Consider the following 72,089-nt stretch of genomic DNA (forward strand, 5'->3'; position numbering starts at 1 on the left):
TTAATATATAATTATATGCCAACTATAATTGAAAAAAAAAAGCCTCACTGAATTGTGCAATGTAAATATTAGCAACTAATTGTCTATTATACTTCAATAAGGCTGAGGAGGGGAATTAAAAAATTAAAAATAAATTTTTTAAAAAGAGAGAAGTAAGCCTTAAAGAAAGAAAAGGTAAGAAGAATGACAATTTGAAAAAATCACCAAGGTGTGTGGTCTGAATTATTTGGACTAGTTCAGCTGTGATCTTTGACAACTTATTCTTTGCTCTTATTTCTGCACTTTACAAATTAAATAAATAAATAAGCCAACTCATTAAGGGTTTTTTGGTGCCCAAGTAAGAGGTGTTGGCACTGTAAGATTAACAACCTTATTAATCATTTTAAATATTAGCAAATATTTAATATTCTAACTTAAAAAGTGCCATGGTTTTAGTAGCCTGGAAAATATTGCAATTTGTTCAAACATCAGTAGCTGTTATTTTTGGATGCTAATCAGTACCATTTACCTTGGGAGCCTGGAAAATGTGTGGACTGTGCAAGTGCGCCATCTGCTGGCCCTAGAGACTCCGACTGGGCCACGGGGGCAAGGATGCTTGTCTAACGCAGCTGGTGCATGAGCCGACTAGAGCAGTGAAGTAGCCAAAGCTGTTTCCAGCACCTCACAACCTGATACTAAATTATCACAGTGAACACACTTATTTTTCAAAGGAAAGTGATTTAAGAGAGAGAGAGAGAGAGAGAGAGAGAGAGAGGTTGAGGTTGATTTAAATAGTCAAACAATTCTTTGTGCTTGCATTATCGCCTAGGGAGAAAAGATGATTCATTGCATCTAAGAAATAAAATAACCCTAAGAAATCATATTTTCAAAACGACTCATTTTACTCAAGAAAAACGAGGTTTCAGGAGCCACGTGACTTTCTTAAGTTACTAAGTAGCAGCAGGACAGGACGCCAGGTCTCCAGGCTAGACATTTACTCCTGCTACTCTGGGGAGGGTGAAGGAGGGCAGAGATAGTGCCAAAACAAAGCAGTTTTACCAGGCAGCTTCCTGGGCCTCCTGCACACATCTTACTGATAGGGGCACTCTAAGCATCATTTACAAAGAACCACAATGTCTCTTACAGACATAAAAACTTTCATCTCTGGTAACAGCCTAAAGCAAAAGCCCTTTTATAGTTTAATTGCACTTACAAAGACAGAAAATGACAGGTAGAAACACTTTCTCTTGTTATAAATTTTACTTCTCAAAAAGATAAAGATCTAGCTGTTTAATCACAACATCTGTCATGCCATTCAATAGCAGATGCCAGCCTCCTACCAGGCAGACACCAGAATGGAAGCAAAGGCCTTTCAGGCCAGAAACCCTAGATTCTAACTGCTCTTGCCAGAGAAATGTCTCCTTTAGCTTATGCAGGCCAACTATCAAAAAACAATTGGTGTTAGAGCAATATTTATTGCTTGAGTCACCTGCCACTGGACCAGAAACATGTATGTAATTTGGGTAGGGACCCAGAGAAATGCTGGTGCCATCCGATAGAGGGCAGTGGTGCACAGATGCTCATAACCACCCTGCTCTGCTCTCCCCTATCAGGAAAAAAAGGGGCACTGTGCATACTTTTGCAGCTCTGGGACTGTTCTTCTCAGAGTGAAGCCAATCATTTTTCAGATACCAAAATTAATCTTAAAAGCCAAATACCTGACAAGAACAAATAATAATAATTAATTCTTATTTTTCCCAAATCACAATTCTAGATCCATATTATGCCCCCTAAACTTCCCCAATCAAAATTCTTTAACAACATAACAGGGACAAACTTTGGATCCAACTGAAAATAAGGCTGACAATTTTCTCTCCACCTAGCAACACACAAAACACTAAATGCAATCCAAAAAAAAAATCCCCAAGGGAAATAGCTTCAAGAATCTTGAAAATCATACCTATTTTTGTTTGTCACATGTGAAATTATTACAAGTATGTTCACCAAGAGGACTATTGATGGATGACTCACAATTTAGCTAAATTCAATAAACCACACACTGTGCCTATCCCAGTAGGTGACTCATGCATTTTTTATTTCAAGTATCAAGTGTTTGCCAAAAACAGTATTTAAAAAAGTAATGAAAATTGTTCTGAAAGGGCTCATGAATAGGGTAGGACCACCCACTGACAACTTCACTTGTGCTCTGACCAGTTACACGGGATTTTGGGTGGGTCTGCTCCAGTCCTGCTCCAGAGAGCGCGCGCTCACCACAGCAGCGCTGGCAGGCCGAGGGCAGGCTCCCTACTCCCCTCTGGCTGGTTACCTCTCTCAGAACTCATGTCTCAGGAAAAGCTTGGGATATTTGGAGGTGTCTCAACAATGTGTGTGTTTGGGGGTCCTCACGGGTTTTGCTAAAGCACATTGAAAATACATGCATTCAATTCCTATTTGTTTTCTATTGAGCTTACCTTTTTTCCTACCTTTTTAATTAAAAAAAAAACTAATTATCATTTAAAAAACAAGGGATAAAAGGTCACCCAGAGGAAATAATGAAAATGATTGCTGGTGAAGAACAGTTAAGGGGAATGTACTTTATTCTGACCATGAGTGTTTTCACATGCACCTGCTACTAGGCTATTTCCAAAGCCCCTTTCTCAGCCTGCCTCTGTGTCCAACCGAAGGAAAAGTTTACAAACCCCATTGACCTATTGAGGGTTTCTTCTCCCCCAAAATATTGAATTTGCACCTCATCAAATAACATGCTTGTAAAGCTCAGAAAGACATTATTACATATTAATTTGAATGTTTTAATAAATATGTAAAGCTTTGAAGTATTTCAAGGGAAAGGATTTTAACCCTTACAAATGCATTTTCAAATGATGTGAGGAGAGGAAAGTTGCCACCTAAAAACGATTATGCTTTTAAATTATACACAATGACCATTTTTCAGGTCATGGATTGGCTTTTTAGTTTGCTCATCATTTCAGGCAAATAACAAATGTAAAGACTTTCTTCCCCCCATGTACTGAGGACATCACTTCTTAGTAGGCTAACCCAATGCTTTGCATTCTATGGTCACCCCTTACAGGTTTTTGATCTCTTGTTGCTTAGCAACATCTACATAGATATAATTTCCACCTAGTGGTGATATCAAGTATTTGTGGCCTCTGTTAACATCAAGATAAGCTGACTTCTAGATACCCTAGAAGGCAAAGGATACTTGCATTCTGTTTTATCCTTATAAGAAGGAAAAAAAGAGATGAGAGAGGCTTTTTCTTTCTTATATGCTTCTTCTCTGTTCTGTTTATCAATTGCTGCATAACAAACCACTCCAAAACTTAATAGCCTAAAACAACTACCTATATACCTCTTACAGTTCTGTGGTTTTACTAGGCTCAGTTGGTTGGTTATGGCTTTTTACATTTTGTGCAATTTGGGCTGGAGACTTCTGAAAGCCAAACTGGGCTAGATACACAAGATGGTCTCTTCTCTCACGTGCTCAGCACCGGGATGGCTGAAGCAGGTGGCTAGATATCTCCCTTTCCACCTGACTAGCTTGGGCTTCATACCACTGGCTCACAGGGTATGTGGGGGAGCGTGGAAAGAGAGAAACAGTGGCAGTGGTCCACTCGGGAAAGGAACGTTTACCACTGACATTGTTTAGAATTGCTTGTGCACGATAATATTAAAAAGCAGACCAAGTTTTCGTTGGGTTTAACATTGTTTTTAAATCTCTTTAGGAAATGCACTCCCTTATTCTCCGCACCCTAAGTGGACAATTCCAACTGGCTCAGTACACCACTACTTCACTACATGACTGTCTCTGGAGAGTTGGACTTTTCTCCTGGTGACTGGCTTTCCCCTGAGCTGGAATTCCAGGACAGGCAAAAACTATGAGCCTCCTTATAACCTAGCCTCAGAAGTCATGGAGTGTCACATTCACTACATCTGTAAGTCAAAAGCAAGTCTCACGACCATCCTAGAGTCATGGGGAGAAGACTAAACAAGTGTGAGTACTGGAAAGTAGACTTCACTGGGAGCCATCTTTAGAGATGAGCAATCACGTTCTCCATTACCATTTATAGTTCAGAACCACATTATTTAATCAAAGCTGTAGTTTACTGGATTTCGACTAGGAACCTACTATAACTCTAAAGGACTTTGCTGAAAGAAATTATGAATTCAGGATTTTATTGCGGTTTGGAATCCTCATCAATTTTTTAAAATATTTCTTGCTGACAAAACTTTACGTACATAATGCAAACCTGTTGCTATGACTTCTGAGTCTATCTATTTCCTTCACCTTAAACTTGGACCGAAATTCTTCCAAATGATTGCATTTGTAGCTCAATTCTATTTTTCATATGTATTCATCTGAACAACTGGGAAATTTCCAGAGCCATGCCACTCCATTATTGCTTACAGAGGTCCCATGCCAGCTGTGAATAAAACCTTCAGGTTTTCTGAACCCATAAATTATGACCAACCTGAATGTCAAGACCCTAGGGGCTTAACATTTCCTTAAAATATCAATAGCACTTTTTATGTGCCAGGCACTGCTCTCCTTGCTTCATGTGTATTATTAACTCATCTAAAGCTCATAACAACCCTATAAGGTACTAATCATTGATTCTCATTTACAAATGAGAACACTGAGGCCCAAAGAAGTTAAGGAATTTGTCTTAGATCCCAAAGCTAGAAACGAGAAGAATCAATATAGTCTGACTCCAGAACCCAGGCTCTTAATAACCATGCTATGATGCTCCATAAATCACAGAGTAGGCATCACTGGTGAGAAAGAATATGCATATGAGTCTGCACCAAATCCTTAAGAAAAGTTTCTGCAGTCAATGGTTAAATCAGCTCTATCTTAGACATGCTGGAGGATGCTAACGATATCACCTGCTCTTCACATACAAACAGGTCAATATCTACTGAGGGAGACAGACTAGTACCCAAACAGTAACTGAACAATATGAAATGATACTATACATAAATAAGTCCTGCAATGTGTGGTAATTTAGACCATAAGGCTGTAGGAATCCAGGTGGGGTCAGAGGAGACATTGTGACACTGGACATAATACATTCTCATTCAGCCAAATCACAAAACTCATGTTTTATTTTCACATATATATTGCCATCTGTGACTTTTAGTCCCTCTATAGCTGCATGATTAATACAGAGTGGTCCATTAAATCAGACCCACGATTTATACAGCAGCCTGATTTCAGTAGACCTCCCAACAAAGAAGCCATCACTCTGCACTATTAGGATGTCATAGCAATAACAAGTATAAACAATTTTTTTTAGTGTTTAACAAGGAGTGTGACTTACTCTCTCAGAGAGTGGTTATCCTGAAGAGAGAAAGCTGAGCCCTCAACTGATTCCTTTACTAAAGAAGCATTGCTTGGCTCAGGGAATAAAACACCCTCGGGGCTGTCAGATTCTAAACTCCAATTCTTGCTCTGACCTTGGGCTGGTCACTTAACTTGCAGAGAGAACAGACAATAAAAGTAAAGAACTTAAAGATGAATAAGGACATTGAAAATGTATTAAATCTATTATTCTATGGTACAAAACTGCCAGACACTGTATTTGGGTGAAAGCAGTCCGAGAGCACTGACCAACTCAAATGAAACTACTTTGAAGAATATTCTCAATGTGCCTTATATTAGAATCCATTCATATTTTTGCCAATGAGACAAAAATTAAAAAAAAATAAAAAATAAAAAAAAATAAATACCAGCATGGGGAAAAAGCTAGACATGTAAAATGGAACAATATTGCTTTGCTGCCTCTGTGGGGAAAATAAAGTGTGAGCATCATGATGAAATTAAGTTGATTTATTCCTATCACATCTAATAGGGCTACTTGAAGAAAAATCATAGTATCAGTAAATAATGATTCTTACTTCAATGATAAATAAATACCTGTCAAAATGATATTAAATGTTCAAGACTAGACTTTGAGAGCATAATAAATCATTGCAGATCTTTAACTTTGAGCCCAGAGCAAATTTCAAAGAAATACTTTCTTTTAGGAAATTTAAAAGAATATTAATTGGGATTTCCTTAAAAATGAATTCATCCAACACTTATGATTGTTTTCTAAGCACCTCATTAGCATGGACATTTAACAGTCAAATTCAAAATTCATCAACAACCATGATTTAACAACGGCTATCATAAGAGCAGATCTTTTAATATTACAGCTTTTGCTAACTTTTATGAAAATCTCCAGCTATTGAAAAATACACTATTTTTCATTAGCAAATTAACTTAAAAGTTTATCTCACAAAGAAGAAATCAGGATAAAACTATTACAAAAATAATAAAATAGTCAGATAACCTATTAAAACAATTATAAAATTACATCATTTTAAGATACCTAAGTATATGTTCTTGATGCTATTAACTGTGTCAGCCCCATTAATTAACTCTAGATGTTATAAGGAAAACAATCTGGATTTCCAATCAAGATGGTAGAGTAGGAAAACACTGTGCTTGCTTCCTTTCATGACCACATCAAAATTACAACTAAATGACAGAACGACTATCATTGAAAATTGCCTGAAGTCTAGCTGAATAGAAGTTCCACCACTAAAAACATACAGGAAAAGCCACCTTGAAACTGGTATGAGGGGCAGAGACACCCCCAAGCCCAGTGCAGGTGGTGGCCACCAGAAGATTGCTTGGTGGCTCATGCCAAGTGGCCTTGGGCAGGGCACAGATAGAGGCTGAACTTGGTATTTGCTGGGGCCCCTACCAAGAGGCCCCATGGCCAGCATGTTCTTGGTCCAGGAGCACCACCTGGAGTCACAGCTGATACACCCAAGGGGCAGGCACCAGAACCCTGCTAGACTGAATCCTGCTCCATAGGGTCAGCTCCTGCACAACAGCTCCTCCACTGGTCACAGCCAGTCATCAAAAGAGTCTGAGAGAAAGTAGTTCCATCACAAGACAGGAAGGTACTATCAGGAGTTGGAGTGTGCTCGAGGAGGAAATACTTTGAAAATCGTTACAGTTTAATTTTCCTTCAGGCTCTGAGAACAATCATTAGGAACAATCACTGTAATTTATAATTCTCTCCTTTACTCTCAAATCTTCAGGAAAAGTTTTCTACACACAACTGACTTATTCATGTTAGTGGTACTTTGGAGAAAATAAAAAATAAGGTGGTGACCAGAGATGAAGAGAGAAAACAGCAAATACAAAGATGAGATGCTTCAAGGGAGCAAGATTCAGAAGAATATCCTGAAGCATGAACACTTCCAGGAAATCACAGAACTATCGGGAAGAGGCACACTGGACTCCCTACCTCACATGGAATGGGGTCTTAATCTGTTTTAACTGGATATTAAAGGAAAGGTTGACTGTAGGAGGTCAGCAAATTTGGAAACACATTACATAGATTTTTATTATATGCATAAACAGAGATTATGTATAGAGGCCTGATACATAACTAAGAGCATAGACTCTGGAGTCAAACTACCTTTCAGTCTCAACTCTGCCATTTATAACTATGTATCTTTGTGCAAGTTTTTAAAGCCTCTAAGACGTCATTTCCTTCTCTGTAAACAGAAAAATAATATCTACCTTGTAGGACTATCAGGAAGATTATATGCTTAAACAAGTATTTGGCATATAGTAATTGTTATACAAGGGCTTGTAAAGTAAAATAAATAAATATATATCAAATTGTTAACAGTGATTATTTCTGAGGAATTAGATTATGGGGGAATTTGAATTATTTAAATTTAATACTCATTTCTGAATTGTTTAAATGACCTACAATGAGAATGTCTTACTTACAAAATCAGGCAAAAATAATAAAAAGATTTCCATTTAGGGAAGATGGGAAGTATCTATTAGAATTGTCATGGTAAGCATCAGGAACATATTCTTTTCTACAACAATGGTAACATAATCCACTTATTATAAAGGTTTCTGTTAAAATATAATCCCTATGTTTTAAAGAAGGTCATATCTGGACATGTGTTCAGCTCAAGATTTAACTTATCTATCATGAGATGATAAATAAAACTAATGAACATATTTGTTCATATTCTGCTTCTATTTCTATAGTCTATTACCTACATAGGACTCATAAGCGTCTTCTTATAAAAGATAATACCCTTGAATCCAACAAATCTTGCATTTCTTAAGCAGGGACCAGATTCATTTTTATTGGTGAATAATTAAAATTGCTATAGATATATAATATTCTAAAAACACATCAGGTGGTTGACAACTAGAATTAAAGATAGGGCCCTGCCCTGTTATTCCCATTTGGACACAATAGCAGCATGCACATTAGATGCAAAACAGTCATGTTTGAGGATCTTTACAAATCACTATACAGCTCCATCTACATGTCTGACTTCACATACAGGTTAAAACTTGGTTCAAACTAACACCAAATCCACAGATATTTATCACACTTTTGCCTTGTGTTAGGACTGTAACCAGAGCTCCCTGGGATTTAAAGTCACCCACCCCTCCTGGGTGGCTTCCAATCTACTTGTGAGGACCACACAGGGTCCTTGGCTGGTGGGAACACAGTGGAGGGAGGAATAGGAAAGAGATTTGTATTAGGAAACTCTCAGATCTTCTTTTGCATCTACTGAAAATACCATCTGTCAACCCATCCTTTCCCTTTCCTTCTGCTACTCAAGCTAATCAATTACAGAAGCAAAATAGCCCTACCACCTAGATAAGTGTGGGGCCCAGGACCCTCAGGCAGTTTTATTTTCTGAGGCGTAGAGAATGAAAGGCCCCTGCAGCTTATATGGTGGGGACTATAGAACATCCAGCACAGAATTCCCAGCCCTGGATTTATTACCAGTGGGGAGCACAAAGGGTATCAAACAAAGCAAGGATGAGATGCTACTCCAAATTAGATTATTGACAACACATTAGGAGCCCTGGCCCTGTCACTTACTTCTGCCTTCTACCAAATATACCTTCCGCTTATTTTAGAAATTACTGCTGTCTTTCCAGCTCCAACCATATGCTTACTATGAGAGCTGGCATGTTCTTACATAATCCTTCACTGCTTGTCGCCGCTGGTTCATCCAAGGGTGAGCAATCACCTGAAATAGCTGATCATAGTTCTTCCCTAGTATTTTTTGAAATGGATCTGGGAAAAAAAGTCAGTCTGTCTCCCTGGTGGAAGAAGTTGTAAAATGAGAAACTCCTAAGCAAGATGTCAACAGCCCCATTAACTGCCAAGTGGCGAAAGCTGATCTGCAGTGAGATAAAATAATGCTGCCATTAAGAGAAGTAGAAGCCTAAAAAGAGAGATGAAGTCCTGGCAACCTGGAGTTTCTTGTTCCAGGATTCCTGAGGCCCCACAACATTTCTCTCTGCCCTTCCTGTGATTTGGTGGGGCTACTCTTCTTTCAGTTCCAGCCATCATGAGATCTTTCCATTAAATACCCCTCTTTCTTAAACTAGTTAAATATGGATTTCAGACACTCATTTAAAGTCTAATGACTCAAATAAATTTTTCCCAGCCCAAATAAATTATAGAGTAATCCTTAAAAATGGCTTCCATAAAGCCAGCCTATTTCTTTACAGAACAAATTCAACATTATATTGATATTCTATTAGATTGATTGTTATAATGGATTTCTTTAATTAGCAGAGGTTTCCTACCAAATTGTGTGATTGATTTGAATCACTGGGCTATTAGATTAGATGGAAATACTCTTATATTTGGTATTTCCTCTTCTTTCTTCTTTCATCAGCATTGCCTTATATTAGATAGTGAGCAGGATAGGAAGCCTTTGGTTAACCTCATTTTCTCAATGTAAATTGTCCTGTGTGCAAATTACTCCTGGTCGGATTTCATAGGATTATGGGACTGGTAGGAATTTTGTTACTTTTATAGACCTTTTGTTGGAAGCCATCTTAAGTCTGGTAAAAATCTCAAGTAATCAAATTTGTGTACATGCAATCAAAACATCTTTTTTAGAACACATCTAAATTACTACCATTAATCCAAAAAAAGCAATAAAACTATTTTCAATACTCTCACATTCAGTCTGGGAACTTGAAAGTGTCATCCCTCTCAATCCTTTAGGTTAGAGATCACTATGGCTTATTATAAAAGGAACAATAACAATATTTTTTTAAATGGTAGCATAAATAATAAACTGCGCAACCTCATTTTCTTTGTGTAACAAGTGATTACAGTATTGCTGATTACCTGCAGAGGCAAAATGCTACTAGTAGCAATTGCAATAAATTAACTGGGGTTCATTGGCATACTTTCAAGAATTTAGAATGACTCATGGAATGATGTTAATGGAATTAAAACACCCATTCCATCTACTCAGCCCATGACGAGCCAAACTAATTGTTTCTCCCTTAGGCAACACAGCAACCAGGTATTTAAGCAGGCCATTATTTCCATTCACCTTGGAAGAAGCAGGAGTCTTGAGAAAAGAGATCTAGAGAAATCCTGAGATTTTTTTCTTTTACTTTTATTAGATTTTTCTAAATTGGCATTACATGTTTGAAATGTAGAAATAAATAATTAAAAAGACCACATTTCTAGATAAGCACAATGCCCAAGGGAAAAACTTTATGTTAGTAAACAAATAGTTACTGCGAACCCACTAGGGACTCGGCTCTATACTAGATACCCTTTTTAAGTTTTAAACCAAGTTAGAAAAAATTATGAAGCAATTGAAAAAAAATGAGGACACAAATAAAATTAATGTGTATAATGTTCATCCAACCCCTTGAGACTCCAAGTGTGGTCTGCTGACCAGCAGCATCAAGCTTCACTGGGGAGCTTGTTAGAAAGGCAGAATCTCAAGCCCCACCCCAGACTTCTGTAATCAGAGCTGCATTGGAATAATATGTCCATTTGCACATGAAAGTTTGAGAAGCACTGATTTAACCAATTCCCTTGCCTTATAATTGAGGAAAATAAGGCTCAAGGAAGTTAAGTGATATGTCATCACCAAACAGCTAGTTAGGGACTCAGTTGGGACTCCCAGGTCTCCTAGTTTATGGGCCAATGGAACTCAGGGTACTGTAGGATTCTAGACAAGAGGGAGTTAAGTGTGTTTCATTCCCTCAAATGACCATTGATTGTTTTAATCATCCCTGAGCAAAGCGCACAGAGAGGGCCTAAATGAGTCCAATTACTCAGCCTCCTCATGGAGCGCCCCTCCCTCCGCCCTCACCCCCCCCCCCACCCCACACACACACACACACAGGCCTCAGCCCTTCCTGGAGGCACTTTCCCCATCACAGGGTTTCGTTTTAACCTTTTCTCAAGGCCCAGTTAAACAACCACCACTTCATGAAGGCTTTCCCAAAGACTTCATTCCTCTTCAATCTCTCCTTTCTTAATTCAGATTTGTTCTTACATTCTGCATAGCACATCTTAAATAGGTCCTTATTACAGCCAGACACACATTATTGGCACACATTTTCCACATTATTGGCAATGATACAAATTTTCCACACATATTGGCAAATGATAATACAGATGCAATCTTTTCCTCTACTGCCCTTTTCAGAAATTGTATCTATGTCTTCTTTCCTAAATAGATTTTTAAAAATCATATTAGACTACCACATAATCCCAGTCACAAAAAATAATTCTAAATTCTTAATGGTCAAAGAGACCAACCTCTTTTTCCAATGCAGAGACCCTTTCTTAAACATCCTTGAGACATTCAGTTTTTACTTATATGCTTTCTGCGTTAGGAAGTTTTCTATATTTTCAAGGCAGCGTTTTTTGGTTTTTTGTTGTTGTTGTTGTTGTTTTGTTTGTTTTTTTCTGAAATACTTTAGTTGTTAGAAAATTCTAGGCTGAAGTCTACTTCCTTCTAACTTCTACCACGTGTCCTCAGTTCTTTCCTTCGAGGTAATTTAGAACAAGTCAAATCCATCTTCCACGGGAAAGTGCTGCAAATATTTGAACTAATTTGCTGAAAGTAATTTGGCAACACAAGACAGGCCTAGTAGTTAGAAGCAATGAAGATCTTTTCATTTCAAGACTGTATCCTGCATTTCCTGCCCCTATACTTCTTAATGAACTCATACTATCAAGAAATTTGTGTCGAACATGTACTATATGCTAGGCTCTATGGAGAATATGCATTTCTGGGATCTTATAGGACAGAAAAAAGATGACAAGGTCACACACATCTCTGACACAATGCAGAATGGAAACAATTTCACAATGGAAGCTTGAAGCCACATTTCACCCAGGTTTTCCTAAACTGCCAAAGTGTAAATTCTTCGGTCATTTTTTCTCTCTCACAGTCCTGTCTTGACTTGGTTCTGTTTCCTCCTGGGCAAATCATCATCTCATGGCTGCCCTCCTAGATAATTCTTTCCACATGCCTTTCAGAATTCCAGCTCCAAAATAAATATACTCTCTTAAACTCTCGACCTTTCCCAGAACACTCTCTCTACCTGTGTGCTAAAATTACCACTGAGGAAGATGTTTCCCTTCCCTAGTTAAGTGAAGGCTGCTATTCTCCTAATGCCTACACACCACCAAGCCAGGAAAGGAAGACTTGCCATCTTGACACTTCCCAATGGCCCTCCAGATTCCTCACTTAGGCATTCATTCACTCATTCATTTAATAAATATTGAGTACTTCCTATGTTTCAGGCACATACTAGAGCCCTTCACGCAGCATACAAACACTTCTTTTAAGATTAATACAATCCAGTTCCAGAAATAACTAGAGAGTCATGTGACAGTCCCTCTCAGCTATAAAGACAATTTTTTATTTCTGGAAAACTGTAACATTGAGGCAAAAAGTATTGCGTTCAAGACAGATTTTTAGTTGCATTTCTGAATTCATTTCTCTTCCTAGGGGAATAAGTAAAATCTTTCCTACTACTTCGTCAACAAATTATAATTTTGGCAGGGGGCAAAATTCTTTCACAAATTCAAGAGAATGCAGGATAAACAAAGGAAATTAATAATGTTAAAGGTTTGCAGAGTTCTATCATGATTTAGAAGGAGATACTGTTCTGAAGATGTACAAATTTCTGCTTTCTCCTTATGCTACAAGTCCCATTGCAGCTGGTGTTTGTGATTTTTCCCTAATTTCTTTGGACAACATGAACCTGAGGACTAAGGAATGGCATGGAAATATGAGCAACTGTTGCAGTGGCTTTTTGTGGATTTTGCAAAGCTGCAAGGGCCAGCCGGGTGAGAGAACCTTACTGGTTGACACTCGGGCCATATCAGCCTCTCTCTTTCACCAAGGTTTTGCCACTTCAAGGAGTCTTTTAGCCTAACCTCACAAACCTTCCTGCTCTGAAAATTCATTACTATAGCTACGCTATTTGTTTATTCTATTCAATGTTTGTTTGTCGTTTCATCCTCACATAAAGCTAAGAAAAGGGACTATTCTTCCTACTTCTTTTATTTATAAAAAAAGCAATAAAATCGATTTATGTTGAGTCGATACCTCTCATACTGTTCTCATTAGAACATACAGTGCCTCAGGAACAGAGTGCAAAATCTATTATAGGAGCACTCCATGTAGAGAAAGCCCTCTTTGACTCACCTAACATAGGGTTACATATAAACAAGCGCTTGATAAACTCTTCTTAATGACAATATACTAAAAAATATTAAATAACAGGTGTTTGTTCCATATACAAATATATAGATTTAAAACAGGAAGTACAAAATAGAAGGGCTCTGATATTTTACCTAGGTTGAAACCTAGCTTTTAAAAAGCTGCAGCATGCGGGTTAGCATCACATAAGTGAATCTAAATTTCCAAGTAGAAATGTTCTACATTTCTGAATATATGAATAAATGAGTTATTCTAAGGTACTCGCTACAACACACACACACACACACACACACACATTTTGACCATTGGCAACTTTTCCCTGGATTACTCTGCTTGAGTCAAGTATGTTCACACACTCTGCCTTTCACCAGTGCCATCTCTTCAGACACCCGTAACTATCTGGCACAGGGTGATATCATGATTTAGTAAAGGGGCAAGTAGGAGGCGAAATGGAGTGCTATCTCCCCTAATTGCTATTTAAACGAAACAATAAAAAGGATGAAACAAATTAAATTAGCTAAGAAGCAAGAGCATCCCAATGAACTGGCCAAGATAATCAACTTGGAAAATTAGCTATTAGACCTCCACACATGCTCATTTTCATAATTTTTTGTGTGTGCTTATGAAATGCAACCCCCTATTGAAACTGCTGGGATGAAGGTGCTCTTCATTTCTCTGAGATAAGTCATTTGCAATTGGCCCTGATGAAGTTGGAAGTGAGGTTTTTTTTAATGCTTTAGTTCAACATTTCCCATTTCAGCGCTACAGTGTTTTGATTGGTGTTGGGGAAGTATGTAAAAGAGAAGAGCAGTTGATTCAGACTAGTTACCTTTCTGAAGCCTTCCACCTGATTTTGTTCTCATTCCAACTGTGCATGCTTGAGTATGGGTTTTGGTTTTTAATATTATTACCTTTATATATCATCATCATCATCTTAAATACCTAATCTTTTCTGATTTTCAGACTACCTCCCATAAATTTTACATAAGATTTAATAATTCCTGTTTTTTAAATCTTTTCTATCTTTTCTCAATGTTAGACCCTCTTACATATAGTTCCTCATACTTATAAACAGCTAATTTTTTATTATTATTGATAATCACTGAAAAGACCACACTCATATAATCTGCAGATAACAAATATCCATGCTTAATTTTACCCAGTAATTCTAACTTTGTAGTCCATGGAGATTCTCCTTTTGTACTCCCTTTCTAATCATTGCTTTGCTAAATGATAATTGCCATCCAGGGCAAGACAGGTATTGGAGCACGTAATTTAAATGGGAAAAAAATGAATAGGAAGAGAAATAATGAATTTGGATGATTCACAATCAAGAAATGTGAAAGCCACTGTCCTGAAGATTAGCTATTCAGATAAGAATGTTTTAATTGAAGAAGATGACAGCTAATTTTATGTGTCAACTTGACTGGGTTAAAGAATGCCCAGGTAGCATTATTTCTGAATATGTCTTGAGGATGTTTCTAGAAGAGATTAGCATTTGACTCATTCAACTGAGTAAAGAAGATTGCACTCACCATTGCAGATGGGCATCATTCAATCTATTGAGGGCCTGCTAAGAACAAAAAGGCAGATAAAGAGTGAATTTGTTCTTTGCTTGAGTTGGGACATTCATCTTCTCCTGCCCTCACACACTGGCACTCTTGGTTCTCTGGCCTTTGAACTCAGACCAGGACTTACACCATCAGCCGCCCAGTTCACGGGCCTTAGACCCAGGCTGATTCCCCTGGTTCTCAGCCTTTGGGTGTGGACTGGAATCACAACACAAGTTTTCCTGGGCCTCTAGCTTGTAGATAGCAGATCATGAGACTTCTGAGCCTCCATAATCATGTGAGCCAATCCCTCATAATAAATCTCTTTCTGTATATCTATCTATATATATCCTCTTAGTTATGTTTCTCTGAAGAACCCTGTCTAATACAAAGATTAAGAACACATCTTTTAGTGGATAATTTGTGTGGCCTATCCATTTTTTTCTTAAATTATCTTCATGAAGCTATATTTGAACCTACCCTCAAAAGAAACAGTTTCTTTAACTCTTTTCCTCTATATGTGAATAATTGCATTCTGAACTGAAAGCAAGATTGAGTAATCTCAGAACTCTCAGATCAGAATTCCGGAAATCCCAGGTGTGTTATGAAGCAGCTCAACATCAGGGGTTCCACAGGCACTAGGTCGCAGAAAGAAGCCCTACTTATTCCTGGTACTGAGAAAGGCAATGCTCAAACTAAGGGGTGTGCTGCTTGTTCAGTCTTATTTAGTCTTTATCATTTCTGAGAAGAAAAGAAAATGAAAACAAAATGAAGAGGGAAGTTCTAAATCAAAATGAGGAGATAATACTTCAGGCAAACTGCCCGGTGTCGGTATTAATTTTTGTTAAATAGAAAATGCCTAATGACATGAAATTAAGTTAAAATGCATTTTCAGTAGAAAGGTCTTACCTTTTGAGATAGAGATAGAGACCCCTGGTAGATACACAATTGTGCTTTAATATTAACTTCTTTGTGTATTTTGAATTTATCGAATTTATCGGAGAGAGAATGATATGTGTCCCTGGTTACAAGTCTATTAAAACATTTAAAATGACAGATACATTTACTAAACTGTCATATCACCAGATGAATTTCTGCTTCATTAAAACTCAACACATTAGAGTCTGAATGAGACAAACATTTATTAGTAAATTAGAGTTATTGGTATATTATTTTAGATACATTCAGATTGTTTTATTGCTGTTAAGCTTCATTCACCAAATATTTATTCAATATCTACTATTTCCCAGGGGACTGTATTTATTCTGAGGATACAGTATAAAGGCTGAATTAGACATAGCGCCTGCCTGAAAAGTACTCACAGGTGTGAAGTTTGATGACAGACAAGGAAAAAATTACTATGCAACTTGGGAAATTAAGTAATTATGTTGTATAAGATAAAACAGAATATTTGTACTTTCAAACAACATGATCCGTTTTGTTCCTCTGCATTGTAGTTGATTCTTTATTGTCCATTAAATCTTATAGTTGCCTTAAACAGTCCCAACTATATTCCAGGTATTTTACATTGAAAAATAATGCATCCTCATCTCAAAGAATCATAAACCTTAAGAATTAAAAGAAAACAATATTTTTTAAAAAGACAAAACTAAACTGACAGAGGAAGCAAGGTTGAAGATAAGTTGAGAAAACTTAATCTAGGTCACAGTAAAAAAAATAGGCTTTTATAGTATATTCTGGGTGCCTGTGGTAGATTAAAGTGGGCTGTGAATTTTTTGCCACTTTTTTCCTCTAGAGGTAGACCCTTTCTCCTTAAATATGAGTGTTCTCTGTTACAATTTTGACCGATAGAATACAGAAGAAATAATGTTGTGCTAGTTTTCCAGGTCCAGGCCAATGGTAAGAAGCTGGTAGGATCCACTTCCTATCTCTTAGAACACTCTTGCAATACAGCCACTGTCATGTGAGGAAGCCTAAGCAACCCTATGTGGAGAAGAACCATGTGGAGAGACCCTTGTGGAGAGGAACCAAGGACCGTGACCTACAGCCCTAGTCAAGATCCCAGATGACAGCCAAAATCAAATTCCCAGCCATATAAGCGAGCCACACTGAAAGTGAATTCCCCAGCCCTGGTCTAAGTACTTCAGATGACACCATGTGGAACAAATGCAAGCTGACCAGAGAAGACCTTCCTGAATTCCTGACCAACAAAATTGTGAGTAAAATAAAAGCCAGGGTTCTCTTTTTTTTGGGGGGGGGGGGAGGGGGAGAGGGGAGCAGTGTTAATTGCTATATAATAATAAATCATCAGGATAGAACCTAATCACAATTAACACTATCACCTGTAGGTATTAAGTAGTTACAAGTACAACTTCTGGAGCCAAACTGCCTAAGATCCAGCTGTGTGACCTCAAACAACTTAATTTCTCTGCACCTCAGATTTTTCTTCTATAAAAATAGGTTAATTACAGCCTAAGTCATAAGATTTTTGAAAGAATTAAATGAGACAATTCATGTAAAGCACTTAGAGAGTGCCTATAGCGTATAACATTATTGAGCATTATAACATTATTATTATTGTATAACATTATTATTATTGTTGTGTATTAGAAACTACTGATTTTTAAATGAACTTTGAGGACACATCTGCTCACAGTTTAGGAATTTGTCTGTCTACATATCAGATTCTTTAGCTTTACTCTGTTCAGCTTCCCACATAAAATCATGAGCATTTCAATAACTCTCCCTCAGGGTTAATTTGATGTTATCCTAAGCTTTTATATTTCATGTACTGTGAAAATATTGTATCAAGAAATGGTCTGCTCAACAAAACCATGTATCTCAATTGTGTTAAGTATATAATGACTTGCCATGTTAGCAAGATAAATCCAGGGTTAATTTAATGTATTTGAGATTTATTTTATTTTTTTCTGGCTCTGTGAATTTAAACATTTCTTCCACTTAATTTTTTTCTGTATTTAGTTAGAAGCATTGTTCCAACAAGCTGATCCAGCAAGAAGACAAATTTGCAAATACCAGTTTCCAAACTCTTGAGTCATTTAAATTAAGCAAGAGTTCCATCCCATGAGGGTTTGTTTGTTTGTTTATTTGTTTGTTTGTTTTCTGGCATATGAAAATTTATGACTACTGTGTTTTCACCATCAAAACTTATGGTCTTGGTCTTTCATTCTTGCCTTAGTATAAAGCCAAAGGAGAGACACTGGCTACTTTGACAACCTTAAAGTGGACTCCAAAAATGTCACCAATAGCACGACCTTTATGATCAAATCCAGCAACCAGAATGTCATCATTTTCCTCAATAAAATTCAAACAACCATCATCGGGTACAAAGGCTGTGATTTTCGGGGGGCCATTCTTAATCAGCGAAACCCTGACACTTCCTACCTAATGGCAGAATTTGGCTATTTGGCTCCAACCCCTACTTTTTCCAGCACAATTCCCTTTGCATGGGATGCACCTCCAAAATCATCGGCCTTCAGGGCTGTGCCCAAGTGGGTTTTCTCGTACTGTTTATCACACCACTTCTGATCTCGACGATGTCTCTGGAGCTTCCTGGCTGTAGGAAGACCATGACACTTGCCCAAGCTGCCAACACCAAAAGAACCTAAGCAAAAGAGCCCCAATTTTTAAAATTGTTTATAAGGCTCTTAAATGTTACTAAATTCTGCTAGTATGAATCAGTCAGATAATCTATGATTTGTCTTAGGGTCTAAAATTAATTTCGAGTAATTCTGCTAGCCATATCTGGTGAGAGAGTTTGTGGGGAGAATAATGAAAGAAAAGCTAAAACAACACACACACGTTTGTAAATTGAGGTTTTATTAATAAACCAGTCTCATTAAATTAATGTTGTTAATCCAAAAACGATTAATCTTCCTGTGAGATATGTGTATGTAGAAGTATATTCTAAGTAGGTTGCTGTTAGAAACTCAGAATAGTATCACATATCAATCCATAATAATCTCCTAACAAATCATGAATGGCATTACTTGAAATATCTTAATTTGTGCATTAAGTTCTTCTAAATGGGAAAATTCCTTGCATATTTGTCTGAAACGAAGGCATGGAACACTATAAATTCAAATGCAATAAAAGGAGTTTATTTCCAAGCCACAGCTTGGAATCATCTCTGTTTTGAATGTCGCTAGCAAAGAAAGCATTCTTGATTAGGCTTTGTTGATAGGCAAAATGTGAAGCACATTTCCAGTTCCCTCAGCCTGAAACTCTAGAAATCCAATTCAAAGCTACATAAAATAGCTCAGCACAATTTCCCTACCCCCCAGAAGCAATACTCAGTAAGGGTGGAACAGACGGCGTGCAAGAGAATTAACAGTTTCTAGAGTAATCTCTCTCTCTCTCTCTCTCTCTCTCTCTCTCTCTCTCTCTCTCTCTCTCTCTCTCTATATATATATGTATATATATATATACAAAAACATTTTTTTAAATAGATGTTTTAAAAAACATTGTGGAGGAAAGCAAAGTTATAAAGTCTTAATAAGGAGCCAGCCAATGCCAAAGGAGAAAGAGGAAAAATATGAAAGAAAGAGGGAAGAATCAAGAGGCCAGCATGTTTGGGGAGGGGAGCTGGGAGATAGTCGTGATGGAATTATATCATGTATTATTGGAAGTGCTTCTAGAGCAGCTGTATCAGAAGTTGCTATCCCCACCCACCCACCATCCCTCGCCCAAGTCTGCAGATATCTTACAGAAGTTAGAAGGAGGATGACTGGAATCAGTTCCCTATTCCACCCCCGGCCAATTGTAAGATGGTAGAAATATCATTAAATATTCTGCATTTATTTCCCCAGCTACATGATAACAGTAATGACCACATGCCCTCTCATTGTCTTATTGAAAGCTATGAACTGAAATCCTTGAAAAACATGTGCAACTTGTAATTTGAATGACATAGCTTCACAGTCATAATTTTTGTCCTCCCCATTCCAAGAGCCCATCAATTCCTCAGCACCTAGTTAGTTCCACTCCTTACATTGCAAGCAGGCTCAAAACTCCCACAGAACCACAGAGAATGCTACTAGTTTTCTATTTTTATTGTTGTCATTGACCCTTACCTACAGATCTTCCTCCTGGCAGCCATCTCCTCTCTAGCTCCACATCTCGTGGGGCTACAACGTATCTGTCATCAGATTACCTCCAAATACACCATCCCTGGCAAACATTAAGTCTAATGAAAACATTACCAAAAGGTATTAAAAAGTGAGCCTGCATGTTTTACATTTCCTCTAGAGTCTTACTCTTGGTGATTTACATAACTGCTTCAGAATATTCAAAATGCAGTTTTAAATGTCACCATTTGCAGGGATTATTTGTATATTGCTCTTAATTAACTTCAACTTCAAAATCTGGTTGGTCAGAATTGGGTTTTTTTTTTGCGTGTATCTCCTGGTCTCACTCAGCACTGGTTTAATTAGGTTCCCAGCTTGCTTTCACCTAGATCAAAAGCGGGAAGAGGGGACTTGAGGAGGATTATCATAATAAATAAAATATGCCTGCTCGTTCTTTGGTTCCTCATTCTGTGTGTTTTTTCAGTTTGTACTGTAGAAATAATGAAGGCACAACATGCCTATTCTACATATGATAATGCATCCAGGGTTTGCAGACACTTAAATATTAAAACAACTGTGTTATTTAAAAACTAAACCTATTTTCAAGCTCAATATTTTGTCTCAAGAGAATGCAGAACAAATAACTCATACTGTTCTTAATAGTCTACACTTTTCAGAAACAATGATATCTAGAGAAATATGTCATCCAAACCATTTACTTATAAAATTAGTCATACTAATTTTTAAATTGACAGAAAAATCATGAAATAAAATCATCTATAATTGGAATAAACAAAGAGAAACATGAGCAATGTCAGATTCATTGAAAATGAAATATAAGTAAAACACTAACTCAGGCATGTCATTCAATATTTTGATGCTCATTTGAAAATTTTTAAAATACAGAAGTATACAGTATACAAAGTAAAAGTTTATCTTATTCTCTCACAAATCTTCAACTACATCCCACCCCATCTCATAGCACCCACTGCTCAGAACTTATGACATGTTTTCAAAACGCTCTAATGCCATACATACACTGATATGTTTCTGTAATGTTTGTAAATAAAATCATACAAATAATATCTATATGGATGTATGCATTCATGCATGCATTTAATGATTTTCCTTTTGATGAGATTCAGGTTGTTGAATATCCTACTACATACATCTTTCAGTACATTTTTAAATATTTTTGTAGTACATATTCCTAAGAGTGTAATTGCTAGTTCAAAGGATATGTATGTTCTTATTTTGGTATCTCCAGCCAAATTTGCCCTCTAAAAAAGTGACTAAGGCAAATAAACTTTTCCCTACATTTATCCATATTAGACATCGTGTCACCCTTCCTGTTTTCTAGTACAATTGTAACTTATTCTTTATTCTATGATTTAGTGGAATCCTGGAACAGAGCAGCAGTAAAGTATGTTTAGTCTTCTACCTCTTACTTAAGGTACGACTAAGTGAAATACCTAAAACCAATAACAAGACATATAATTCTTTTTTTCTGAGCAAAATTTGGTTAAACACATGCACCTGGTTAACTTTAAAACATCCATATGGGGTTAGAACGACAATCTGGAATTCTTAGAAAATGCAAAAGGGACAGTAGGTTGCAAATACCAGAAAGCAATAGTTGCTTCTGCAGTTTTGTGTGGTTCAAACTGTTAGCTCTGGAGAAATTGAGAAGTTTTTAAAATTGGGGATAGTTTGGTTTTTAAGAGCACCCCAAAAAATTGCCATGAGAGATTTTGAATATGAACTATATTATAATAATTACATGTATTATGAGGTCTGGTTACAAATAAAAATCAAAACAACTTTATTATTATAACAATTCAACACAATCACGCATCATGGCACTAACCATGAACAATTTGTCCAGCCTTTGTTTGAATGGAGACAACATAACAAGAAAAGCACGTAACCTACCTCTATATGAGCTATTTATGAAGCAAAAAGAATCAAAATAAGTATAAACTTGCACATTGTAACCAATATAACAGAATGGAGAGATTAAAAATATACCGACTATATAGTTTAAACATGAATGTATTATAAAATAACATATTACTAGATATAGATGATCAAACAAGTAGTTTAAGGGTGATTACATCAAAATTCCATTAACATGTAGATCTACATTTTACACCATTTAAGAAAATAAACTACATATAGATTAGAGAGAGAGACATAGAAAATCAATTTTTAAAAAAATAGCTAAAATGGAGTGATGGTCAGATTGATGGAAAATTATGAACTTTCTTATCCTTGAAGTATATAAGAAGTCACAAAGGTAAAACTGACATTTAAATAATAATATTTTGTTTAATGAAAAACAGAACTGATATAAGTGACAGTAACATTGCCATTTTTAAGAAAAATATCAGGGCCAAGAATATAAACAGATAATTCATAGGAAGAGTAAGTACGCGCAAAGGAGCAAAGCTCATTCTTGCTGGTATTCATAACAAACCTGAGGCATTGAGGCTGCTTAGAGTGGCAATATGTTTTTAAATGTAACTAAAATTTTGTACAACCCTTTTGGAAAGCAATATGACCCTACAAATAAAGAGCCTTTAAATCGTGCATACATTTTAATAACAAATACCTTAGAAATTTATTCTAGAAAATAAAACTGTTTATTGTATTTGGTACCTTACATATGTTATTCAAATCAACAAAAGGAAAAACACATAAGCAAAAATATATTCATTGTAGTGTTTTCACAAAAGTAAAAGCATTCTAAATGCCAACCACAGGAGAAAACATTAAAAAACCATTATGGTCCTCTGACATAATATGCATCCATTTCAAAATAACAACAAAAAACATTTTGAAGCCTAAGTAGATATGATTAGAAATAAGATAAAAATTATTCATTTGAGGGAGTTCCACCTTTCTCCTTTCTCTCTCTCTGCTTTATACCTTGTACACATTCTTATATCTATGTACCTTATATGAATGTCTCCTTGAACAAATTCCCCTTAAAATCAGAGACAAGGCTGAAGAATGGGGTACAGGAAGAGAATTAGCCTCCCAAAAGTCTACACACTTCGCCATGTGAGAGAGGGGTTGCTGTTAGGGGATTCTAGCTACAAGAAGGAGTGAGAATATTGAGGGACCATGACAGTAGTGACAAGATGAGAGAAAGCAAATTCTACTGAGGATGCAAGAGTGAGACACTCCTGCAGTTTCTAGGAGTTGGAAGCAGGAGCAAACATCAAACTTCAGCAGGAGTTGCTGGTGTCTAAGGACATGAAGCTCTTCTTAATGTTCGAAAGAAATGTAAATCAAGTTTAAAATTCTTTTCTGGGCTCCTCTTTTTAAAAAGAGACCTCCGTTAGGCTGCATGACTTTAATATTGTTATTCAATAATACAGAAATGTTTTATGTTATAACTGCCCTTCCTTTATTGGAAGGAATAGGAAACGGCCAGTAGGAGCTGCTTATGAAAAGAGTTACACAGGTGTGGGAATTCCTGGGCATGCCAAATGGGTGTGACCCCAAATTCCGAGTTCGTAGATCAAACCTCCATGGCAACAACTAAAACTTAAAAACCAAGAAAATAGCCAACTGCTTTTCAAGCTAGAGGGACATGGTAGTCAACAATGGGGGCACTAGAACAAGCAAGGATGTTTTAAACAATGGGCACCCACTGAGGCCTATCTTTGGAATCCAGTACTCTGATCCAGAAGCAGGCAGTTAATGATGGAGCATGAAAATGTTAAACTTAAATTATAAAAAGGCCAAAAAAGGGAGGTGAAATGATGCATATGGCCATACAACAATACTCCAAAATTAACAGTTTGATTAAAGTGTATGGTTTGGTACTTCTTAAATTTTTCATAAATATAAAGATTATTTTAAAAATTATTTTTAAATCATTTACACAATAAAAAAATGAAAGTGCTGGGAGTGACTACACATCTCAGTATGTGAATGCTCAATGATTTTTGTTATGTTTCAATGAAATACAGTAGAAAAATGACATGAGGCAAGATTTTTCTCGCCTCTAGGGGAGACAATATCTAAAAGTTAATCTTTCTGCATAATTGTTTCCCCACAGAGATATGGAACCTTGAGATATACATCTTTCACCTACTATGAGACTAGTTTTTCTTGTAATTTAATACTGTACAATTGGCCCTCTGTATTCATGGATTCCACATCCTTGGGTTAAACCAATCACAGATCGAAAATACTCAAGGAAAGAAGTCACACTGCAGACTTGTACTAAAAATGTACAGATGTGTTTTCTTGCCATTATTTTCTAAACAAATACAGTATGACAACTATTTAAATAGCATTTACATTATATTAGCTATTGTAAGTAATCTAGAGATAATTTAAAGTATATAGGGTATGTGTAGATTATATGTAAATGCTACCCCATTTTATGTAAGGGGCTTGAGCATCCAAGGATTTTGGTATCCTCTAAGGGTCCTGAAACCAATCTCTTAAAGACCGTATTTCAAGTTACCTGGACTATTTGGCACTGAAGAAATGAAATGCAATAATCTGTCTATTCCATCAACAAGTTTTCACTGACCATCTCAATGTATAAGCTTTGAGCTAAGTTCTGCAATAATTTTCCTATTAATTAAAACCACTATAGATAGAAGGGTTTTTAAATTTTAAGATACTACACTATTAGAGCTGATTGCAATTAGGTTGCAAACAATGTTTGCATAGCTATGATATGAATACAACGGTCTGCAGGGAGGCCACCAGTATCTTTGGTCATGTGAAATGAGTCTGTGCTAGTGGAATTGTGATCACAGTTGTAATTTAATATAATTTTTATAATCTTAAATCTCCTTACCATCAATTTCTAAAATATAAATAGAAACTTTTTCTTATTATATAATTAGAAAATATCCATTCATTAATTATTTGTGAATTACCTTGCCATTTTAAGTGGTGAAATAATCAGCAGAGGTCATTAAATGATGTCATAACCGTGCTGGAGCCTTCATCACACTGCAGGGCATTAAGGACCTATTAAATCTTACCTGAACATCAGCCCAACCTACAATTACTTATTAATGCCCTCAACAACAAGTGGTTTCTGGGATTTTTTCTCAACCAACTTCATCAAAAACAGCCTGCAAAATATGCCAAATCAAGAAAGTTTAAAATCATTTATCTCAATGAACAAAGAAATATATGTATGTGTAGTTTTTAAATAGTTTCCCACTTAGCATCTTGGATTAAATAAAATACTGTATGTTGTTTTACATATTGTTGCAAAGCATAATGTAATAATTTTTTCATCATAGGCTATACTTAAGATAATTAAGGTTCTTGAGAATTAACTAAGAATTAGTTCCTGAGAATTAGATATACCTCACTTGTTGGTCAGAGGAGTATTGGTTAGGATAGAACATCGAAAAATGAATGCTTATCCACGGATTTGTCCAAGGAAAAAGATGGCTTCACTAGGGATCTGACCAGTCCAATGAGAGGAATTTCCTTATTATGGTCATAGATTCATCAGATTCTCATAGGCTAACACCTTCGTACCTTAAACATGCAGAGTTTATAATTAACTCCACTTGACCTGATTCCAAGCTCTTCAAGTCACCTAATATTTTGAAGTAATTCTACAGGGAGAGTGCCCCCTTTCCTTATATTTCTTACTGAAGATTAATAAAATACTCTACCTATACAACTGTCAAGAGTTTGATTAAAAAAAAAAAAGTTTAGTTAATATGACTCTATCTCTGAGAATCCCAATCACTCTTACCGTACTGACTAAATCCTATAAATAAATCAAACTCTTACACATGTGCACGTGCACACTATTTAGTTTTTTGTAGAATACCAATTTAATTTTTTTTAAGTTATACCATGTCAGATCTTCAGCAACTTTTTAGGAGCCCAGTTTTAGACATTATTTGCTTTCTGACTCTAAATGGAAATTTAAAAAAAAAAAAATTATCTTTGCTTCAAATGAGGTTTTAGAAGAGCACAGAGCCACTTCTTTAGGACAGAGACAACAAATGTTAGAAAGAAGCAAGCAGTGTGAAAAAATGCAAAAGAGAAAATTTTCAGTTTCCTGAGGCAGGTCTTTTTAGAATGACTTAAAGAGAATATTAGATGTAACTATGTAAGCACAAACACTTATTTCAAAATGTAATAATAATAATTTCAAAAACTTGTTTCTATGCTTTTATTATTATAAATAATTAAAAACTGACTATAGTCAGAACAGCAATAATATTCCAAAATGGGCTTCACAAAAAACCAATATCAGGCCAGATATCTGAATCTAAGACACACCAAACAATTACAATCTACTTGACAAGGGCTTGACTGTGCTATTTCTGTTTTTTTCTTTATGATTTTATATATGTTCAAAGTTTTTGTAAATGGGTTATTGTAACTGGATTTTTAAAAATAATCTACCCATCCTTCAAGACTAATTGAAACATAACTCCTTTCATAAAGCCTCCTTGATCACTCATGTAATCAAAGGGAAACCTCTCTTTTCTCTGATCTCCTATTGTACTTTTTTCATTGTTTTGACATGTTTTATATCACTTATTATATATTAAGCATTTTGCAAATATATTTATGCACCCCCTACACTACAGTGCATCGCAAACACAGTGACATGCACAAATAAATCCCTCAAAAAATATTTATCAACAATTAAGAATAGTATCAGTTTATAGAAAGGATAATTAATAACTGTCAAGTTTTATTATATCATTAAATCTCTAACGTTTATTTCTAATAGTGTGTAAGTACAGTCAGTAACTAGCTGAAGTTTATCAAAAGCTGGATTTGTATATAAACTCCACTTGATTAGAACAGGATTTCTTTTTACAATTCCAGTGAAAATTTGTGTTCTATTACATAAATGAAAAAATTACAGTAAAAAGATTTTTTAAATTAAGGTCTAAACCAACATAGAAGAACTACTTAAAATGAGAATCAAATACTTATTCGTATAATTGTTTGTTGTATATTTTCCCACTAGATTGTAAGCTCCATGAGTGCAGAGATCATCTGCAGCTATAAAACCAGCAATTAGCCCAGTGGATGATAGAGCTTGTTTAGCAAAATTCGTGAATAACTGAAAGGAAACAACATTAAAACTAAAACTCCTATTGGTGACAAAGATAGATATATTTTAAAGGGAAAAACTTTGTAGATCAAACTTTATAGTAAAGAGAACCTATATTCTGTGGCTGAGAAGTCAAACCCCTTCCTTATCATCTGACACCAGATCTCTTGATATTATTCCAGTTTTGAACCTAGAGTTCAAAGGTCAAATCCAAGTCTCTTTAAACTCTAGTTTTTAGAGTTACATGAGGTTCTCAGAGCTAAAAGAGGCTACTCCATTAGTTTTCTTAGTGGTCCTTTTTTCTTTTAAAACACTTTTGTGTTTCTAGGGATCTAGATTGAACTGTCAATCCAGTAGCATAAGAAATGAACCTGGAACTTTGGGATGGTACTCTCTGCGGAGTGTCCCACAGCCCTTGCAAAAGGAAAGTGCCCCTCTCATTTCAAGTTAAATTTATGACTATATGTCATCAAAGGGGAAAGCAGCCTATTCTACATGTCTTTGCATAGGCTGAAAAATCAGCGCTCACCACTTTAATAACAATAACAGAGCCATGCCGTGTCACTATAATTCAGCGATGACTTTTCAAGCAAGAATAACATGGGGGACTCCTCATAATGCTCAAAGTAAAACTTCAAGTCAATAATTACAGATAAGATATGGAAGCACAGAAAAATAGATTTAGCCTAATATGTATTTGCCTAAGCAACAAGGGCAGAAGAGGCAGAAAATGCAAAAACATCACAAAATGATCAACACAAGTGCCATATTGTTCCAGAATATGTCTAAGTTTAGAGTTAAGGTTGGCATACCCTAGAGCTAGTCTAAACAACCATGTACTATATTTAGATTTCTTGCGGGAATATATTTTCTCTTTTCCAAGAATATCAGGCATAACACAACTATTTCGTTGCAGTCAGACATGATCCCATCAGGTTAAATTCAGGAAAAGTATTCAGGAAAGTTCGTCCATTAATGGTGTGCCTAGGCTGAGAAAACAGAAAATGTCATTTTCCAGCGGTGCGTATTTAGCCACCCTCAACACCAATAAAACCATATCTTTCCTTTTTTCCCAACACCTAAAGGGGTTGGAAGGAGTCAAGCAACATCCAAATAATTAGCACCACTTAAAGCTGCTGGAAGCTTCAGAACTGTAGCAGGCAGCCTATGAGTCAGACTGAGACACTCGGATGCTCTTAGAAGCCAATTCAAGAGCTGCCAAATTTCTTTCTACAAATGCCGTCACATTTTGCTCCTACATCACTAAAGTTCTTCCCCAAATTCATCTCCAAGGTCACAAGAGCTCAAAGAATAACTAGGTCCATGATTTTTGTGCTTTAAGAAATTCAGTTTATGGCCTATAAAGAAAAAGAACTTCTCCCTGGAACACAACCTAGACGAATCAGGAGACATTATTTTCCTGTCCGGCAGCTGAAACATGAACATGAATTCAGAAAAATGCCATTGGATTTGCTCTGAAGTCACTGTGTTAAATTTCAAGAAAATGATAGTCTCTGCCTCCCATTAGAGTTTTAATATACTGTGCTCTACCCAAGTAACTGACTTATTAGGATATGTTGGCATATTCCTGAGAGGAGTCAAAAGAAACTCAATTCTCTGCCCACATTATTAACACACCGTGCATGGCTGGGGGGTGGTTAATTGATTTATCTCTGCATGCCCTGAAAAAAATTGTTTTCTTCATCTGTAAGCTGGATGAACAATTACATGAGATCCTTAAAACAAAATGGAATCAAATACTAGAAAGTATGCTATGGAGAGAGCAGCCTTAAATGACAACTCAGGAAATAATAACCTGATAAGTTTTTCTTTTCAGGGCTATCATTCAGATGTTGCTAACCCATCTCCTAAATGTGCAAGACCCTCAGGAGAGAAAGAGAAGACCATGATCACCTAGACTCTTAGTAAACTAGATAGATAAAGCAAGTAAATGATGGGACAAATCTGTCTTACCTAAAATACTAAGGACTCAAAAGGACATGCTAAGAAAACAATAAAAGCTTAAAAAATCATTAGCAAAGAAAGGAAGACAACTATATTAATCTACTATTTAATTTGACAGCACCAAGCCAAAAGTTGATATAAATGTATTAATGTTCCCATTCTAATCTTGATACTAGGCTGAAAATAATAAAAGAGACGTGGGAATGATTTTTTTTTTTTTTACCAGCTTTATCATCACCACACAACTAGGCCACTTAGGAGAAATGGGCAACCCAAAGAAAGTAGAGTAAAAAACTGCTTATCGGAAAAATATCCATTCTCTGTAAATTCTGAATCATATTCCAACACAGAGAATACATGGGCTAAAGGAGTCACACAACGAATTTGACCAAACTCTTCCTGACAAAAGAATGTCTATATTTTGCTAATCAAAATCTTTATTATTTAAGTTTTCTCTAAGTGGTATTAGAAGAATTAGAGGATCTGATTTCGATTTTTAAAGGAACACCAGGATTCTTAAAGAATAGACTTGGGGAAAAGTGTAATGGCCAGACAAGAAGCAGTGAGACTAGCTGAGATAGTCCAGGAGAAAGATAGCAGTGGCATGGGCAATGGTACCAGAATTAGAAATGGTCACAAGGGGTCAGATTTGGGATTTATTTTGAAAGTAGAGCTTCCAACAGAATTTCTTAATGGATCAGATACAGTGTGTAAAAGAAGGAGGGAATTAAGAATGATCCCAAGTTTTTTGGTCATGTGAAACCAGATACAGGGTTTGCTGAGATGGTTAACAATGAGCAGAAGTCAAGATTAGGAAGGAAAAAAAATTAAGCTTTATGTAGATGTTAAATTTGAAATGCCTATTAGACATCTAAACAAAGACATCATTTAAAAAATACCTGCATGAGTTTGGATGTCAGAGGAAAGGCAGGGGCTGAAAATGTAAATGTAGGTCTTCTGCATATAGATAACATTTAAAGTCATGAGACTGGATGAGATGGCTAGTTTAGATATAGAGAAGAGGCCCACTCAAACATTTGGTATTAGTAAGATGAGGAGGCTACAGCTAAGAGAACGGGGAAGGAGCAGGGAGTGAGACAAGGAAGAAAAGAAACAACAAACCAAGACACTGTGGTTCACCAGCAGCCTGACAAAGAATGTATTTCAAGAAATGAGTTAGATTGTTAGTGTCAAATGATATTGGAGGGCCCAGTATGGTGAAAATTAAGAACTGATCATTGGATTTGGCAACCTAGAGGTCACTGGCAACCTTGAGAATGAAAAAATTTTTGTGAGGAAATACATATAACACAAAATGTATCATTTTAATCATTCTTATATGTTCAATTCAGTGGCATTAAGTACATTTATATTGCTGTGCAGCCATAACCACGTTCCATGTCTAGAGTTTCATCTTCCCCAACTGAAACTTTGTACCCATTAAACAATAATTCTCTATTCCTACCTTTCCCCAGCACCTGGCAATCAATATTCTACCTTCTATGAATTTGACTACTCTAGGTACCTCATATAAAAAAATCATACAATATTTATCCATTTGTGACTGGCTTACTTCACTTAGCATAATGTCTTCTGTGTTCATCCATGTTGCAGCATGTGCCAGAATTTCCTTCCTTTTTAAGGCAGAAGAATATTCCAGCATTTGTATACACCAAATTTTGTTTATCCATTCATTTATCAATGGACACTTGAGTTGCTTCTATCTTTTGGCTATTGTGAGTAATGTTGCTATGAAGATGTGTGTAAAAATATCTATTTCAGTTCCTGCTTTCATCTTTGGGGAATATACCCGGAAGTAAAATTGATGAATCATATGGTAATCTATTTTAATTTTTTAAGGAATCGCCATGCTATTTTCCACAGTGGCTGCATAAGTTTACATTCCAACAATGCACAAGGATTTCAGTTTCTTCACATTCTTGCCAAACTTTGTTATTTTCTGTTTTGTTTTGTTTTGTTTTATAATAACTATTCTAATGGATGTATACAATGAAAACTTTTTAAAACTTGTTTATCGCTGCACAAACTTATACTTGAAAACTGTGGTATGATCCATTTTCTTCATTTTAATATCTTTTTAGATAACAATTTTTCTAGGTAGTGCGATGACTCCCAAAGGTTACTGACACTGGGCATTGATTTGACAAAAGAACCACTCTAAAACAAAAATCTCTTAGTTTCCAGATAAAATAAGGAAAGTTTCTCACTTCAACCTTTGGATAATCACCCATCTGACAAATACTTATTGAAGGTCTGCTAGGTATCAAGTACTATTCTAGGCATTGAGGTTGCAGCATTGAAGAAAAACATAGACACAATTCTCAAGGAATTTACATTCTAGTGGAAGAAGAAGGACTTTTTTTATTTTTACCGTTAAGGAAGAGTCGATATATATACAAATCAATTGTTACCAAACTTCTTCTATCCAGAGATCTCTTCAGTGGGGTGCAATATTATTTGGACCATTCAAAGCCACCCATGATTAATATCAACCTAAACTTCTCTAGACAGAGATTAAAGGGGGAAAAATGGCACTGCTGCTGGTAAGACGCCAATTAGCTTTATTTTACCTGTTGCAAATAAATGTTTTATTCATAATAAAATCAAGGTTTTTAGCATAATGATAATGTTACAAACATCAATACTAAAGAAAATCAGTCTATGCACCACCTCATGACCACACTTCGAACAATAAAGCTTTAGATTAAATATACTAAAATAGTCAGATTCTTCATACCTGTGTCCCTTCATTCAACAGACTCTTCTCACAAAAATCCTGACTTTGCATAGCCTTGTGTAAATCAAGCCCTGAAATCCCCTTCTGGAATTCCAAATACAAAGAACCTAAATATAAGGGTCTCATAAAAAAAGTAATATAATTTAACTGAAATATAATTTTATTGAAACTTTAGGGGAAAGGCCCCACCCTGGATTCCTTTTAAAACTATCTGGGTTAATGTTAACACACATGTACACAAATATATTTTTAACTGCTACAGAATCTTCTGTAAATTAGTTTATGATATTCCACATGTAAATTATCATCTTATACATTTTCCCCAACTTCTCTTTTATATTAATTTCAAAACTCAAAATTATAGCTCTGATATTATAGACAGGTTAGAAACCCATTGCAACATAGAATTTTAAAAAAACCTCCATAATGAGAGTCATTAGTAAATTTTGCCAACACAAACAAACAAACAAAAAAATCAATACAATTATATAAAGATTATGTATATTGGCAACATATTTAAGTAAAGTTGAACAAACAGTTTGATTTGTTAGCATAATAGGATTGTGAGTAATTTGTTTTAAATTTGGTGATTTTTCCAGTGCATTACTTTATCATATCATAACATTTTTCAGTAAATAAATGTGTGGTAGTGGGTAAGGAGAGTCTATACTAGTCTTAAGGATATCAACAATTAGCAATGTCTTTCCTTCTTCAGTTAATGGTAGAATTCTACTCTTCTGCTGCTTGAAGCTAGATTGGTCTATTTGGCCAGTAGTGTCAGTGGATGCTTCCTCATGTTCTCTTCTACCTCTGTTTTGGAAATGGACAGTGTTCCAAATAGAAGCTACTCTGTCAACATAGGTTCTAGCATTAGGACAATGACAACAATGATATGACACAGCTCCCAACAAATCCTTGATGAATACATGAGAGAGAATTAAGCTTTTGTTGTTGTAAGCTACTGAGATTTAGGGATTGTTACTGCAGCATAATCTAGCCTATTCTGATTGCTACAGAGGGGAAACAAATAATCCAATACAAACAAATTTTGAATAAAGAGAGTTTATGTGACTTTCAAAGTTACATATATCATTAAGATCAAGGTTAAAACTGGAGCCCAGTTCCTAATCCACAGTCCTTCCAATTGAAATCTGAGTAATTTGTTTTATCTCAAAAAAACGTACATTTTCCAAATAGGAAACATGATTTCAAGCTTAAAAGATCCACTCCACTGTTGTGGGAAAAAAAAAAAAAAAGTTAAATGCATGAATAAATCTATTAAATTGCAGTAATAATAAAATTGTAACTTTTAAGTAAAAAAAAAAAAAACACAAAATCCCATGACTGATAACCTTCCACCGTACACTTTCCTAACTGTATGCTTACAAATAAAGTTGGGCTTAATGCTCAATCCTAGGACATATGTTTTGCTTTATCATATTATTATTCATCAGATATAATTTTGCTAAGGCTATTTTAAAATAAAAATACAAAATGCTCCATGTTTTTAAGTGAAAACCCTTTCTGGCCAAAAGATTACTTTGGTTTTCTCTAAAAATACAAAACAAATTCTGTATTTAAAGAACAATATATAATTAGATATAGTGAGAATAAAAAGGCCAAGGTTTGTTTTTCCCAAATGCTTATACTCTGCTAAAGAATGTCATTAAACCTATATTATAGGTCAGAATTGCACTATGAAATACTAAGTATTTGAAATAATTTTAGACTAAGCGTGGGCCTCGAGGACTCATTTTAATTCAGGAACAAGTAAATGCATTTGTAAAAATCAAAAATTCCTCACTACATATTTACAGTTCAGATAAGGAATAAGTTTTGTTTTGAGATTTCCCTAGTGATTGCCAAATTTTCTCAAATTACCTATGAAATCAGTGAAAAGAACAGCACAATTTGTCACAAAGTGTGCCAGGTCAAGCGATAGGAGGGAGAAAAATTAAGGGAGAAAGAGACGAATATGTTTCAGATGCTGCAAGGTTATTCATATTTAGGTAAAGAACAATGAAGCCCAAATCACTGTAAGAAAACAAAGACAGTGAGTCTTAATAGAAACTTGAAGCTGGAACAAATTATCGCTGGTCAATTGTGTTACCTCCTGTATAATTTCTAGGCACTCTACAGTTCATATAAATAGTCCATTTAAGTTAGTTTTACTCCTCTAGTCTGATGAGTTTCTGAGACCTAGGATGTGAATATTTTCGTTTACTAATCATAAAAGGTTTTTAAAGACAGCACTATCAGATTCACACCTAATGGGCCCATCATGTGTAAGATGTTAGATTTCATCTCAAATATCCCTTCACCACACACCCACTTAAACATGCAGCTTCGCTTATGGTGTATCTGAAAATACTTTCCAACTCAGTGCTGGTGAACATGGAAAATGGATAATTGGCTACCTTATATATGCACAGCTGTATATATGCCCTTTATGCTGAGCATAATTTGGAGGAAGAAGCATCCTAGACAGATGTCCGCTCCATGGTTTATAAGAGTATGTGATACCATCCGTACTTTTCACAGCTAAACCCTTGAAAACTGGGAGACGGACAAAGGAACCCAAACGTGAAGAGCATTCATTAAAAGATGTAAATAGCCAAGATCTGTGCTGTTTTGTTTCAATCTTCTTTATACTGTTGGAAACAGGAAAGCCTCCTGTCATGCAGGCTCCAGGATTCTCAGGGCCCAATAAAGGTTAGTGACATTTTCATTCATGTTTGTTTTCATTCTTCTAATCCTGAACCCTGTGTCAGCCTGAGAAACCAGCTGAGCGTAATCCATAACCTTTTACAAGCGAAACATTAACTCACAGCTCGTTCTGATGTTTTTTTAATGGAATACAAAAGCAAAAGCAAAAACACTCATAATATACATGATAAAAACACAGTAGCCAAATGAGAAAGTTGGTTGAAACTTTCACAGCACAAAGTTCCACCCACTTTAATGCTCAAATATCATTCACTAACACTAACTAACCCTAGCCTAAATTGAGGATAAATACACCAACCAGAGTAATATTCAAATAGATATAATCAAGAGAAAATTACTAAAATTTTCCAATTTTCCTGTTAATTACCTTTGCAACATTTATAATATAATAGGCATCACCACAGAAAATACTTTTTTTTAAATCCATAATTTGTATAAATGTATCATTCCTTGGGGGATAGTCTTTTTAGCTAAATGGGTGAGTTTCTAAGCGGATCAGTAATGTACTGCTGCATTACCTTCCCTAATCCCCATACACACTTCCCCTACAGGATGCTCGGCAACATTGACTATTAGCTCAAATCTAAATTATAACACAAAATATGGATCTTAATCATTTTATTGATGTCGCTAATTTACCAGGCTGACGTTGAGTCTCCAAAACCATCCTCTGAGATAATGGGTATAATTTCTTCTGCAGAATACGTTCCTAATCAGATATCGAAACTGGCTTTGCCATTACAGTTGTGAATCTTTTTATTGAGGAATTAAGAGGAACAAATGTCAAAGACTTAAGAACACCAAGGAAGTAACCAATAAGCAGAATCTAATTGAGTTACACAATGGATCAGCCAGCACTAGACCTCAACAATCAACTCTCCAATATGTGAAAAAGAAAATGATCAACGTTTGCACCAAGAAGTGCCAATTTTCTATCCCAGATTAAGAAAAGACAGTATATGAAAGTAAAAGTTCTATGGAACGAGACATGGGTTACTCATCAGAGAGAAAGGTGTACCTTGGCAAGAAGTACACTAGACGACGAAGAGCCTTCTGTGATCGAGATACATGGAGATGGTAGATTTATATTCTTCATCCCTATGTCTCTGACACATACACGGACAAAGCATTGATGGCTGAAAATATTCCAGTGAATATAACACAAGCCCAAGTTTGAAGGAATCAGAAGGAGAAATGCAGAAATGGGATAGGGATCCTGGTCTTTATTAACATTTATTTCATTAGCTCTAATTGCCTCATTATTATAAACATTATTATATTCATATTTGTTTCATCTCAAACTAATTTAATTGATAGAATTCTGTGTCCTTGCTATTATATGATACAATTAGCTCTCATTAGTTCACATTTCACTTATTTTCTCCTGACTGATTGCACTACATACTGATGCTCCCTAATATCAATATGTAATGTAATCAGTCAAGAGTAAAATGTTGTTATAGTGTCTCTAAAACTATCACACTTATCATTCTGATTGTCTTCAAAGTACCAATATTCTTTCTATAATTTCTGTCTTAATAATGTAAAATTTGGCATTAATAACAAAAAATTTACTATACTTACTGACACACTGATTAACCATCATTTAAGTAATTAAAGAGCAAATTATTAATAAATTTAAAAGACAAATCGTCATTTTGCTCATGTAGCCGTTAAATCACAGAAAATAAAACATCGATTCTTTTGGTCCTCTTCTAAGTCATGAGGTTTTTTTCTTTCATTGCTCTAGCCCTCCCCTCGCTTTTTTTTTTTTTTTTTTTTGTATGATCCTCCTGTAACCATGTGGAGAGCTTTAGGAAGCAAGAACCTGCAGCTGATGCTTTCCACAGGAGGTGAAGAGGTCCCTTGAATTGTGCTACTTTTAATTTGCCCTTTGAGCATCTACAGCAGGGAGTCTATAATGACAGAAGCAAACCACAGAGATTTGTCTGAGTATTACGTCATAAATGTTAAAAACTAAAAAGAAAAAAAAAGGCAAAAGGCTTTTTGTAATAAATTTTACAAAATCCATTGGGCTTTTGGTGGGGCCCATTTGGAAATGGCCTGCTAGTTTGCTCAGATAAAATATACCCAGAGAACCTATATTCTCCGCCTGGACTATTTTTGTGATATTCCTTAGAATGTGAATTTTTACATACACTTATAAATAAAACACTTACTCCTCTTTTTTTTATCTCCACCAAGAATTATGCATTGTGTTTCCCCACTAACTATGGATCGTTCTTAGAGAAATAATGACACAACAAACCCAACTGTATTATTTCTCTGAGCAGAGCTCATCAACAATACGTGTATTTAACAGTCTTTTCAACTGGTCTTGAGCAAGATCATAGGCTTAAAAAAAAACAAACAAACAAACAGAAAAACAAGCATACTGAATGTTTAAAGCAGCAAATAGCTTAATGGTTTTGATTTCTGAAAACTTCAAAACAAAAATCATTTTAGGTAAATAAAAAAAAATGACAAATCTACATTACTTTTGCCATGCTAAATCCTACCTCAAATAATGGCAGAAGACATTTAAACACCAGAGTTGCTATAATAATCCCTGTTTGAATCATGGTTTCTCTGAACTGGGTTAAGCCTTTAGACAGAAACTAATTGCTACAAACACTAATTTCCAAGTCCCTTTTGTTTCCCTTTGCAGGCACCTCTGGACTCAGAAGGTACCCAATTAGCAGAATTCATGGTCCTGATTGTGTATTGTGGGGCTAGTGTGTGAGCTGTATAAACACTGTTGATTACCATTCCTCTGTAATGGCTGATTTTTGATTGCTTAATAAGGCCATCTATTCTGCCTGGCAAAGCAGTTGGTAAAATCAGTTAGGTCACTTTTTTTCTGGTCCGAGTAGCAGGAGGAGTCTGAGATGGTAGCAGTTGACTAAAAACATAATTACAGGCTACTTAATCGCATCTGTTTCCCCACTTAACATTGTGTGTTCAAGTTAGACATAGTTAAGTAAATCAAAAGGACAATAATGGCAAAAACACGAAAAAATTACTATTACATGTTTAAAACTCTAGGGTTTGGTATAATTACAGAAAACATAGCTTGCAGTGATTTTTTTAAGGTACTAATTTTTGTCAGCTTCTATATGCACATTTTGCTTATTTGGTTGTTTCTAGTTTTTCAGAGTCTTTATAAAAAAAAAATTCCATGTTATGTAAATAGCTATTTGTCTGGCAGGACTGATTTCATGTGAAGAGTTCTACAGGGATGATATTGTTTATTCTGATGACTTTTATGTGCTCATCCAGTGTTATAATTAGCAGTCAAGTAACTCCTATCCTGTTTTGTGATTAATAACTAATCCCATAAACACACCTTCCACTACATAGGACTGTCTAATGGATGGGTCCAAGTGAGCGTCATACCCAAGGGCACCGCCGTTCACTCTGAGCTGCCCCTTTCCTCCCTCTGAGTACCATACCTGTAATTTATCAATATCATAAAACTGCTCTACAATCAAAGGGATAAAACTGAAAGGCACCCAGACAGCCAGAGCTGCCAACAGGCTTCAAGCCCATGCTCTGATGCCACTAAGCGGGCCATTGAATCCAGCAAGGATGATGAATCAATATCAGGTCAGATGAAAAGAGAGGGAGCTGCTCTTTCAGAAATGTGCTCTGTGCTCCACACGACACACAGCATGTTTGTAAAATGACCTATAACTATGTAAGGTGGGTATTTTATTAAGTAGTCCACAGTACATGTTTGTTAATAACTGTCTTTTGTTAGTTGACATAACAGAGAAAGCTGCCTTCTGTAACCAATCAACAAGGCTGCTACAATCCCGTGCTTAGCAGAAGGATTTATAACAGAGCCACCCTCAACTCCCAGACTGTCTGAAATGGATCGACAAAGTGGCTCTGTGCAGGGCCCCAAGAAAGGAGAGGTCATCATTCTCAAAGTCTAATTATCTTTTTTAAAGGTGTTTCTCAAGATGGGGAGACTACAATTTTAATACTGATTTTAAATAAAACAAGAGTGATACAAATTATGGATATGAATTTTTGATATATACTACCTGCCTGACAAATCCAAATAGATCCAATATGGTGAAATATATAACTTATAATGATTTTAGGGTTTTGCATAATTTTAGAGTATCTAACAGGTTTAAAATGTTTTTAATTGTGTAAAAGTAGCCTGAAGATAACCAGCATAGAGCACAACTTACCATAAATACAATTAATACAAGCTTTTACTTATTTGTCAGCTTATATAGTGATACAGTACTACCTTAAGGAACATCATGCTCAGCAGCTAGTCATTATTTGTTTAGTATTAAAATATTTATTGAGCCTTATTAAAAATATCTGGTGCCATGCTAGGCAGTTATTGAGGTTACAAGGGTAAAACATTGAAGAAGGTATGGTCCCTGACTTCAGGGAGCTTAGAGTCCATTGTTGGAGACAAACAAGTAAATAAATAAGCAAACTATTGTAATCTGTGATAAGGGCTGTGAAGGAAACATATAATGCCCTGTAATGGAATGACTAGGGAATTTGACTCAGAGAAGATCTCTTAGCTAAGACCAAGAAGGAGCTGGCCACATGAAGATCAGAGCCTGGTGGATAGTGAAGAAGCAGAGAACTCCATGTAGATCAATGGCATGTGCACAGGCCCTTAAGTGGGAAAGATGTCACAGGTTTAAGGGATTAGAAGTTCTTTGTGACTGCATCACAGCTGGTAAGGGGAGAGCATCATGAGATGAGAAAGGAAAAGTGGACAGGGGAGGACAAAGCAGGTCCAAGGTCCAAATAAGTGTCAAGGTAAAGTATCTGATTGAATTCAAAATCCAGCAAGAAGCTCCAAGAAAGAGAGCATGACGATCTGATTTAGATTTTTAAAAGGTAAATCTTCTGTGATAGATTAGGTCAAAAGGGGCAAGATTAGAAATGGTGAGACCAGGTAGGAAGCTGTGGTAGTCCAGGCAAGAAGGGATGATATCTAGAATTCAGGTACAAAGTGTGAAAATGGAGAAAACTAGGGTGTGGATTGTAGAGATGGAAAAGTGAGCATATTTGAGAGACATTTTGGAGATAAAATGAAAGGTTTCACATGTGTCTTGTCTTTCCATTTTAGGGAGCAGAAACCATCTGCAGACTTCTTTCTTACCCCACCTGCACATTATAGGTTCTTAAAAAGCATTTTTGAAGTAATCGATTTGTCTGAAGTCAAGTGTCACACATGCAGTTGGAACCAGGACACCTGCCTCCTGATTTCTACCAGCCTAGCCCTTCCATCACTGAGGCCAGCTGGTCTGCCCTGAAGAGGATTTAATTTCATGTTGTTATAACGGGCATATGCTAAGGCCTGAGTGTCTTGGTGAAACAGTCACCGTAAGGTGGCCAGCAGTCCAACACCTACCATCCCAGGGGCACACACACACACACACAGACCAGCACCAAGAGCTGGAGAGTACTCTCTGGGAGGCAGATAACTGCCACAGGAGGGATGCGGAGTCAGCCAGATTCCACCTCAACAGGATCAAAGCTTAGTCCTGAGGATAATGCTGTCAAGTTTCTGATTTACTTCCTCCCCCTGCCATAATCAATCAGAAACCAGGGTGACCCTAAAGACCATATACATATGGAAGCAGAAAGGGAAGGTAGAGAATTCACTAAACAAGCATTTATTGTACACCTTCTATGGCCAGGTGCTAGTCTAAGTGCAGGGGTAAGGCAACAAACAAAAGTCTATGCCTTCAAGGAGCTTATATCCTAGTAAAAAAGATAAGTGAAAAGCAAAATAAATAAGTAACAGATTAGAAATATAAGCATGCTATGAAAACAACAACAAACCAATAAATGCTGCATGATTCCATTTGGCTAGAACATAGGATTTATGGTAGAGGAGATAAGACTTAAGCAAAAGGGCAATGGAAGACAAGTTTGCCAAGAAGAGAGCTAGTGAGCTGCAAAAATACAGAGGAACTGAAGATTACACAGCTGAAAAGGGTTTAAACCTGTGCACATCTAACTCCAAAGCCCATGTCCCTTCTGTTACGACACTCAACCTCCTAGATAGACTCAGCGTGAATAAACAAAAAAAGGGGGTGAAGTTAGGAGGAAGGTTAGGGGTGGGGATATAAAGAGACAAGTGCCACTATCCAGTGATGACAAATCAGAAAAGAAGGTTGAGGGCAAGGCTTCCGTATGATATGGTGAGCTCAGTGAGTTGGCAGAGTCAGTGATGTAGTTGTTGAAGTTACTGTGGGTGATGTCATTAGGTGGGATCAGCCTAAATTCCTACGTAAAATGTGTGTGTGCATAGATGTGTGTAGATGCAAGTGACCAACCTAGATCAACTTAGATGAAGTTGAAACGAGATCTGTGAGCTAGATACTCAAGTTCCCTGTGACTAAGGATATAAAAGTGAATGCCAGGGGTTTATCACACCTTGATTTTTAAAACGACTCAAGAAATTCTAGAGATGTATGTGTAAAAATTCCAAATAAATAATAAATGTCCTAGAATAGGAAAACAAGAATAAGCCCATTTGCTACCAAAGACACTAGCAAATATGTGGATTTTTAAAACTTTTTCATCATAGGGTAGGAGAGCTGACTCTGGTCTCTGATATGAGAAGCCATTACCCAGAGTCCCACATGGTGAAAATGTCAAATTAATTTTCTTAAATTACTAGATAACACCCCAAGAATAAACAAGGTTATAGAGGTTATGAAGAGTATTTAACTTTACTATATTAGTTTATAAGCAAAAAGAAAGCCAAAATCTTTAACTGCATAGTGATCACAAAATCTTGCATTTTATTGAGGAGAGGCTCCCAGTCACCTTAAGCTAGAAAGAGCACCAGCAGCCTAGGAGAGCACTGTCGGCGAGTGGAGGAAGAAGTGTCTCCTAGATAGTGAAATAGTAAGAGACGCTGCTGATGTAAGGGACAGAAGCAACTGAGTTGCCACCACATTGCAATAGTCCTTTCACTTCAATTATTCTAGAGGGCAACTGTGAATTTGATTTAATCACAGTAAAATAATTACACCGGTCCTCCCTTATCCACCATTTCAGTTACCTATAGTCAACCTCAGTCCAAAAATATTACATGGAAAATTCCAGGTATAAACAATTCGTAAGTTTTAAATTGCACACTATTTTGAATAGTATGATGAAATCTCAGGGCAGCCTGGCTCCATCCCACCAAGGACCATTCCTTTATCCAGCATTCTGTGCTATATACGCTTTCCACCCATTAGTCACTTAGTATCTGTCTTGGTTATCAAATTATGAGAGAGAGAGAGAGAAAGAGAGAGTCCACATTCACATAACTTTTATTGCAGTATATTGTTATAGTTGTTCTATTTTATTATTAGTTATTGTTAATCTCTTACTGTGCCTAATTTATAAATTGAACTTTATCACAGGTTATGTATGTGTAGGAAAAAACACAGTATATATAGGGTTCAGTACTATCTGTGGTTCCAGGCATCCCCTGGGGGTCTTAGAACCTATCTCTGGTGGATAAAGGGGGAGCGTAATGTTCATCATTATTATATTATTTCCCCAAGAAAAAGCTAAATTATGCTCGGCATACTCTTTAAGATGACCAATTCCATTAAAATCTTTTAAGTGATGCTTAAGGGGTAAACTTTAGTTATCTAGAAAGTTGATATATAAATAAAACTTTTAAAACATGTTCCTAAATAGTGTCAAATAAACAAAGTCTTATGTATTTTTTTTTTTTAATCCTAGAGAAAGAAGTGACAGTGGAACGAATACTGGAAAGGAATTTGAGGCCTGGCAACTAGTTGTGACCTTCACACCAACAGACTGAAGGAGGGTGAATAGGTAAATGCTAACCTTCTTTATAGTTTTAAAAAATCCTAATCTATTATATGAGTTTACACTCCAGTCTCACTACTAGCCCAGAAATCTCTCTCTTTAAAACTACTTTACGTAAGAATCTGCAAACTCCCTCAGGAACCCATTCCCTCCCATATTCTCTGTCCTCTGAAGTTAGAAGATTCAACAATTCACCTTAAGTGGCTACAATTCTGAACTTCAATATTCTTGAAAGGGGAATGTCATACCACATTGTATTTTTTCCAAGAAATTGTTTAATCTATATAAGTTATTTGACTCGGTCATTAGCGATCTTTGTGCCAAGATAGCTCCTAATCAAATTCTGGCAGAATATAAGTACCATTGAGAAGAAAGCATACAGATCTTTCTTCTGAGAAGTACGTATTTTTCTTTCTGGTTGAGCAATGTTATGCAACAAATGCTTCCAACTGGCTTTCTATCAAGGAAAATCATTAAAGATGAAATGCTCTAAGGGACATGATCATAGGAGCCTGAGATGCTTGTGAGTAATTACATTCATGCTGATAATTAGAAGAAATAGTCTGTGTAGTGGATATAGTACAATCACCTTTCACCACTGGTCTTGGATTTGATTTCTCCAAGGAATGCCAAGAAAAGCCTTTATTTAGCAGCAGTTTATGCTTCACTCAATCCACTTATTTTGTAATGTAAAAAGGAGAATCTGAAAAAAGAGAACGGGCACCTTGACACTTTAACTGCTTTGTTTTTAATGAAAATTTTCTTCTTTGAAGTGAATGTAAGGCAGGTATGGGCAACAAGCCAGTAAGTGCTTATTTGTTACCTAATAGCCTAACATGTCCTAAAATGCCTTAATCTAGCCTTTAAAACGTCCTTATTAGATTTCTCCACTAGCTTGTATACTATGCTTTTACAAATTAAAGTATTTTTTAACAGCCAAAACAGCAATTCATAAGCATACATAGGAAAAGTGTACTTTTGGCCTTGGTGCCAGGTTTCAATACTCAGAATTTAAGAATGAAATTTGCCTCCAAAGCCCTTAGTAGGTAAATGTACATACATGGATGGAGCAATTTATCAGAATTGGTATTTCTCTGCCAACAGCACATTGACTGTGGTGAACTTGGAATAAAATTGATGGTAATTCTCTTCTTTATTTTATAGTGAATCTGTTGCCTGTAATCACAGTGGACGAAAATGTGTTGTAATTTCACTTCTTAATCAAATGGACGTTCAAAGAGAAGAGCGGGCACAAAACCAGAGACACTTCTGGGTCTTTAGCCTGTCTAAAACAGTGAACACCGTGGCTCTCCCCGCTGCTCTTCACAACTCTATTTTGGATTCCCAGTGGCTTTCTTTACGAGTTCCCATTTCTCTCTTCCCCCTCACTGGCTCCCACTGCCTCCCTTTAACCATTCCTAGTAAGTTCTTCTATAGTTTTCTCCCAGCCCTTTTCTTGTCCTACACTCACTCTCTCCCCAGGAGAAGGCAGTATCTTTTTTTTTTTTTTTTTTTTTTACAGTTGAAAAGAAAAGCTTTATTAGAAGGGAAAGTACACTTCCAGATGTGGAAGCAAGCCTGAGCAGGAGAAGCGTGGCTCAAAAGGCCAAGAAGGCAGTATCTTTTAGTGAGATCAAATAAACCTAGGTACAAATCTCAGGTTTACCATCCTCCAGTTATTGCACTATGGGCTTCACTTTTCACTCAAAAGTTCCCTCACTGGGTCTATGTGAGGATTAAGTGAGATCAGGTATCTATGCACTCAGCAGAAAGCTTCACTCATAAGGAGGTACTCAATTTATGTTCTTCCTCTTTCTCTTCCTCTCCAGACAAATACTTCCACTCCTGCAGCTACAAAATACTCTACGAAAAATTCTTCAGTACATGAATGTTCCCTATAGACAGATGATAACCAAATTATGCATCCAGCTCATATCTCCATTTCTATCAGCCTGCTGACATTGGATCCATAGGAACCTAAAATTTAGCACATCCAAAACTAACCATTATCGAGTCATCTACTGCGGTGAGTTGAATTGTGTCCCCCTGAAAATTCATATGTTGAAGTCCTAACCCGCAGTACCTCAGAATGTGATGCTATTTGGAAACAGGGTCATTGCAGATACAATTAGTTCAGAGGAGATCACACTAGTGTAGAGTGGGCCTCTGTTCCAGGAGGACTAGTGTTTTTGTAAAAGGGGGAAAATTGGACATAGATACACACATAAGGACAATACCATGTGAAGACTAGAGTTATGCTGTCACAAGCTGGGGAACTTCCAAAAGCCAGGAGAGAGGCCTGGAATTAGGCCTAGAGCCTTCAGAAGGAACCAACTCTGTGACACCTTGATCATAGACTTCTATGCTCCAGAACTTGGAAATATAAGTTTCTGTTGGTTACACCACCCATTTTGTGATGTTGTATCAGCCCCTGGGAAACTAATGCACCCATCCTGACATACACATATGCACAACCCTATGCCCAAGTTCCCCATTTCAGTGATGAACCACGTCATCTTCCCAGCCATCTATATTTGGGTTACCTTTGACTCATCCTTTTTCCTCTACCATCTCATCCATCTTGCCCCAAATCCTTTCAAGTCTATCTAGGAAATAACTTTCTCATCCCTTTCCCCTCTTCCTCCTGACATAGGCAGAGCCAGCCTCATCCTCTTTCATCAGGCAACCACATAACTGGTTTTCTGACCTTACTGTACTCTTTAATGAGGTTTATGCACTGCCACCAGACTCACTTTTCAAAATCACAGATCACAGACCTTTAATGACCTCTACAATTTTGACCCCAATCTACCTTTTAGTTCCCTCTTTCCATATTCTCTTTCTAACCTCGTCTCCCACCTGCTAGCCCCCACTAAAAAATCGCAGCACATCTCCAGACACTCTGGGCAGCTCTATCATCCCCTACATTTCTACACTTTTTATTTGCATGGAATTCCCTGTGTCTTTCTTCTTCAAAAGTCAAAATATTACCCAATCTATCAAGGATAGGGACAAGATAGGAAGAAAAGGCTGGGTATTAGTGAGAATCAATGAGTGAGCAATAATTCTAAGGAAAAAAATGGTTGAAAGGCTTTCATTTTGATAATAAGTGTCATTAACTGTCTTTCAAACATTGAAATCTCTATGTCTGGGAAATTGTCCTTGTAGTAACACTATAAATTAGCCAACTATTATAGTTTGTCTTAGTTCATATTTGGATGACAACATAAAGTTTGAAATATTGCATATAACATCTCTGCTCATCCAATAGCAATTTTAAGCAGAAAAAAACTCTAGTATGGCCAGAATTTAACAAATGCCTGGTGTGAAATATGCCTCCAAATAGCACTACAGAAGCCTATTTGCCTAATTACAGTACAGCCAAAGAATATTTCATTATCATAAAATATGTAAAATCTCTCCTGAAAATTTTCCATGTTCCATGCCATAGAGATATTCCATTTTTACATTTCATCCTCAAGTTGGTGATTTTCCCCAAACTGCCAGTTACAAAGTTTTTAGCACATTCTTCTTAAGGAACACCGTAATGAAGTTGTACTTCCATGGCCTCTCATTCCTACCATCAGCCCCTTCATCCTCCTCTGGAACTTAATAAAAAATACAAAAGTTGCTAAATCTAAAATCTAGATTACCAGCCAAAGTTCCCACATATGATTTAGAATCCAGCTGAACTTCTTCCTAACACTCTGACTCTATGACATGGATTTGAGTTATCTTATTTCTGGAGCCCTTGAAAAAAATCTAACACACACACATATATACTTTGCATGCATACACCAAAAAGATTTGTCACTCACATTCCACAAGCAGCTCAACTGAAGCCCAGATTCAACCCAAACCATCCAAACTGAAATCCAATAGTTTTTCCACTGCAGGAAATGAAACCATCAATATCATCCTACTCTTCACAAACCCCTTTCCCTGACACATGCACTGTGTGTGGCCTGTTTCCCATCTACATCTGTATCCTTCTGATTCCCTTTGTGATTCAATACCAGTAATTCTCTTTTGCTGCTCTCTCAAGAAGGCAGGTGAGAACTGAAGCAAAACTATTTTCTTTTGTTTGGAGGGAGCAGTTTCTATCCTTTTATAATTTTGTTTCAGTTTCAAATTATTTTTATAATAATTTTTAAATTTTTTATTACAGTTGGCATACAATATTACATTAGTTTCAGGTCTACAACATAGTGATTAGATATTTACATAACTTACAACATGATCACCCCCAATGAATCTAGTGCCCCTCTGACACTATACATAGTTATTACAATATTACTGACTACATTCTCCGTGTTATACTTTACTTCCCCATGACTGTTTTATAACTACTAATTTGTACTTCTTAATCCCTTGCCCATTTTCACTCAATTCCTCAACTCCCCTTCTACCTGACAACCATCAAAATGTTCTCTGTATCTACAAGTTTATGTCAGTTTCTTGTTTATTTTGTTCTTTAGATTCCACATATAGGTGAAGTCATGGGGCATTTGACTTTCCCTCACTGACTTAGTCCACTCAGCATAGTACCCTCTAGGTCTACCCATGTTGTAGATGACAAGATTTCATTCTTTTTTGGCCACATAATATTCCATTGTACATAATTACCACCTCTTCCTTATCCATTCATCAACTGACGAACATCCAGGTTGCCTCCATAGCTTAGCTATTGTAAATAATGCTGCGATGAACATGTGGATTCACATATCCCTTTGAAGTAGTGTTCTGGATTTCTTTGGAAAAATACCCAGAGTTGGGTAACTGGGTCCTTTTTTGTTTCTTGGTATAGCCCATTTTTTAATGTGTATTTTGCCTGGTGTAAGTATTGCTACCCAAGCTTGTTTGTTTCCATTTTTACTAAATACCTCTTCCACCCCTTTACTTTCAGTCAATGTGTATCTTTCAATCTGCAGTGAGTCTCTTATAGACAGCATATGTAAGGGTCTTGTTTTCTTAACCATTCAACTACCTATCTTTTGATTGGAGCATTTAATCCATTCACATTTAAAGTAGTTGTTTATAAATATAAAGTTATTGCTACTTTATTATTCATTGTTTTGCTCTCCTCCTCCTCCTTCTCCTCCTCCTCCCCCACCGCCGCCGCCTCCTCCTCTTTCTCTGCCTTCTCCTCCTTCTTAAATAAGTCCCTCCAACATTCCCTGTAAAACTGGTTTGGTGGCAACAAACTCCTTTAGCTCTTTCTTGTCTGGAAAGATCTTAATCTGTCCTTTTATTCTAATTGATAGCCTTGCTGGGTAGAGTAATCTTGGTTGTAGGTCCTTACTTTTCATCTCTTTGAATATTTCATGCCAATCCCTTCTGGCCTGCAAAGTTTCTGTTGAGAAATCAACTGACAGCCTTAAGGGAGCTCTCTTGTAGTTAACTAACTGCTCTTCTCTTACCACTTTTAAGATTCTCTCTTTGTATTTAACCTTTGGCATTTTAATGATAATGTGTCTTGGTGTGGGCCTCTCTGGGTTCATCTTATTTGGAACTCTCTGAGCTTCCTGGGCTTGTATGTCTATTTCCTTCACCAAGTTAGGGAAGTTTTCTGTCATTATTTCTTGAAATGGGTTTTTAATTCCTGGTTCTCTCTCTTCTCCTTCTGGTATCTCTATGATGAGAATGTCAGTAGACTTGATATTATCCCAGAGGCCCTAAGTATCATTTTTTTGGATTTTTTTTCTTGTTGCTGTTCTGATTGGGTGGTTTCTGCTACCTTATCTTCTAAATCACTGATTTGAACTTCTGCTTCATCTAATCTACTGTTGATTCCCTCTAATGTATTTTTCATTTCAGTTATTGTAGACTTCATTTCTAACTGGGTCTTTTTTATGTTTTCTATCTCCATTTTTATGTGTTCTTTCTCTTCATTAAAGTTCTCACTGAGCTCATCTACTCTTTCCCTAAGTTCATTGAGCATCCTTATAACCAGTATTTTGAACTCTGCAACTGGTAGATTATTGCTTGTCTCTATTTTGTTTAGTTTTTTTTTCTGGAGCTTTGTACAGTTCCTTGATTTGGGACATGTTTCTTTGTCTCCCCATTTTGGCTGCCTCCCTCTGTTTGTTTCTATGTATTAGGTAGAGCTGCTATGTCTCCCAATCTTAGTAGAATGGCCTTATGTAGTCAGTTTCCTGTGGGGCCCAGTGGCAAAGTCTCCTTGGCCACCTGAGTTGGGTGTTCCAGGTGTGTCTGTTAATAATTAGTGTGTGCCCTCCTGTTGTAGTTGAGCCCTGGCTGCTATTTGCACATTAATGGGAGAGACTGATCCTCAGTCTGGTTGATCGTTAGACCTGGCTGGTGACTACAGTGGAGGAGCCTATTGCCCAGGCACTGACCTTACAGAGCAGGACTTGATTTAGCAGGCTCTACTGCCTGCCCCGTCTGACCTTTGAGTATGTCGTCCTCAGATATGGCCCTGGGTGGTGCTCCATCTTCTGGGGGGCCCTGCCACAGGCCAAGTTCAGTCATAGGCTGTGCCCTACCCAAGGCCACCTAGCATGAATCACCAAGAAATTTGTACATTGCTGCCACCCATGCTGGGCTTGGAGGTGTCTCAATGGCCAAACCAAAAACCTAAGCCAGTTGCTGCTAGTGCCAAGCTTGGGGATGCTCAGCAAGAAGTACAGGGCACATTGAGGCCAGACACTGCTCGTTTGTGTTTTGTGAACATTTGAGAAATTTTAGGAAAGTCTGCAGCATGAGCCGAGACAGGCCATTTGTAAAGAAAAACTACTGGAAGTAGCTTAGGTGGCCCTGCAAGTTGGGTGAAGCAGGGTCTCAGGGAATCACCAAGATGGGGTGACCAGTGTTAGCCAGGTTGATGGAGACTCAGCTAAGGCACCCACCTGCATCTGCATCCAGGGAGTGGGGAGGGCTGAATAAAGAAACAATGGCTTCTGCTAACACTTTTGTCTGGGAAAAAGTTGCCCCTCCAGCACTCAACCTGAAACCAGACAGCTCAGTTCCTTTTTGTGTGTTCCTGGCACCCTTGGAGCTGCTGCCCCAGTGCTGGAGCTCAGAACCAGTGAGTCCATTAGCAAGTATGTCCATGCAGTCCCTTTAAGAGGAGCGCCTGGTACTCCATCCACGTTTCGTGTGACTCTTCCACAATCTCTGCTCATTTTCACAGCCAGAAGTTGTGGAGACTTTTTTTCCTGGCACTGGAATCCTGGGCTGGGAAGCCTGGTGTGGGTCTGGGACCCCTCGCTCCTCAGGGAGTACTTCCACAGCTAAGATATCCCTCTGGAATTTTATCTGCCAAATGCAGGCGCGGGATCAGCCTATTCCACATCTCCGCCCCAACTACCAGTCTCCACATGGCTTTTTCTGTATATCCTGTTATAAGACTTCTGTTCAGCTAGACTTTAGGCGATTCTCAATGATGGTTATTCTGTAGTTTAGTTGAAATTTAATGTAGTCATGAGAGGAGGCAAGCACAGCACTGACCTACTCTGCCATCTTGACCGGAAATCACCAAAATAACTATTTTCAAAAGTAATTTGTTAAAGTGGCAAAATGTAACAATTTATAATAATTATGGTAATAAAGGTAATAAAGAGCACTATTACACCATTGACCTTTGAGGCTATAAGAGAAGCTTTCAGCTTACAAACATGAACTAATGAACAATGATTTTTAAAACCACGTGCTCCTCTTATACTCTCATCCCTGGACCCCATGCCAACTGCTCATTTTCCTTTATTTGTTAAAATTCAAGTGGGGGTAGCATGATAAGCTTAAATTTGGTACAAAATAAAGCAGACATTCTATTAATGCAAAATTAAAAGCACTTCATGGGTGAAGGGTCTACCATTTTCACACCCACCACCACCCTCCACGCCCCATAATTCAGAGAATTCTTATGTAATTGTAATATTATTCCTTCTCCTCTTTCATTTCTGATCCTATAGTCATGAAATTAAGATAAAGGTTTTTTAAATAAATGAATTTTAGTAATTTCATTTTTAACTCAACTCAGCTGTTTCACTTTTACAAACTATGCTTCCACTGCTATTTTTTAAATTAGTTTTTAAAAGTTTTTTCCTACATTTCCATACAGCTTCTCTCTGAATTTAAACAGACCCTGTTTGCCAAATTGTACATTCCTGGTCCATTTCAATGCAGGCCTTCACAGAACCACCAAGAGAAGCAAACCTGAAGTGTACTTTCACCTCACCATGAGGCAGTCTCAAGCACTTCCTACCTTCATACTACACACACAACACACACACACATATGTGTATGCACACCCCTTATTGGCATGTTTAGATGTCACAAAGCTTTTAAGGATATTTGGAAATTTGACTCCAAATGGCATTATATTTCATACCCAACACTTAATTTTCTAGTGTCAAAGATAAAAGTCCAAATACAAAAATTTTTAAATTGCTAGAAATTAAACATATGATTACGTCAGAACTCTTATTACCTCAGTAGGCCTCTGTTGATCTATAAAGCTGTTTTCACTTTTCTACATTTCTCTTTCTACCTGCTGAAAGGTGGAAATTAAATACAAGTACTCTATTTAAAAAGACAACTATGCTATTGTGCTCAGAGCACTGAGAAACAGTTTATTCCTTTTCAATCTTTCATTCAAATTTACTTTCTCCAATATGGTGCGACATGGTTCTTTATTTCTCTCTGCCCTAGACTGCAGGAACCTAAATTGCATGAATTAGTTATGAGAGGGCATTTAACAGTACTGACGTTTGCTTTGCTACCACATTCTACATCAAAGCAACAATCTTCAAAAGCCAGCTATATTCCTATTATATAAGTTTGTGAATGTTCTGCATTTTGTTATATCTTCAGTTTTAAATGCAACAATTTCCTCATATAAAAATCCTAAGTCGTTTGTGAAAAATATTGAAACATTCAATGTATGATTATCCATTGCAAAGCACAAAACTATGCTTTGACCCTACTAAAATTTCACCTTCCTATAAAATTTTTTTTTCTTTCTGTAAAACAAATGAAATAGGCCTATATGAGTACAGTGTGATATATTATGTCTGAAAATGAAATGAATGGGAAAACTTTTAAACCAAGATTTAAAACTGAGCTCATTGAAAAATAATGTGTTATATAGTATTCTCTTCATTTTACATGAGGAAACAGAAGCTCAGAGACAGGACCTGCTCAATAATTTGCAGGGTCCCATGAAAATTAAAATGCAGAACCCCTTGTTCAAAAGCTATAAATAATTTCAGGGCAGTGGCAGCAGGGCATGACACCGAGACATCCCTACTGAGAGAAGTTAAGTAACTTGCATAAAATCAAGAGCTAACAAGTAACTGGAATTTGAACACTGGAGGTTTGAATTTGGAATTTAGGACTCTCACTCTTAGACAGCAACAATAAACACCATTTGTTGAGTGTTTTTTGTGTGTCAAGCATAAATATTATCTCATGTAATCCATACAATAATCTAAATAGTCATTATTATCCCCATTTTATGGATGAGGAAACTGAAACTTAGGTTAAGTAACTTAATGAAGTGGACAGTTGCTAGGTTTTTTGTTTGTTTGTTTGAAGGGGTGGTATTTGGGGGCACTGCTTAGCATTCATTGCTGCTTCGTAAAACACATCAATGCCCTTTTGAAGAGTTACCTTTTGCAGAATGTAAGTACTTGGAGGGCAAGGACATTTTCTTGTTCTGGAACATATCTCCAATGCCTAGAATAGCGATAGATAATAGATACCAAATGTTTGCTGACTAAGAGGTATGTACTGTTTTCCTACAACAGCAGTCAGAGGTCTTAGAGCCTTACATGCTCAGATCCTTCCTCCAACCCCAAGCACAGCAAGATGGGATAGGCAGCACATGCCCTAAACCAGCACACGCCTGGAAATTTTACTCTTAACTAGGGTGTCAAAAATGAGAGAGATGGAGCCTGATCATTTCAATGGCCCAAGCCTGACCAGAAGTATAGTGAACCATACTTTGTGTTCAAGTTCTGTCCTGATTCTAAGCCTCACTCTCTAGCCTTCTTGTTATATGCACTAGCTACTCACTATATATCTATCTACACACACACACACACACACACACACACACACACACACACGTATCTGAGTCGGGGATCCCCAAAACCACCCTCAATTTTGAAGATTTGCTAAAACTCACAAAACTCAGAAAATCTGTTATATTCATGGTTTTAGTTTATTACAGCATAAAGATATAGATTAAAAACATAAGGTGGAGTCCAGGAGGAAACAGGAGCAAGCTCCCAGTTGCCCTTTCCAGTGAAGTTGCATGGATAGTGCTTAATCCTCCCTCAGTAATGTGTGACAACACATGTGAAGTGTTGCCAACCAGGGAAGCTCACCAAGGGAAGCCTTGGTGTCTAGGTTTTAATGAGGGTCATTCACACAGGCATACAGCACCTGTGCAACTGATCTTAACTACTCAGTCTCCAGCCCCCAGAGGTCAAACCAATACTGTGTACCAGGGCCTCAAATGAACAAAAATGGTGTTGACTATAAGTCACGTTGTTGGCATTAACTATCTGGTCAAACTGATACATCATAGCCCCAGGCCTCAGGAATACAAAAACACTCTTGTGAGGCAGTATATTCCAAGGACTCAGGTTATCTCCTAGGAGCTGGTCAAGAGCAGTCCTTCTGAAAACAGGCCTGTCTTGGAGCTGCAGGGCTTGAGCAGCTGGGCCTGCTGAGCTAACCTTTAACTGCACAGCAACGAATAAATCCTTTTGCTTAAGTTAAGTAGAACTTATTTCTGTTGCTTGCACTCAGAGAACCTATGCAATCACACAGCTAGTAACTGTGGAACCAAAATGTAAATTTAGGTCTGCATGATTCTAAAATCTATGCCACTAAGAATTGGTTGTTATAGGCCATCATTTAGCATAGAAATTTATTAACTAGAACCTTAATGGTCAGCAGTTCTACTTCTTAGAATTCACCCTGAGGAAAGAGTGTGTGAACACACAAAGATGGGCTTACAAATATATTCATTACAGCATTATTTTTAAGGTACAAAATTAGAAACGATCTATACATCCAACAAATAGATGATTGGTTAAACCGAAAGTCGGTAAAATTTTTCTGCAAAGAGCCATAAAGTAAATACTTTCAGCTTTTCAGGTTATACAGTCACTGTTGCAGCCACTCGACTTTGCCGTCGTAGGGCCAAGGGAGCCATAGACAATACATAAACAAATGAGTATAGCTGTGTTCCAATAAAACATGAACAGGAGCAAGAGGGGGCAGGATTTGGCCTGCAGTCCACACTTTGCCAACCCCTGGGTTAATTATAATAAATATGATTATATACAACAGCATATTATTCGGTCGTTCTAAAAAATTAAGTAGATCTATATGTGCAGATATGAAAAGATGCCTATGACATACAACTAAGTAAATGAAACATTAAATCAAACCATACGTACAACTCTAAGGGAAAAAAGATTTGTGTATACAAAGAAAAAATGTTGAAAGGATATACATCAGACTGTCTATAGTTATCTCTAGGAGGCTGCAAATATGTGAGACTTTTGCTTACTATATCATACATTTCTGTATTGTTTGAATTTTTTTACTATGAGCATGTATGCTATTTACAATCAGATAGAAAAATCCATTTCAGAATAAAAGCTTAAGGTTCTAGCCAGAGCGCCTACTTAGTCTCATTATTCAGGCTTCTAACGAGGAAGAAATCCTGAACACAGGATGACTTCTATATTTAGCGGTTTAGGAGCAGCTCTCCCTGCACAGGCCTTAAGATGTCATGAATCCTGAAATTTCCTCCCAATTCAAGTTCTAGAGAATTCTTTTAGAATCTTCCAATGCAGGGCAATGTTCTTTTTCTCATCCCATCACAATAAATATCCCACCAACAATCTTTTCTCAAAAGAAACAGATTGTAACCATCCCCAAAACATATAAGCCGTCATAGGAAAGGTATTGTATTGTGAGTTTAGAGGAATAATCTTTATTTACAGCTTTGTCACACTATAAATACTTGGAATTCGAGTTTAGTATTTACATTTTGTTTCTAAAATATTCCACAAAGGCCTGAAATGAACCTGTTGGAATTAACAAATCAGCAGCACTAAGGCACTCAGAGTCCTAAAAAGCTAAAAGGATAATATCTTCTTGAATTTATGTAATTCACATACCACAATACACAAAATATCCAATGCTAACAGATACACATACACACAATCTTATCAATTTCTCTTTTACTATCTTTTTTTTTTTTTTCACGACTGCTAACCTAGCTGGTAGTTTACAGAAAAGAGCAGAGGAAAAGAACCAGGAGACTTTTTAACAGACCTCGTTTACTTCTAAGGGGTCATTTTGCACCAGTGGCTGTAAAACAGAGGCAAAAGGAAATACACTTACTAGCCACTGCTCACTGGAGGCTGGGTTCTCTCTCTCAACCATAGTGTCGTGTAATTTCAGACTAATAACCCATGTTCTAGAATTACCTGGGAAGTCTCTCTATTTTCAAGAGCTTTTTAAAAGATTGTTTCTAACTTTTTCATGCGTCAAAAAAGATGACGGCCTAGTATCCCCAAGCTGTTAACATGAGAAAACTAATTTGTAGGCAGTTTGCTCAGAGCCAATCAAAGGAAGCCTCCCTTTCTGTTAATTAGATAATTAATGGCATTTTTAAAACTAGCACTGATCCAAGTACCTTTTATGCTCATTGGCAGATTGATTATCCATGAAGAAGTTCTCTGTTATCTTTATTATCCATTTGGACGAGAAGGAAGGCCTTGGGGAAAGGACAAAAGGATTAGCTTTGTTTACTCCCCACTCTACCCTTTCACATTGAGCCTCCTTTGTGAGCAGACTGTGATTTGAGTCTTCGACAGAAAGAATGAATCTTGATAAAAATCTTTAATAGAATTAAAAATCTATTTTAGGCATCAAAAATAGAAGTTCAATTATGTCCTTGCATCCGTGGTGTCTTAGGAGAAAGGGAGAGATAAAACTCTTTGCCCACTTGACTATATTTATCTGCCAAGCTTCTTTTCTGTCTTCCTATCTCCCTTCCCCTGCCTCCATCGCTCTCATATTTCTATGACTAAAAAACAAAACCATGGGCTGGTTACTGCAACAGTATCATTTATTTGTGTTCTTCAAGCAGCCTGCAACACAGCCAGAAGATAATGGACACCTCATTTATTCAAGCTCTGAATGATCATATTTAATTCCCTGTGACAGCTGTCTTCCCCACATTAGCATTGCAAATAAGTTCAGTTTTATAATGGCCTTCTATTGAACATGATTCAATTATGTGTGGTCTGTATGGAGGCAGGATATGGTCCTAGTATCTATAGCAATATTTCTGCAAACTGCTGCTCTTTACACTGCTCACATTTAAGCTGGCTGTTTACCATAATGCTTTCCTTGAACTACACTGAACTCCCTACACTTTCAAATAAAATAAAGAGGAATGAAAGTAATTTGAAAAAGCAGTTACTGGGCATATAGATATTACATGCCTCCTCCCCTTTACATTTGTAATCAACCTGGAAGCACTTTGAAAAAATTGTCGATTGTCCCATTTTAAAACCCAGATAATAAAATCATTATGGCCAATTAAACGATTAGGCAATGCTAGACACACTGGGGTTCAATGCCTGGTTTTGCATATTAGTAACACACTATTAGGCCTAAGGCAATAAGTCTGAATTCAGAGTCATTTTCACATAATGGAGGTTCGAAACCTACACGTGGAAGAAAAGCTGCTTCTTTGTGAACTGAAGGAAAATTCCAAAGTGCTGATCTTATTATGGGGTGAAATGCGGTGCTCTGTCATCAAAAATGTACAGCTCACTAGCTAGCTTTTGCCTCCAGAACTTCCTCTGCAGATGTAGCCACCACCTGGGTTTCCATGGGGTTCCCCAGCTTTGGCAGCTGTGGAACCAGCACGTTATGGGAAGACACAAAGAAAGAGGCAGCTGGGTAGGAGAAAGGGGCTTCCTACATAGACTCCGGAAGATGGCATAGCAGACCCCATGTCACAGTGACTGAGGCCACCGAGGCTGACTGACTCACGTGACTCAAGGCCTCCCAAGGGACAAAAAGCTCTCTGGGCAGCTTTTTACATACTGCTGTTAGAAGGAACCCCAGGTGGAGCGACTTGCCTGCATGGGACTCCTGACTTTTCTAAAAGTGGGGAGCCTGGCTGGGAGGAAGTGGGCACTTGGCAGCCGGTGCTCAGTCCTTCCCCTCCTCTGGCTCTGTCTGCCTGCAGTGGGTGGTGAGTTCTAGTCTAGCGCCAGCCATGTGGGAGTTTAGCAGGGCAGAGTTGCTGGGTAAACCTGACAATTAGGAAATTACATTCAAATCAGGAAAGGGCTAATAAATGTACTTGACTCCACCTAAGTCATATCCTCCAACACGGCTTTTCTCAGAAAAAAAAGTTGGCATTCTGATTCTCATCTGTCTGATTCCTGAGTCTGTCTCTCAGCTGAGAGCTTGGGGAAGAGGAGAGGGCTGTCTACTGGGCCCACCCCCTCACACCTGACAGGGAAATCTTTCCCCTGCTGTCAGACATTAACTTAATGTGGACGAGAGCTTCACAGGCTTTACTGTGAATACAGATCACCCAGGGATCTTGTTAAACTGCAGATTCTGACTCAGCAGGACCAGGGTGGGGGCCTCAGGTTCCACATTTCTAACAAGTGCCCAGTAATGCCCATGCTGCTGGTCCATAGTCCACACTTAGAGTGGCAAAAATTTTAAATGTGCTTTCCAGAACTCAGGGCAGACCCAGGTGCAGTAAGTAAGGGAAGAGGGATATTCTATACCCTTTTTCTTCTCCTTTTAAGGTAGGAATCTTCATATTTTAGTGTGGATTAGAATCATCTGAAAATTTTTTAAAACTCAAGTTATTGGGACTCACTTCCAGGAATTTTTGCTCAATAGGTCTGGAGTGAAGCTTAGGGATCTACATTTTTCAGAAACATTTTAACATTTAATATGTATTTTAACAGGTTATCCTCATGCAGATGGTCCTGGAATCACACTCTAACACTGGCTAAGAAGTCACACCAGGACTCTTATCTAGAACTACTCAACAATAATGCCACCTTGCTTTTGTATAGACCCTGACATGTTGCAAAGACCTTTCAAATCAACTATCTGATTTGATCTTCATGGTAATAGGTTTATCTCTATTTTACAGGTAAACAAACAGATATGGCAGGTTTGAAACAGGTCTAAGGTCACATGGCTACATAGTAGAGTTGACTAGCTCAACACAGGGTCTTGCCCATCTGTCCCAGGAGCCCTGAATCTGGGGAAAACTAGGGCTGTTGGTCACCCTGACAACGTCACAGGACTGAAAGAAAAAAAAACCCGGGTTCCTCTTAATTTGGTGTGGTAAACCTACCAAACATAAAATGCAATGGCAAATAATAGGTACTGACTGGATGACTTAGGCAAAAAATTAGATTTATTGGAAGGACTTTGGTTCACTCAAAGTCATAGGGAAGACTAGAAGACCAAGATCAGAAAATGAGTTGAAAAAAGGAAGACCAGGCAGCCAGAACCACTGCTAAACAAACTCGAACTCATCAGCGACACACTACCAAACAGAACTCATCAGCGACACACTACCAAACAGTCAATGCTCCAACTTACGCCACCCTTGGCCCTGCTATCTTTGTTGTTCCTGTAAAGTGGCTGTTGCTGTTAATGTTTCTGTCGACAAACAGGACTCTCACGTTCCCTGCTTCTCTGTTATTCTCTCCCAGGTCAAGTCCAGGGCACATGCATCTGATTGACCAAGGGCTGATCACATGTCTATTTCGTAGCTGTGTGGAAAGCTGGAAATTAAGTATCAATCATTTTCAGCTTTTAGAATTCAGATACTGGAAACCAAAACAAAACAAAACAAACAACAACAAAAAAATGGGCATACCAGTATGCTTTTTCTCTTGTGTTAGAAAGTCGATTTAATAATAAAAGAGTACTACAACTTTCAAATATTACCTTTAAAAATATAACCTAAAAATAAGATGTTGGTTTTTCCCTATAGCTATAGAAACTAGAAAGTAAGATATTAATAACTTTAACTTTACAGTACAGTTTTCATAGTAACACAAATATGCATAGAAGAATATAATCAATTATATTCAGAAGTATATAACTGAGCTTCTCTAAGAAAAATTACCTATTTTTATAAATCTGTGAATTAAAGGCTACTGACAGACTTCTCATAATATTTTGCCCAAACTTTTATTTATGCTCTACAAAGGCATTAAACTAACCTGTAGCCAGGCCGCCATAAGGTTGTCCTTTCTTTCCTACCTGCTAGGGAAGCTCATTAGGGGGCAAGGATGCTTATATCTTTAAAAAAAATTATTTCAACACACAAAATATTGCAAGAGGAAATTGTCTAAAGCAAAAATTTAGTGAGAATATGAGCCCCTTCTCTTTAACCACAGAGCACAGGCAAATAAACAGTATGCAATCACTGAAATTTTACAAACCTGCTGTACATAGTTCACTATATGCTATATTCACTAAGGGTAGAACTTATCCTAAAACACCAAGTCTGTAATAATAGCTGTAATAGCTTTCTCTGATGCCTGTGGGCTTGGAGGATCCTTTGAAAAATGCCTCCCCATTCAATCCTGATTCCTCACTATTCCCTTTATTGATTTCCTGTAGCTGTTTTTCTTAAGCATACAAAGTAAATTATTCTAGTTGGTTCCTCCAGACATCTGCTGATGATTCTACTCTAACTTGTTCAATTTCCTAGAGCTGTACTACAATCCTTAGAATTTTTGACTTTTCCCTTTTTTCTCTTTTTTATGGTTATACTCTCAAGCTTCTAATTATACTCTCTTTTCTTGACTCCAATGACACCCGGGTCTCAATCCACCCTGAACTTTCATCTCAGAGTTCCCCACACCCCAGGATGACATTACCCCAATGCCTGAAGTGATACACAAACTAATCTCCCCTTCCTTGCAAGGAAACGGTGAAGTGCTCCAGAAGAATTCCAAAATAGTCCTGCCAGGTCCTTTACCACAGATGCAACACCCACACCTCTTTGACAGCCCCGTTCTCCAGTCTGGCTAAATAAAGTCTGGTCTTCCTGCTCTCTACCCCGACCCACCACATTAAGCTGTTAGCCAATTTAGAGACTAAAGATAAACATCACCATTCCTCTACTTGAGTATCACTTCTAAAATGCATCTCCCTTTGTCCATTACATTGGCAAACAGAAAACGCTATAGCATAATGCGACTTTGTTGAGTAAAAGTGCAGAAGTCATCACAGAGACAGTTCTAAAAGTCTGTGTTTTATGGGTAACCAGTCACTCTGTAAATCCAAAGGCACTTTATTTCTGCGCCATCCTCCCCACAGCTCACAGCACCAAACCATGGCCTCTATACCTCATCTCCCATTCCTCTCACTTCTTTACACTCTCCTAAGATGCCTGAACTCAATAAATGGCACGCTCTCGGGCTTGCAATTATCCTTGACTATGGCTTCTCCTGTCCTGGAAGTAACCGTCCTGGAGTCTTTTCCAGATCATCTCCAGCCTTTGCACTTCTGTTACTTCATATCCCTCCTCTAAGTCCTCTGCTCTCCCTCTCACATCCCTCTTTCTCCCCATGATGAGAGGTGAGCTGTGGAGCTGAACCTCCTCTTTCCACACAAAAACACACAGAAGCTATCTCAGCAACCAGGCCTAGGCTTAGCACAAAGTCTCACTTCAGAACCTTCCAATGAGGCCGAAGGAGTCCCTGACAGGCGTCACTATATCATGCCTGTGAGTCTCTGGGGATCCCCAAACCACTTCAAAATACTCCAAACCAATCTTCCAGGCTCTTCGCAGGAGGCTGGCTCCACTTCAGCAAAGTGCCCTGCATTGGTAACCAGTGCAGTTAATGAGAGCGCTGGATACACTGGCACTAAGGAATTTAGCCAGAAATTAATTCTGCCAATGAATTGCCTTGGACTAGTTGGCTCGCCACGAGCTTCCCTTGAGGCCTACTTTAAATTGTAGGTGTGTTTTAAATTTTCAGAAATCAAATAATATATGTCTCCTAGACTGCAATGAAATATCTTTGCTATAATTATCTGTTATTATATATGTGAATCTGTTCAACACTTGGCATCTCTTCTATGACAATTTAAAACATACATGTTTATAATGGGTATAAGACCAACCAGAGACACACAGTGGCAATATGTGTTGCATGTTAATTTCTTCCTTAGGAATCTCTACTCTTATTTCCTAAACCACTATCTCACAAGAATGCCTGTTAATGCAGTGAATGTGATTTGTTTGATTTAAATCAAACACGTTTCTACAGGTTAACAAGTTGTTGTTTGTATTACTTGCTCAGACATTCCCTTTTAATCATCTTTTCTGATTAAGTACATTTTATCCAAACCTAAAAATATATAGTGCTGACAGTATAACGACTTGGAATAAATGAATGTACAATATTATATTTCTTCTTATTTTTAGGGAAGAAAAAGGGTTCAGTTAGTCCAGCCTTATAATTTTGCATCATTATATACCCCCTGGAAAATAACAGGAAATGTCTCAATATTTCACCTTCATCAGGAGGCCTTAGTCCTTACCTCGTCTGAGAAGCATCATGTTCTTTATTTCTAAGAACCTACTCTCACCTGCCCACACAAGACAATTGTCTCCATCTTGGAAGAGTCAATCAAAAATGAAACTAAATTTCAGCATATCTTCCAATTATTTTTTATACACCTACATACACACAAATGTGTCTGTGTGTTTGTATAAACATATATCACTTTTTTGTTTTGTAAGTGTGGGAATCACACCATATACATTATAACTCGCATTCTCTATTTAACAACACCTATGAACACTTTTTCCATGTGTGCTTAGTTTTGTATATGTTTGCCTATAACTAGAAAATAATTTGAGTTTTCATAAATAAAATAAATGTACTACTTAGCCAGAAATTCATGGAAAACCTAAATCAATTCTATTAACTAAGTTTTAATTTGCTTCTTTCCATTTAGTAAACGATTAGATAAAGTTTATTTTTTCTATTAAAAAGAAACAGCATTCAGAACAAGGTAATTCTCCCCCCAAAAATCCAGTTATTTAGTTCTTGGAGTTAAGAAAAAGGGCAAGACTTTATAGAAAATTATTTAATTCATTCATGTCAAAAACATTATATGACTAGATGTCTAGTAATTAATCCATTATAATATATTATTTTATGTTTATATAGATCTTTCCTTATATGAAACTTGTGGAAGCCTTAACTAATGCTTCTAAAATTATCACCTGCCTATATATGACATGATATTCAAAAATAAAATATTATTCAGAAATGGCTACATGCAGCAAGTACAAAGCAGAACCCTTTCACCCTATAGATTTAGAGTCAAATTACAGAGAGATTGAGAATTAGGTGTCCTTGTTCACTTTTTTGTCAATTGGACAAACAATTCAGCACTGGAAAAGAGACCCCAAATCCATTCAAACATGGATGAAAAAATCCATTGTCTCTATAAAAGAAATCCTTTTCTTAAAACAGCTGCCAAAGAGAAGCCACCAGCTGGCCTGATGGTTTGGCCAGCAAAGCTGGCTAATGTGGAGATGATTATAAAATGGCAACATCCCAGGGGCCCAAGCATCCCCAACCAAAGTCTGCAGAGGATGTGGCAAGCAACTTGTGTCCCCCAGGGCAAGTCCCCATTTTTCCAGGCCATCTGGCACATAATACACGGAATTTTTGGCAGCCAGCTCTGATCATGGCACCTTCCAAACAAATTTTCCACACATGATGCCGAACAGGGGTTTGAATGAAGGAGGATGTTCTATTGTACGTAGACTCAATCTCTTGAAACAACCAGGTGAGCACATGGGCTCAAGCCCTGGGTCTAAGATGCAGCTTCTTCTGATAGACAAAGAAACCATAATAAAATTTTAGTGCCTCAAATGCTATGTGGTAGTTCAGGATATGATGCCATTGTCTAGGCTATACTCTGAGGAAATCATCTACCAAAATGCATCTAATGTAGAAGGGTCCTCGCCAGAACCATCACTTCCTAGCAGATCAGAATAGTTCTCCAATTTTACCACTGCGTGCCTAGGAACAGACCAGAATACTTACAGCAGGAGAGATTTTTCAAACTAGAGCCAGCCCTCCCACATCGATTCATCATCTTGCCCTGCCTAATTCATACAAGATCTCCTCAACTAGCACAGAAAATGGTCCTTTCTCTCTCAGCACAAGACCTCATCTCCTATGAGGTCTCCCTCAAGCCTAGTCTCTCTCTCTCTCTCTCTCTCTCTCTCTCTCTCTCTCTCTCTCTCTCTCTCTCTCACACACACACACACACACACACACACACACACACACACACACATCACAGACCTACCACATCCACATACATGTGTCTCTCCCTGCACCTCTCTCCCCATGACCATGCTTTTATTCTGCCCCATGCTTCCTTCAAGAGTTCATTGTTCATGTCCTTTAACTTCAGGCTGGTACATTTCACTGACTCTTTTCCCACAGCTTCATAACTCAGATTCATAACTCCAGACTATAATTTCTAGCTACCAGATTCCTTCCCTTTACTACCAAACTTCTTGAAAGAGGACTCTACTACCCTTAAATCTACTCACACCTCCCTTTATTAATATTTCTTTGTTCCAATTATTCAAGTTGAATTCTATTTTATGTGAGGGCTCTGATCATATGCTTTCTAAATCTAAATTTTCTTGTCCTTAAAACCAGGATGACAATACTGCATTGCTTACAATCAAAGGTAAGCCATTGCAATAAAGAGCCCTCAAATTATGGTGGCTTACCATAGGTGCTTATTCCTCTCTCTCACCTAACAGTCCCAAAATGAGAGGACTGGTTATCAGGAAAACCATGCTCCATTTGATTACTCAGAAAACCAGGGTTTTTTTCTGTAGTTGGTTCATTAGATTTTAATGTATGTATGAACTGGCTGGGGCTCTTGCTAAAAATGCAAATTATGGTTTAGGGATCTCAGGTTGTGCCTGAGTTTTCTGCATTTCTAACAAGCTCCCAGATGATGCCAGGATGCCAGACTGTGGACCACACTTTGAATAAGAAGACTGTGGGGCATCGTCCGTGCCTGTTTGATGAAAGCTGGGTCACAGGCACCTCTGTATTCCAGCTCACAGGAAGGGACAGAGGACGTGTGGAAGAGCATATGCCCAGTGTCTTAAGATCCAGACTCAGAAGTGGCCCCATCTGCTCACATTCCACTGGAAAGCACTAATTATAAGGCCATACCTGGATGCAAACAAGAATGGAAATTTGGCATTATTTTTATTAATTATGGCATTTTCTAAGGGGGACTGAGAGCAGAGAACAGATATATTTGAGTGCGGAGGTCTCTCCAAAACCAAGACAATTATTGGAATATAGGTCGATATTCCACCTACACTGGAGTTAAGTGGCATAGAATGATGATGTTTCCTTTCCACTGGACCTAAAAGCAGTTGCTTGAAAAATATAATTGTGAGGGTGCTGGCTTGAATCACTGTAGTAAGACGTTAGGAAGGCACGTATGTCTCTAACAGAAATAGAGAGTGACAATATAGGGCACTTGAGATTCAGAAATAGCTGTAGGAGTGACTTGGCCTTTTGGTTCTAGCGGAGACCCATATTTTCCTGTATAATTCAGAGCACTGTTTAATATGCGGGACCCCAGAAAGTCTTGGCCCCATGTTGCCTGAGCTAACTGTAACCAGAGTCTGACATATACATAAGTTTTATCTGTACTAAAGTGCAGGCTGTGGAACAAGACCTTCTGAATTTAAATTCCAGTTTTGCTACTTGCCGTGTGGTCTTGAGCGAATTACTTAATCTCTCTGTGTCTCAGTTTCTTCATTTGTAAAATGAGGATAAATATAGCCCCTACCTCATGGGGTATTTTGAAGATTAAATGAGGTGATACATTTAAAGGGTTTATACAGTGCTTGGTACATAGTTTTTCTTTAAATGTTATGGTTATATATATATATATATATATATATATATATATATATATATATATATATAATCTCCACAATATATTTTCTTAAAATGCTGACCCCACCAGACCGAACCCAAAGTTTATTTCTCACTATCCTGGTTTTTTTATTCCTCTCTCAAGCCCTATTTCATAAGTGAATAAATAATTCTTGTTGAACCTCACCTATACTGGAAGAACAAGGCAGCTCAGGTACTATGGATGATCCTGGCAACTTCACACACCCTAGTATGATGGATGTGAAAGAAACACATCTCAAAGTATATTTGAGCAAAGGGCATAAGGGCAACTTCTCGTTAACTGCTCTTACTCTGAACCCCAAAAGAGTATACAGAAAGCTGTCCAATCATCACTGAAAACGTTAAGGGCTCAGAACCATGCATAAGAGTTCATAATGAGGTTAAGTCACATTTCTGTCTCCCTGCCTCTGTACTTGCCCTCACTGAAAATCTTCCATGAAATTGGGTTAAAATAACAAGGGTCTCCTCCTCCTCCTCCTCCTCCTCCTCCTCCTCCTCCTCCTCCTCCTCCTCCTCCTTCTTCTTCTTCTTCTTCTTCTTCTTCTTCTTCTGCCTACAGCACCTGGTCTTCCTAGGCGGACTTCCATCCAAGTACTAACCAGGCCCAACTTTGCTTAGCTTCTGAAATCAGATGGGATCAGGCATGTTCAGCACAGCATGGCCATAGACAATAAGGGTATTCTTGAAGAGAGGAAAAAAAAGAATTACCAAAGTATTCAAATAAACATATAAGGTAGAGCTTGATAGGATCTAGTCCTATTCTCTTTAGTAGCTAAAGAGAACAACAAAAAAGTATAACAGGCTCACATTCTGGGGGCAAGAGAGAGTATAAGGCTAATTATTGATCAAAGTATTCTAGTTTTTCTTTCTTTTTTTTTTTATCATCTTTTGACAAAACTATTTCTTTATTCTTCTGCAGCTACTTTCTTAAACCAATGTCATTCTCATAAGTACACCATCACCCCAAATGTGTGCCTATGTCAATCAACTGGAAATGCCTCAAAGAGAGCTCTACATGGCAAAGTTAGGGCAAGTGTAGGGTAACCTGAGCAACTGTCTAACTTAGGAATGGGGTCCTTCACGGAGGATTTAGATTAGATCTTTCTATCTAGTCACTTTATTTTATAGATTAATTCCTTAACCTAAACAACAAATATTTCTAAATTTCTATGCAGCAGGCACTGGAGAGGTAAGAAACTAACTCTAGAGAATCTAAAGCCACCCATTTGGTTTCAAACCCTGGACCAGGGCGCCAAGTCTTCTGACTCCTGGCTGAGACATTCCCCAACACACTCTACTTCTTCTAGGGTCTCCTTTACTCTGAGAACATGAGTTAATATCTGCCACAACTCTTATCTCTAGACAGGCAAATTCCTAATCAAAAAAAAACATCAAATGCGAAGTTACAAAGAAAGGCCTCTTTCCTCGGCTCCATTAGGCACTTAACAGGCTAATAAGAGCAAAATCACATTTTTTGAGCACTGCCTCTGTGCCAGGGCCTGTTCTAAGTGCTTCACCTACACTGTCCCATTTAATTCTCACAACCACCCTCTTGGATAGGTTTTCTTGTTATCCTCATGTTACGAATGAGAAAACAGAAGTTTAGAGAGGGAAAAAAAAAAAAGTCCAGAATCTCATAGGTCGTAAGCAGTAGCCTTAAACTCAGCTCTTCCCAGAAACAAAGCCAGAACTGCATAACTATTTTCCACAGCTCTACTGCTCAGTAATGTAACAAAAAAACAACCGATCATGCTGCTGTTTATGATCATTATTTCTCTGATTATACGAGAACGTTGGCAGATACAAGTCACATAGAATTATTAAATATTCTGTGACTATGATACTGTCAGATGGGAATGATTTATCCTTATGCCTTGTGGACCCCCTCAGCTCTGACCACTATATCATTTTGAGGAGTTTTGCAAAATAGAAAACAAAAGTGACGATATTTTAAATCAAACAGGATCCATCAGTTATACTGTGCCTATATCTCTATGTAAATGTTGAGAGGTTTCCTCTAATTCTTAGAGCCACCTTATACACCAGCTTCTCTGTAAAGTGGAGAAACCATGTTTGAAGCATATTGGGCATGGCAGAATAATAGAGAACTCTACCACAAGGGGATTTCCTGTGTATCTCTAATGTTTCACTAATTAAGTCTTAGAAGCATTTAAGCCTGGCTTCATTGTGTGTACCCACAGGGCAGTCTTGAAGGAAAACAAAATCTATTTCCATGAGTCATGCACCAACAACAGTGAGTAAATGGATTTGAATTGTTAGGATTTATAATCATATGAAATTTAGTTTCTCTCTGTGAAAAAGATTAGCTCTACAGACATGCAGCTTTTGGAAGCCAAATTTAGTGAAATGTATATTTTTTCCCTTTGTAGTGTATCACATAACTTAGCACACATACTATCTGTCTAGATATGACTTTTTAAATCAGAGAGCCCTAGAAGCTAAGGGTGCAAACTTCTTGCCAATATGCTAGAAAAAATTAGGATAGGAGACTGTTTTGTTTCCTGTAATAAAAAAGGAAACATATTTAAAACATTCATGAAAAACACCATGTGGTGCTACATTTTTGCCTTCCCAAATCTAGATCTACCCTTAAACAAATCTCATTACCAAATAAACTCAAAGACATTAAAAATAAGTCACCTCTATGATATTTCACCACCTATAATTATTTTATTCCCATCAAAGATGCATAAAATGCATTTAAGATTTAGTTCTGCCCTTGTCTTAGTGTGTAGTAAATCCCATATAGGCCCAGCTTTATACCCATTTATTTAATTAAAGGACCTATTCTGCAATCAAAACAATTGTGTGACTTAGCATGGGCAACTAAGACATGATTTAAGAAAAAAAATAAGAACCACAGAGCCCCTCATTTGGTGTACTCTCAGTGGACCCAGTTTGCCCATCAGTTAAACAAAAATACAGACTTCAACTTACAGGACTTTTGTAAAGCAAAAATGATAACATTTAAAAAGCTCTTTTAATTGGGGAACAAGAACTGTTCTATTTAAAATAGTCTGGGGCTTGACCACCACCAGGAATCATGGAGTGCCCAGGCCATGTTCAATCTCATAGCTTCTCGTAAAAAAAAAAAAAAAAAAAAAAAAAAAAAAAAAAAATCCATTTAAATTCCACCTTCTAGCCTCTTTCTTGATCCTACATGGTCAAGTGACTTTCAAGTCAGCCCTCTTATTACCTCAATGGAAAGGTTCTGCAGAAAAACTCCTATATATACACATACACACACACACACACACACACACACACACACACACACACATATATTTAAAAACCAGAATTGATACAAAAAGCCAGAAGCTCATTGAACATAAAAATAGACTGGAGAAGTTCCAGAAATTCTTCAGAGACTGGAGAGAAATACACAAACTACCCTCCCGCATCTTGAACTCTTGCACATCACTGCCGTAGGTGTCAGGAAGCTTTGTACTATGAGAACATTCTACCATCCCACTTAGTAGTTGGTCAGTGTGTCTCTTCCTCACAGACTGAACATATTCCCCATGAGGGCAGGGGCTGTATCTGCCTCATTTCATTTAAACTTCTGACACCATGCTTAGCACACGATTTGCACTCATAAATGTTTGCTAAATCCATGAATTAATTACTTCATACACTAGTTCAGCATAGTCATGTAGAAAAACTTGACCTCAAAATATGGAGGCTTCTAGCCCTGATTTCCATTTCTCAAATGCATCAAGTTTTCCTCATTAAGTCATATAAATACAAACCCAAATCATATGACAAATAAGTATTACAGGATTCTCTTTTCCATTTCCATTTTAGTTGGTTTTCATGGAACTTGTGATTTGAGAACACTATAAATGTGTTTGGTGCCTGAAGAATTTTTTTTCTTAGTAAAATGAAAAAGATTTCTATCTCCTCACCTCCAGGCAAAGTAGCCTACCACCTGTGATTTTAAATTCTAAATTATATATTCATACATGAATAGAGTCTATTTCAAAAGGCATACTACAATAAAATACATGAAAACTGTCCAAATTACATACCTAGAAAGGGCTAACTAAATCACAAATGTATTTACTAACATTAATATATTTAACAAATTTCCATTATAGTATTTGGTAATAATTTACTTTTGACTTTAATTATTTTTCTTCTGATCTGACAATTATTGTTCTTTCTAAAGTGAATTTCTAAAGAAGTGAATCCCCTGCTTAAACTACTTTGCATGCTAAACCATTGACCTTGTATGTTAGGCCTTACCCCGGCTCTTGCTTAGCTCCCCAGCCTCACTAATCTTACATTCTTTCTGTACCCCACCCAGACTGAACTACATTCAGTTCTACAAAAGTGCCAAGCTTGGACATGGTTCTATAGTGTAGTGGTTAGCATGTCTGCTTTACACGCAGAAGGTCCTGGGGTCTGCGCCCAGTGAAGTCATAGCCCATAGTCTACGGCCATGCCTCCCTGAACAAGCCCAATGTCTGATCTCAGAAGCTAAGCAGGGTTGGCCCTGGTTAGTATTTGAATGGGAGACCACTTAGGAAGACCAGGTGCTGTAGGCATTAAAAAAAAAAAAAAAGAAAAGAAAAAAAAAGTTCCAAGCTCATTCTCTCTCTCCTCTGAGCTTTCACATGCCCTGACCTTCTGCTTCCTTACTCCCTCTGCCTTGTTAATTCTTATTCGTCTTTCAGATCTTCACGGAGGCATCATTTTCTCCAGAAAGCCTTTTCTGAGAACCACCCTCACCCCCAATGTGAAGTTATGTGCTACCTCTGTGTTTCTCATAATACCTAGATCATAACTCTGTGCTGTCATATTCTCACCAAAGTAATTGCTTATTACCTATATGTATTCCTAGACAGCTGCTAAGTAGGTATATTGAATTAATGCACGCCGAAAATAAATGTATGCCTGCTAAAAGATGTAGGATAGATGACCAAGTGGTCCATTCCCTCTAGGAGTTTATATTTTTTTTATCTTGATTATGTGAATGAATAAGACAATCACCTTACATCATGGCTTCTCCCGGATAGCAAGTATTTTCTATGAAACTAAGGCCCAAATTATTGCCTCCATTTGAAGAGCCTTACTACTCTCTGAGGCAACTATATGTAATCGAGATAGGAATATTCTAGAAGGATTTACTTTAACCTCACACTAATAGTCATCACTCACTGTGGTACTATATTGCTTTTAAAAAATAACCTTTAAAAAATTTCCATTGCTTATGTGAGAATTATAGATATTACATCATATATAGATCTGTCACATGATTAAGTAAAACTACTTAAAGGAAGTATTGATTTTCACATTGTTTTAAATGTATAGTTTCTGTAGGGTTTTTTTAACTTCTGCACATAACAATCAATAAATGCTTAATGATGATAGTGATGATCACAATGGAAATAGTAGTAGAAATAAATGAAATAAAAGGATAACACATCACCAAGAGCTCCAAGTTGTCCTCCGAAGCCTCTAAATGTGTTTTATGCAAGGCTCATTTTCATAGGTGGACGTCGTGAAAGAAATTCCCAGTTTTAAAAAGAACACCAATTCTGAAAGATGTTGTTGACATTTGTGACCCCATGGAAATTATTTCAATCTGTGAACAATTTATTTTCAGTCTTTGTGTACAACACAGAAAATTCAGTCGGCTCTCTATCACATACCACCTACCTCGGCATTCACTCTCTTTTCTTAGCTCGTCAAGATACAAAATAATCTAAACAAAATCACTACAACACTGACATTTTCTTCAAATACCATAATAATTGCTAAATTGGACTCACCAGAAACAAAAGGAAATTTTATTTTCTGTTGATCACATACGTGTTTTTATACGTGAAAAACGACACGATCATTCTCTACCAGACTGCTTCTGCCAACAGCTGTGACTGATTGGGATTCACATAAAGCCCTTGGTCTTGTATGAGCATGACAAAAGTCAAATTAGGTGGGCTGGGAGCAAAACAAAGAGCTCCAGAAAAGGAATCATCTCAAACTCATCATTTTGACAGAACTGTCTTCATGCCAGTGTGCATGCTGCTTCATTCAATGATGTGTACAGGTCAGAGGTTAATCAACTTCAATTTGGCATGCATATTGAGTAGTTTTTTAGTCATCATTTTATATTTCCAAATGAGAAGAGGCAAGAAACACTTCACGTTAGTGGAGCATTTTCAAATGACAGCTTTTAACTTCGGAGACAGAATTTCTCATTTAACTTTGAAATTTTTTTTCCTTAAAACTGCTATAAGACATTCAAAACATAAATATCTAGGTCACCCCTTTTTGACAGTTTTTTTGAGATATAATTGACACTAAATGGATTGCACATATTTAAAGTGCACAATTTGGTAAGTTTTAACACACGTATACAAAGATGAAACCATTACCTGCAATCAAGATTACTAAATTAGCCATCATTCCAAAACTTTCTTCCTGCCCCATTGTAATGCCTTCTTCTTACTTCTGCCACAGACCATTCTCAGGCAACCATATCTGCTTGCTATTATTACAGTTTGGTTTGCTTATTCTAGAACTTTATATGAATATAATCATATAGTATGTATTCTTTTTACTCTAGCTTCTTTAACTCATAATTATTTTCAAATTTATCCATGTTTCTCATGTAACAATAGTTAATTTTTGTTTGTTGTTAAGTGGTTTTCCATTGTTTGGAAATCCAACAGTTCATCCATTTACCCATTCATGAACATTTGGATTGTCTGTCAATTTTTATGGTTATTACAAATAAAGCTGTTATGAACATTTGTGTACAAGTCTTTATATGGACATATGCTTTTATTTTTTCTTGAGTAAATACCTAGGAGTGGAATGATTATGTCTTAGAGTCGGTGTATGTTTAACTGTTTCCAAAGTGTTCACGTCATTTTACATTCCCACCAGTGATGTATGAGAGTTCCAGTTGCTCCATACCCACACCAACACTTGGTATGGTCAATCCTTTTCATGTTAGACATTCTAATTAGTATGTAGGATTGTTCAATTATCATTTTTATTTACATTTCCCTAAAAACTAATGATGTTGAGGATTTTTTTTCCCCATCTTCCTCTCCCTTCCCCGCCGAGGATTTTTTTATGTGCTTATTTGTCATCACATATCTTCTTTGTTGCAGTTCAAAAATGTTACCCACTTTTCAAAACCGAGTTCTTTGCTTACTACTGTTGTGTTTTCAGAGTTCTTTGCATATTCTGAACACAAGTCCTATCAGATATGTGGTTTGCAAATATTTTCTCCCAGTCTGTGGCTGTATATCTTTTCATTCTCTTCACAGTGTCTTTTGAAGAGAAGTTCTTAATTTTATTGAGGGCTAACTTATTAGTTTTTATTTTGCATTTAAATCATCTATCTAATCCAAGGTCACAAAGCCTTTCGTCTATTTTCATCTGTATATTTTATAAGTTAGATTTTATATTTAGGGCTATGATCCATTTTGAGTTCATATCTGTATATGGCATGAGGTATGGATGAAAAGTTTTTATGTTTTGTTTTGTTTTGTTTTG

General features: G+C 37.1%; 2 pseudogenes; both read right to left on the reverse strand.

The window, feature by feature from the left end:
• Positions 1-18,230: 18,230 nt before the first annotated feature.
• LOC107514433 lies at positions 18,231-49,575 on the reverse strand (annotated as a pseudogene).
• A 15,531-nt stretch (positions 49,576-65,106) lies between these two features.
• Positions 65,107-65,225, reverse strand: LOC118601283 (annotated as a pseudogene).
• Between the last annotated feature and the right edge of the window lie 6,864 nt (positions 65,226-72,089).

The sequence above is a fragment of the Rousettus aegyptiacus genome, unplaced genomic scaffold, assembly GCF_014176215.1.
Source record: "Rousettus aegyptiacus isolate mRouAeg1 unplaced genomic scaffold, mRouAeg1.p scaffold_m13_p_3, whole genome shotgun sequence".
In the NCBI taxonomy this organism is placed as follows: domain Eukaryota; kingdom Metazoa; phylum Chordata; class Mammalia; order Chiroptera; family Pteropodidae; genus Rousettus; species Rousettus aegyptiacus.